At 38.5% G+C, this 72,089-nt stretch overlaps 4 protein-coding genes and 1 pseudogene across 4 annotated transcripts; 4 read left to right on the top strand and 1 right to left on the bottom strand.

The window, feature by feature from the left end:
- Positions 1–9,775: 9,775 nt before the first annotated feature.
- Positions 9,776–10,525, bottom strand: LOC145067562 (secreted RxLR effector protein 161 pseudogene; annotated as a pseudogene).
- A 14,724-nt stretch (positions 10,526–25,249) lies between these two features.
- On the top strand, positions 25,250–25,768 carry LOC145067560 (uncharacterized). Its single transcript, XM_079014678.1, has one exon. The coding sequence runs from the start codon at positions 25,250–25,252 to the stop codon at positions 25,766–25,768; it is 519 nt and encodes a 172-aa protein (XP_078870804.1).
- Positions 25,769–26,938: 1,170 nt separating this feature from the next.
- On the top strand, positions 26,939–27,457 carry LOC145067559 (uncharacterized). The gene has a single exon (XM_079014677.1). The coding sequence runs from the start codon at positions 26,939–26,941 to the stop codon at positions 27,455–27,457; it is 519 nt and encodes a 172-aa protein (XP_078870803.1).
- A 6,413-nt stretch (positions 27,458–33,870) lies between these two features.
- Positions 33,871–34,386, top strand: LOC145067558 (uncharacterized). Its single transcript, XM_079014676.1, has one exon. It carries the CDS (start codon positions 33,871–33,873, stop codon positions 34,384–34,386), a length of 516 nt encoding a protein of 171 aa, XP_078870802.1.
- Positions 34,387–54,398: 20,012 nt separating this feature from the next.
- Positions 54,399–58,668, top strand: LOC145069068 (uncharacterized). The gene is made up of 4 exons (XM_079016045.1): positions 54,399–56,497; positions 56,576–56,893; positions 56,970–57,826; positions 58,316–58,668. The coding sequence occupies exons 1-2, from the start codon at positions 55,512–55,514 to the stop codon at positions 56,721–56,723; spliced, it is 1,134 nt and encodes a 377-aa protein (XP_078872171.1). The 5' UTR covers positions 54,399–55,511; the 3' UTR covers positions 56,724–56,893; positions 56,970–57,826; positions 58,316–58,668.
- The last annotated feature ends 13,421 nt before the right edge of the window (positions 58,669–72,089 follow it).

Below are 72,089 nucleotides of genomic sequence, written 5' to 3'. Positions count from 1 at the left end.
AAGAAGGGAGTGTCGACCATGAAGCCCAATCCAAGAGATGCTCCAGTGAAACAAAGACCGGCTAAGTCAAAATCATCTCGAAGATCGGTTTCAAGTTCCAAAGCAAGTGCCGAGGCACCCATCGGATCGAAAAAGAAATGGGTTAAACCCAACTACAAATGGGTACCAAAGGCTCACTCTCCCAAATCAACTAATGACTCTAATATTTCTACATCTTCTGTTTGTGATAAGCAGGAAATGTCATGGGAGAGAGTACTGTGCAAGGATGACAAAGGTCGACCCAGTTTCAAAATGGACTGGGTTCCAAAGACCAACTGATCCCGCTCTGTGTCGGAGCAGCTATGGAGGCATATCATCAGACTTCGGTTTATTGGTAGTGGTTACTCCTGGCATATGATAGGAGGCATCTCTCAGCTGTACAACACTCAGAACATTGTTTGGGAGTATGTGTCCTTTGGGGGAAAGGAAGAAAGGAAGAGATCACAAACGGGGTTAGTGCTTAATGACATGAAGAATTTTCGGATCTGTTTTGAGATTACGCGTGATGTTCTCAGACCTTCTGGATGCAAATTCTATCGGTGACTTACGGTTTGAGTTTTCTTCTCTATACTCCTGAGTTTTTCTTAAGCTGATTCGCTTTAAAGACTAATTTTTGTTTTAGGATAGTTTAAATTTGCGCATTTACTTTCGTTTCTCTCCTATGCACAAATTTAGGGGGAGAAATAAAAACGAAACAAAAATTAGAAAATTAAAAAAATCCAAAAACATTACAAAATTAGAAAATCCAAAAAATATGGTGTAAATGAAATGTGCTTAAGGGAGATGCTTTGGGAAATGAAATTAGCAAGTGATAACGGGCAATCTGAATCGACGTAACGTACCTAAGTTGAATCGTCTATGCTCTGTGCTCGATGTGCTGGTAGGCACGAAAGATTTTAAATGGACTTGACTAGGAAAAGTTGAACCTAATAAATTTTATGGACTTGACAAGCTTTGACCTAGTTAGATACGTTTAACCTGATGTCACGACTCTCGGATAGGTGGAGCAGGGAGATATACATGTGAATCTATCGGTCACACTAAATAACCCGTATCTGGAACCGTGGAGTCACTTTTCCTCGATGTGCGGATTCTGTCCTTAATTCCGATTGGATGGGGCGACTGGGAAATTCCGATCAATTAGGTCTGTAGAATATCATTTTCTTTCTTTCCGTCTGTTAGTCATATGTTGCACCCTTTGCGTGATTGGAAGAAATCCGACCTGGATTGCAACATATGCAACTCTATTTCTCTGCATGTGATATCTATGAAATTCCTCCTATCTATTAGCCATATGGTGTCTCCTTTGCGTGACTTCAAAGCTGACCTGGTAGACAGCATATGCAACTTTCTACTTCTCAATCCCTCTATAGTACCACGTTATAGAATTCTGAATCTATCTTTTCTCTGAATGGTTGTCTGCTCACCCGGTGTAAGGAGTACTCTGGAAGTTCTTGATGGCTGGGGCATATCAGGAAGCGGGAAACACGTTCTAGTACACTTAAAATTGAACACATACATATTTTCTGTAGATCTCGCTGCTCGATTTAGGTGGACAACAATATCCCTGGTTGTAGTAAGTTAAATGGTCATAAGGAAAATTTATTTAAGATTTAGGAGTTATCATAATAACAGAAATTTACAATTAGATATATGCCTGAATCATGTCATTGGTAAAATGTCCAAAACTGTCACAAATTTTTCGTGTTTAAGAGGACCACAATACTGGCAATCGATCAGACGGAGATGTGAAGATAAGGGTACCGACAAGTGGAATAAAGCTGTCCAACAACTTTGATCCCAAATCACTCTTAAAGTTAGCTATCATTTTATTTTGTTAAATTTGTTCATATTTTCTTCTAATTTAAATATTAGGGAAGAATTAAAATTTTAAAAACCAAACAAAAATTAGAAAATTAAAAATCCAAAAATAGTGTTATTTCTGTTTTATTTCTTATTCAGAAAAATAAAAAAAATCCAAAAATATTTTTGTTTTTGTTTTAATTTGTTTGCTAAGTTTTCTTTTAGTTTTGTTTTGTCTTGAAAAGTGATTTTAGGTATAGATAAGACTCATGAAGTTTGTGTTGAAGATTTCTGAGCCAAAAGCTTCATCCGTGAGCATCGAAGAATTCTCATTCGAAGGAGCAAGAAATGAAGATTATTCTTTCAAATTCAATCTTTCAACCCAGAAGCAAGGTGAAGCTGAAATTGAAGATTATGTAACAGATTGCATTGAAGCCTCCTCAATCAGTCTGCTGCTATCGTTGTACTTGCTGAAGTGATCCAGAAGATTTGTTCTCTGTTATGTTCTCTCTGAGGATTCTCAAGCTGAAAGCGCTATCTTTCAAGAATCAGTACGTCAAGCATCCTCACCCAATGTGCGTTCACTGTCAAATTCTGAAGAAAAGCCGAACCGCTCATGATGAAGTCATTCATTGAAGATTCATAAAGTTCATCTTGAAGTCGTGAAGAATTTGAAGATTAATGCTGAAGCCAAGTTCCCAATGAAGATTATCAAGAAAACCAACTACTTTTTAGGGGGAGCTTGTTGGGTCAATTAAGAAAAGAAAGCTATAAACCAAGGGGGAGATTGTTGGGTCAAAATATGGTTTATACTTTACTTTTCTGGGCAATTGTATTTTACTGTAATATTTATGAATTTATGGTCTAGTTTACGGCTGAGTTTACGGCCGTAAACACCTTACGGCCGTAAACTCATTTACGACCCATGTGTTTCTGGCCCATGTTCTATAAGTATAAATATAGGTTTTAGGGTGAGGAGTATAGATTGATAAACCCTAGAGAGTTGACGGCCAGAGAGAGAAAAGAACGTTTGTGTGGGTGAATCTTGTGTAAGGAACTTAATTCATATTATAAATACATTCAAGATTTATATTATTCTTCTCCTTCTTCTCTTCTATTTCATCTGACATCATCCGTTTAATTGGGATTCCGCACCATCAAACGGATCTGTTTGATACACGGGCAAATTAGGGACTTACAATTTTTGGTTTCATATTCATTGATTTATAGTCTCCCAAAGTTGGGATATCAAAGCTGCAATTTTTTTTCTTAGCTTTATTTTTGTATTTTGTGAAATTTTAAAACATGCATTCGACCCACGTTACCCAGTTCCCCGAGTTTTTCGGTTTTAGACCCACTTTACCCGGTTCCATTCGAGCCGCTTTGATATTTCCGGGTTTTCCGGTTCTAGAACCACTTTACCCGCTACTTTACCCGGAACCGAACCTGAACCGGTTCCTATATACCGGTCCGGTTTCCGGTCCTAAAAAATCTTGTTAATCGGTTCCCGGGTTGTCCGGGTCCGCGTCTACCGGTCTGGGTTTGGACCCACTCTCATCCCTACTCTACATAGTTGTAAGCTATTATATTAGAAAAAGATTTTACCTAGATGTTATACAGTCTAATTTTCCTAGGATAACATAGTAGCTAAAAGTAATACTTGTCAGATGGGATATGCATTCGCCGATGCTCTGCTCAAATATCCTATTTTCAGATCAACCATAATTAGGGTATATATATATATATATATATATATATATATATATATATTATATTATATTATATTATATTATATTATATTATATTATATTATAATCTATATATATATATATATATATATATATATATATATATATACATACACACACATACACAATGATAATTATGAGATATAAAAATTTTAAATATCAAAAGTAAAGTAAAAAGATTATATAGTGATAATTAAGGATTAAATAAAGGAATTAAAAAAAAAGATAAAACACCAAAGGTTAATTGTGTTAATGAGCTGTTATTATTCATCCTTAGCATGATTAAATTCGATTACCCTAAATCTATAACTGTTAATATGTGAGAGAAGAAAGATATGTATAGATCTACATGGGGCTAACACCCTCACATGTGATTGCTAGCTACAATCCCAATATGATAACTTTCTTAATTATATATGAGTATTATTTAACGTCCGATGAAGCGTTGTGTAGGGGAAACTATTAGTTTACAATGTTGATTATGGGGGCTCATGGTAGTACAACCCAAAAACCTTTATGAACCAACTATCTAGATGAACGCCTTTGAGTAGTTAACGTAATAGATTAGGATTAATAAAAATACCCTAAAATATATTAAAATAAATTAGGATTATAAAAATAGCCTAGGAAATATTTATGTTAGGATTGGTATATCCTAAAAATATATAGTAAGTTAAGATTAATAGAATATCCTAAAATACATTACAATAAGTTAGGATTAGTAGAATATCCTAAAAATATAGTACTATAGGATTGATGAAATATCTTAAGGAGAAAAGAAGAAATATAAAGTATAGTATTAGAAAGATTGAAAGTTTCAAAGTAAAAGAGCTTTGGAAGTAAACATAGGAAACAAGAATCCTAAAAGTTTTCAAAAATAGTTTATTTGATATTTAGTTTAACATGTGATGCCACCAACATCAAGTTGATGTTTTAAAACCGGATGTATTCCCAGGATGAAGTAAAGATCAATGCAAGGAAGGACAAGCAGCTCAAATATATGTTTTATTTATCCCATGTAATAAACATTAGATGTTAATAAAAATTATAGTTATAGTTTGTGCTCTATGATTTGGATAATATATGTAACCGTAGTCACCCCTTCGCTCTTCCATCGACGGTCTTGGGGGATGTGTGACAAATGACAACAAGCTGAGATCACTCATCTCAGACTCCATGCTCATTTGCTTCCTGAAAACCTTCACATCATCACCACAATTACTTGTAACAATGAGATCATCAACATAAGCACTGACTATTAATAATTTTCCATTTTTGCTTCTACCGTAAATGACATATCCCTATGGACATATATGTAAACAAGTTGTTTCAATACTTATCTAACCAAGAATTGCATGTTGTAGGTGCTTCACACCAACCATACCATAAAAAGCCATCAATAGCTTGTAGACTTTACCCGGTTGACCACGGTTCACAAAATCTTTTGGTTAAGTCACATAAACTTATTCTTCCAAATCTCCATACAAAAACACCGATTTCACATCAAGATGGTGCAGATACCTCATCAAAATCAATTTCCAGGGTTTTTGCACATATCCTTTTGCAACAAATCTTCATAGTGCTAAGTTCACTAACTTCCAAGTTTTCTTTTCTCGGTTGCACTCAATTCAGCCTTCATTACTTTGACCTACTCTTCTTTCACACATGCTTCGAAGTGTGATGTGGACTCATCGTCATCAGCCATAAAGAATAACCATTGATAATCTTTATAAACATCAACTAATGAGCGATACATGAGTGGAGTATCATTATCTGTTGAGCATTGTATGTCACTTAACAGATTACTACAAAATGACTAACCGACATGATACAAGAAAACAAAGCAAAGAACATTTGATGCATCAATTTCATATTCTTGATTGAATCCTTTTCAAAGAAGTTGTGCTATGTCTTTGTCTATTGTGCCAATAGATAGAGTTTTTACTTTGTAAACCCATTTGAACTAATAAGAGTGTCTTGGTGAAGGTGGAGCAAGATTCCAAGTCTGAGTTCCAATTAGGCTTGTAGTGTACATTATAGTATTTTGCCATAATGTGATAGACATAACTTCCATATATGATGTCAATTCATGGTGGGACATAAGTCTGGAAGAGTAGCGAAAACCGTGAAGGTCAGAAGGACCCTCTCTTTCTACGACAATCATGCCGTCACCAATATCCTTTGAGCTTGGGTTTAACATCGTTCAATAGAAAATGAGGACGATTCTTGTCTGGGTGACACAAAACATGAGCACAAAGACATTATGATGATCCGACGTCAGACTATAGGGTTGCAAATGTGAAATGGTTTTCATAATTTGTATTTTCCAAATCATTATAAATGAAAAGTAAATATAAAATATTATTTTAGGTTATATACAAGGAATTCATCAAAAATAATTTTATTTTTAATATAAGTTAATAAATATTTAACTTTGAGCTGTTTAATTGGAACAAAAATAAAACACGAATGATAAATCCACTTCAGAAAAAAATTTAAAGTATTTAGATGAATGACTTGGTTATCATTTAACGAGTGGTGATCTTAAATGAACCACTCCACAAACATGATGTCCGACTATATAAATCTTCAATAAAGTTCTACTTAGCACCACCCTCTAATGAGATTAACCTAAAAGATACAACCAACTTTTTCAAATTTTAATTTGGTGAACTGACTTTTGAAAATTATCAACAAAAAGTCTGAAATTTGTTTTAAAAAAAATTATTAGTATAACATCGCCAAATTTCTTCATAGTTCCTTAATAATGATGAAAAATCCACGCCAAATTAGAAATCATATCGTAGCAACTCTCTCTTCATTGTACTCATCACTATTATATTTCCATTGCATCATATACTTTCAAACTTAGGTGGTGTCTATTTTTTGTCTGCAGATCATCTTGGTCTCTTCTGTCTGGGTGGCGCAGACAACGTGCAGACATTAGCTTCGCAAACTTTTTGTTTGTTTGAAAACTGCAGACCTAAAAATGTCTGCACGTCTTCTTCTTGGCGCAAATGTGAACCAGAGTCTTATAACACCTTCAGACATCTTGTAGCCTAAAAAAACACATATATCTTTATTGTTTTTTTAGTTTTTTTGAATTTATATTTATTTCGACTTTATTAATGATAAACAATTTGAAAAAAAATTACAGGACTTAAAAAAAATTGACGACACAAACATGATATTTTTGACAAATTTATAAATAAATTTATTATAATAATGGTCGTTGAATTTGTTTATATAGATATGTAAAAAATAAAATAATATATTCATATATTTTTTGTACCAAAATTTACAAAACATTATTTAATATAGTATATTCAATTTTTTTGGAAAACATTTATGGCACGTTTCTAATTGATTTAGTTGAAAAAATCACAATTTATTTCATTCTACTTATGTATCAAATTCTTTGATTCCAAATAATAATGTTTATGTATATAACTTTATGACCAAAATTGCTGGTTTTTATCAAATATATACATTAATTTGTATCATTTTTATTTTCAGTTTTCATGTAATAATAAGTCATAAATATATTAAAAAATCACTTTGTAGTTTCAACAAAATCAGTTTATTTAAATTTTACTTTATTTTAGTAGTTTGCAGATATTAAAAAAACAAACAGTCTTCTTTTTTCAGACTGCAGATGTTTGGTCCATCTCTTCTGCTACAGAGGCCTACAGATGTGGTCCGCAGACTGTAGACATTTTGCCTCAGAAAAAACAAACAACACCTTAGTAACCATTAAATTTCCAATATATAACTTGCATTTTAGTGATTGAATAAGTGATTCTAATTTTGACTATTAAAAGCATTTATAATGCGTTGAACTTCATAGAGTTCAACGGATTGACACATCATCTTTCATCTTTCAGTATGATGTAATATTGGACCTCTGGTGTTGTGGACCACTGTCGCTAAATATCTTCTATCTTAGTGGAGATCTGTACCACAACAAGAAAGCATGTCGTCGTCCAGTCTCTCTTGTAGGGCATCCCGGGAGAACGTTTTAGCGATCAAGTTAGTCTCTAGGAGAGATGTGTATGTGAGTGCGTAAAAGATTTAGAGTGTGTGGATCCCCTTTACTATTGGAGGCATGCAACCTTGTATAGTGAGGGCTTGGGCACAGATCCCGCTCATGGGGACAGGAGTGTCAGACCCGAATTTGGACAATAGCGTTGATTGCTCAAGCCTTGCTTGGAATAACAATGGTAGTGGTGCGTGCATCGATACTGAATTTGGCAGGTGCTTGTTTTACGCTTGATGGCTTTCCCGCATAGTTGTTAGACCAGACACCGGTTAACGAGGGATGGCCAAACAGTCTGGATAGTTGGCTACATGGTTAACTAAGTGGCTAGTGGCTTTGGTATTTTTGGTATATCTGGGAGGCACACTATCAAGTCTCCATAGTCTTATCAATTATGATGTAGGATTGCTTAGTTGTAACGGGTGAGACTAGCCTGGGTGATGTGTCCCATTATGTCCGGTTGATGTCTTTTTGTTGCATGTCGTAATAGTTTCCAGTTGTGGCGTCAGTTGTTATAATTATGGTTTTGAAATTCTCACCTAATGAGTGCTCATATATCTTTGTTCCTTTAGTTCATTTCTTCCTCTTCCTTTGTCATATTTTCTAGTTTCTCTTACGATTTTCTTCCTTTTTGCGATATATTCGCCGATCAATGTTATGCATACTCTAGAGTAGTTTTCTACTCAATAGTACAAATATAGGTTTCAACTAGAAGACAGTGTAACATTTGTGTAACATTTCCTGGTCATTAACCCACCCGGGGGTAAAATCGATGTGTTTGTGAAGCACTTGGACGCATGGTATTGCCTTCCGACATCATATTTCTTCCGTAAGATTCTCAGGCACCATAAAGGTTCAAATTAACCAACCAGTGCCAAATGGGGTGAACAAGATAGTCAATTTTGAAATTATGTGTCTTGCTAATGGAATAACTCCTAATGTGTGGGTGTTTTTGTCATTTCTTTCGCTTTACTTAATCCTCTTTTGGTGAGAATTATATGTTCTTTGTTAGTAAGTACAATCATGCTTTGGTGGTGGACCGAAAGAACTCTCCGAATAACTAGGTGAGTCGTTCTTATTGGGTCAATGTTGACCGTGTGGATTTCATGGAACGTCGAATAAATATTATTTTTGGCCTGTCGTTTACTCTTTACTCCGAAAAAGAGCAGATGGTGAGGGTACCCCAACCTTTTCTTGAACCCAACGACTATAGTTTTGTTCGATACTTCTATTTGTCTATTGCTTATGAATGGGCCATTGATGTAAATCGTTGATTTATGTTGCACTCCTCACTCCTTCCTTTGAAACGGCTCTCAAAGAATTACAGGCTATTATCACTAACCAAAGTCCTTTGTTCCAAATCAAGTGAGGATGTTTTTCTACATAAATTTTATGATGCTTCGGCCATTAATCAATGCTACTGGTTCCGCTTCTATCCTTTTTGTGATGTAATCTATAGCCATAACTACTAATTGAAATTTCCCTAGAGCTTCTAAGAAAGACCCTAAGATGTCTACTTTCCACTCAAGGGATGGCCATGGGATGGAAATGCTAGTCATAAGCGCAAATGTTTGAAATTCTCTACATATCTAGTTACTTCTATGACATCCTTGTATATGTCAGGCTAATAGATTTCGAGATGGAATATTTTCCCTGCAAGTTCTCTGGTTGCTGCCTCTCCTGATTGTGTTTCTTTTAAAATCCTTTACCCTTCTTATATTCACATACATTTCAACCATAGTGTAAGGTAGCTTTTTATGTATAGTGCTTCATTCCTAATGATGTACCGGGGAGATTTGATTTTGATCTTGCTTACCTCCATCTCGTTGCTTGGTAGGATTCCATGCAGTACGCAATCAAAATATGGTGCCATACAGTTGTGCGAGTTTTCTCCTAGGATAGCCGCCTCTGTTGGTGGGCAAGGCTAACAGAAAATTGACAGGGGTATAATGGGAACAAGATAGCCGAATGATTACTTTTATTGAATTTGAAAACTGAACTGTTACACACTTATTAAAATAGCTAAAACAGAGTAACTTAAATAGGCTAAACTATAACTGAAAGCAGAAAAATAAGCAACATATCTTTTTACCGGGCAAGTAGTCCACGTGCCCTTTTATTCTCCTAATTACTTGGTCAGCATTGACTATCATTTCTCCCCCTCAATGTTGACCTTCTTCTTCAGAAATTCCACACCTATGAGTGCTCTCATTTCAGCAAATTTCATTCTTGGCATTGCTTTTGTCAACACATCTGCCTTTTGTTGATCTCCACTCACATGCTCCACCTGAATTTGCTCTCTTTCCACACACATACGGATGAAATGATACTTTGTATCTATGTGTTTACTCCTCCCATGATAAACCAGATTCTTTATAAGAGCAATGGCATATTGATTATCCACAAGTAACTTCACCATTTGAGCTTTTCTTGCAACAAGGTCACTTAACAAATTTGTCAACCATAGTCCTTGACAAGCAGCTGCAGTTGCAGCCATGTACTCCGCCTCACACGAGCTTAGAGAAACATTTTGTTGCTTTTGTGAGGCCCATGTTATCAGATTTCCCGAGAAATAATATGCCACACCTGTGGTTCCTCTTCCATCTTCCCGATCATCACTGTAGCTGCTGTCACTGTACCCTACTAACATACCATCACCTCCTCTACGATACATTAGACCATACTCTATTGTTCCTTTCACATATCTTAGCATGTGCTTTATGGCTGCATAATGGCTATGTTTTGGGTTCTGCATATATCTGCTCACAACTCCAATACTAAAGTTCAGATCAGGTCTTGTGTGGACTAGATACCTCAAGCTGCCAACCAGTTTCCTGTAATTTGTTGCATTTATAGGTTCTCCTTGTTCATCCTTGGTCAGCCTTAGTTTAGATTCCATTGGGTATTAAGAGCTATTACACTCTTCCATTCCTGCTAGCTTTAAGAGATAATTCCATCTTTTCCTTGAAATACCTCTATTCCCAGGTAATAGGATAACAGGCCCAAGTCACTCATATCAAACACCTGCTTCATTTTTTTCTTGAATTCCAGGATTCCCTCTTCACTTGAGCCAGTAACTATAAGGTCATCCACATATACCCCTACAATGAGAATTAAGTTGGATTTATGTACCTTATAGATTGCTTGTTCTTGAGCACATCTGGTGAATCCTAGTTGCTTGAGTGAATGGTTTAGCTTCATGTTCCAGGCTCTTGGGGCCTGTCTTAGCCCGTACAGAGCCTTCCGGAGGCGATATACCATATTCTCCTTTCCCTTTACTAAGAACCCTGTTGGATGAGATACATACACCTCCTCCTTGACGTCACCGTGTAGAAACGCAGACTTGACATCTAAGTGATGTACAAGCCATTTTTCTCTTATTGCTAGTGACAGGATTAACCTTATAGTTTCCAAACGAGCCACTGGTGCGAAAGCATCTTCAAAGTCGACGCCTTTTTCTTGAACATACCCCTTTGCGACTAATCCGACCTTGTGCTTGATCACGTTTCCTACTGCATCTCTTTTCAACTTAAATACCCATTTTAACCCAATTGCCTTTCAGTTTGGTGGCAATTTGGTCAAAACCCAGGTATTGTTTTTCTCGGTCGATTTCAGTTCCGCCTCCATAGCTAGCTTCCAATTTCTTTCAACTGATGCTTCTTCAAATGTTGTGGGTTCATCATCGATCAACAGCAGTTCTTGGTTTTGTTTATACAGCCTCCGTACCTCGTCATCACTCATTCTCTCGGTATTCTCATAGATTTCATTAATTGAGCGAAATCCCTTTACTGGGGTATCATCGAATGAGGCTGCCGATTGTGGGTCTTCGTAGTTCCTAGGATATTGGCTTGGAGGTGTCGACTGTGGATCGCTATCAGGTGGAGATTGTGAGTTTTCGAATACTGAGTCTTCTTGCGTGTTATTTGGTAACGGCATCAGGGGTGTTGACAATGGATCATATGCTTCCATTTGTTCCTAGGGAGGTTGAGGTTGGGCTATAACATTAACTATGTTATTGGTCCAGTAGGGTGTAGTAAGTGGCTCATTTAGTGTATCTTCAGTCCAGGCCCACGTTTTCGATTCTTCAAACACGACATCTCTTGCGATTACAATCCTGTGATTCCTAGGATTATACAGCCGGTACCCCTTTGTTCCTTTTTCCACTCCCAAGTAAATCATAGCCTCACTACGATCACTTAGCTTGGATAAGCCCCGTAATTTCTTGACAAAACCCACACACCCAAAAACATTAAGGTGTGCGATCGAAGGTTTGGAACCCTTCCAGGCCTCATACGGAGTCGCATCCTTGAGCGCTTTTGTGCTAATTCTGTTCAACAGGTACACCGAATGACGCACAGCTTCACCCCAAAACTGATCCGGTATCTTCATGGCTTTGAGTAAGGACCTTGTTATCTCCAAAATCGTTCGATTGCGTCGTTCCACAACGCCATTTTGTTGGGGCGTGTGTGGAGTCGTCAATTGACGTCGTATGCCATCTTCTTCACAAAAATTCAAGAATTGAGTGGAGTTGAACTCACCCCCCGGCCGGTTCTCAACATCTTGATCTTACGATCGCTTTCTTTTTCCACCTGTAACTTGAATTTCTTGAACAAGCCAAAAGCTTCGTCTTTGGATTTGATCAGGTACACCCACATGTATCGGGAATAATCATCGACAATTAGCAAGACGTACTAATTGCCACCCTTTGTTGCAGGTGTGATGGGTCCACAAAGGTCCGCGTGTAACAATTGGAGCGGTTCCTTAGCTCTCCATTGGGTCGCTTTTGGAAAGCTCTGTCTAGGTTGCTTAGCTAACATACAGACTTCACACACCTATGCTGGATGAGATATGAAAGGCATTCCTGTCACCATCTGCTTCCGTTTCATTTCTTCCAACATTCTGAAATTTGTGTGGCCCATTCGTGCATGCCATAGCCATGAGTCATCAACCATACTCACAGCCAAACACGTAGGCTTCCCAGGTGTGAGTTTTATCTTATATAATCTATTTCTTGACCTCTGTACCTTCATGATCAAACACCCAACTTCATCATACATCCTCAGGAATTCCCTCTTCATTCCTATAACATATCCCTCCTCAGTCATCTGTCCCAGGCTTATTATATTGCTATGTAGAGCTGGGATATAATATACATCTGGGATAATGAACTGAGCACCATTTTTGCAATCAAACAGTAAAGTTCTTTTTTTCCTTTGATAGGAACCTTAGAACCGTCTCCAAATCTTACTTGTCCAGTCACTTTTTCATCTAGTTCTGCAAATAACTCTTTAGAACTAGTCATGTGGTTACTAGCCCCATTGTCTAGGTACCACATGTTGTTATCTTCCCTTTCCTTTAACTGGTTCGGATACACCTTCTCCTCATTCAGAAGAACCATACTTGTTTCTTCTTCTCCATGTACAGTTAACAGCAGGGCAGGTCCATCTTCATTTGCAGCTAAGTTCACCTCCTGATATTGCTGCTTCTTGGCTTTACATTCGGAAGCATAATGGCCGAGTTGTTGGCACTCGTAACACCTTATATGGCTTTTGTCTTGTGGCTTCCGATTGGAGTTATTTGTTTCCTGTCATGAACTACCACCGCAACGTCCGCCTCTTCCACGAGTCGACCTCCGACCCCGTGAACCACCTCTTCCACCTCTGTCACTACTTGTACCTCTCCCCGACCCCCGGTCTTGCTTGGACTTCGATGACTTGTGGAGCCCTCTGATTTTGCAAGTAACAGGGCATTATCACCACCTGAGTTTGCCTTCCAGAGCTGGAGTCGGTCTTCATAAGCCTTTAAGTGCCCAATTGCCTCCTCAAATGGCATAGACTCCATATCGGAGCTTTGCTCAATTGATGCCACAAGATTTATAAACTTTTCCGAGACAGTATCGAATAGCTTCCTTACCAATTCTTCATCTTCCAGAGTTAACCCTGCACTTCCAAACTTTGAAATCATAGTAGATATCTTCCCTGCATATTCATCTATGGTCTCCGTTTCCTTCATCTGGAGTGCCTCAAAGTCGCTTTTCAGTACCCGTAACCTCGACTTTTGGACCCTCTCTACACCCACATACCGTGACTTTAGATAGTCCCAAACCTCCTTGGCTGTCTTCTTCTTCGCAGCCTGTGCTAGCATCTCTTCCAAGATTGACTGAAAGATGAAGGCTCAAGCTTGCTTGCTCTTTTTCTCATCCACAACTACACCGGTTTGTGGCTCAATGGCATCCCACAACCCATGGGCATTCATAATGGCTTCCATCTTGATCGACCATGTATTGTAATTTGATGAGGTTAGCATCGGGCATTGGAGAGGATACGGGCTGTCTTTGGGTGGGTTTGATGAGGATGTAACTGTCATGGTGTCGTATCTGATGATCTTGGGCATACACAAATGATCATAACCTCAAAGCTCTGATACCACTTGTTGGTGGGCAAGGCTAACAGCAAATTGACAGGGGTATAATGGGAACAAGATAGCCGAATGATTAGTTTTATTGAATGATTGAAAACTGAACTGTTACACACTTATTAAAACAGCTAAAACAAAGTAACTTAAATAGGCTAAACTATAACTGAAAGCAGAAAAATAAGCAACGGATCTTTTTACTGGGCAAGTAGTCCACGTGCCCTTTTATTTTCCTAATTACTTGGTCAGCATTGACTACCAACCTCTTGTTCCTCAATGATTCTTGTAGGAAGGACTTATATCAATACATTCTTTGTCAGATGGTCAAATGATGTTGATGCTAACTTGCTTAATGTATCAGCTCTTTTATTCTCTACCTTGGTATCTCATTAAGTGTGAATTGTTGGAAAGTTCCTGCTTGTTTTCTCATAGCTTCAATGTATTTTTGCATTCTTTTTTCTCGTACTTCATAGGAACCGTTGATTTTTTTATTGCTTGTAAGGAGTCACCCAGTTCCTCCACTTTCTTCGACCCATTTTCCTTCGCCAGATTCATTCTTAAAAGTAAAGCCTCATATTCTGCTTCATTTTTTAGGTTTAGAAATGAAAACGTAGTGCATACATTACATAGTCGCTTGTGAGGCTTTCAAGACCAGTACTACTCCCGATCCTTCCTTGTTGGAAGCCCCGTCAGTGTGCAACATCCAACATTTCACCATTTGGTTTAGGGTAATGTTGCATTATGCTTTCCTCTGTTAATATGTTGTGTCATCTATGGAGTGGGAATTGTGACTAAAAAATCAAGCAATGCCTGTCCTTTGATGTTTGATCTAGGTCTGTACTCGATGTCATATTCCCTTACCTCAATGCCTATTTGGCTAGTCGTTCGAATTTTTCTGGTTTCCTTAGAACCTTACATATAGGGTAGGTAGTTAGCACTTCTATGTAGTTCGCTTGAAAATACCTTCGTAGTCTTTTGGTCGCATGGATTAGTGTGAATACTAATTTTTATAGCACTCGGTAGTTGAACTCTGGGCCTTGTAAGGCTCTGCTAACGAAGTATATCAACAATTGTTTTCATTCTTGCTCCACGGTGAGGACCGCACTTATAGCTTCTTACGGTGCTGCTAGGTAAACTGATAATGTTTCAATTGGTATTGGGTTGGCTAGTGTTGGCAATGTCTGGAGTGCTTATTTGTGTTTTCCGGTGCTTGATGTGCATCTGCTGTCAATATAAAGTTTTTTTTGTCAACGCAACCCTTTAATGTTTGGAATAGTGGCATCACCTTTTCGAAAAAATTAGAGATGAAATGCCCTAATGTAATTAGCTTTCCATTTAATCCATGCATATCTTTCAGGCTGCAAGGTGGATTGGTTCCCAACAAGTCCTTGATCTTGGACGAATTGGGTTGTATTCCGTTTCTTGTAATGTAGTATCCCATGAATTGTCCTTATTCTACCCCGAATATGCATTTAGCAGGGTTCAACGTAATTTGTGATTTCTCAAGTGTCTTGAATATTTCTTCAATGTCTCATAGCACGGATTTTTCGTTTTTGCTTTTTATCACTATGTCATCGACGTACACTTCGACATTTCTACTGATTTGTTCTTTGAAAATCATGTCGACTAGGCGTTGATAAGTCGCTTCGGTATTCTTAAGTCCAAACGATATATTTTGGTAACAAAATGTGCCTCGGTTTATGTAAAACAATGTCTTATCTTCGTCTTCTTTTCTCATCCATATCTTATGGTAACCCTCATAGGTGTCCAGGAAATATTTCCACTTGAAGTCTTCTAGTGATTCAACTTTTTGGTCTATTTCTGGGGGGTAGCAATCTTTTAAACATGATTTTTTAGGTGTGTGTAGTCTATGCATATCCGCCAGCTGCCATCATACTTGCGGATAATGATCAGGCTGCCGATCAAAGAAGAGGAAATGGATTCCTACAGGATGCCTGCCTTTACTAGTTTGTCAACTTCCACGTTTATTGCTTTGTTTTTGGCTCCCGCTTGTTGGAATTAATCAGGTTTATTTTAGACTTGTTTAGTTTTTGGATTTAAATTGAATAAGCTTTGCTTCAAGGGCCTTAATGGATTCTGCATCGCAAGAACTTGAAGATCAAATGCATTTTTTAATTAGGTTTATTTAGTAGTTTATTTAATTGGTGGTATGTGCTATGTCATGTTGCACCACGTGATATTAGGTAGAAGTAGTCAATTAGTTAGTAGAAGTAGTCAAATAGGACCTATTCTTGTGGCTAGTCTTTTGGTTCACAGGTTGTCACTGAAGAGGCTATTTATAGCCATTAGTTTAATAAATAAATAAAGCTTTTTTGTGTATCTCACTTCGTATACTCTCTGTAATTGTTTATTGAAGCTTTTCCAATTTTGCATGCAACGTTAGTCTCACAAACATATTTACGTAAGTAGTGCGTGTTGTGTGTGCATTTCTAAAGGACCTGATCCAACACTTGGTATCAGAGAGGAGATTGATTGAAGAGGGGCTGATTTCATATCGGTGGGTTTTTCTGTTCTGGGGATCAAAAGGGTAGCGGAGACGAGTCGTGATTCCAGCCAAAATCAGCGGGCTTGTTAACCCTGATTGATCAAAGAAAAAAAAAGGAGGATCAAGAGCAACAGAAAGTGTTAATCAAAGGTATAAAAAAACAGCGGGTGAAAGGCAACAAAAGTTGTTTGCAAGGTAGCACTTTCAATCAATGTTTTTTTAGTTGATTATCAAACTTTGGTAGTGCAGAAAATTGCAAGAATGGCTACACCAGAGGATCAAGCAGCGGCTGTTGTCAAGGAGAGCAACACCATGACTCTTCAATGTTCGGTATTATCATCAACAAATTACACAATATGGGCTATGAGGATGCGGGCTATCTTCAATGTTCATGGGGTGTGGGAGGCAATTGATCCGAGAGTTAATGGGGATGCCAAGAAGAACAGTATAGCAATTGCACTTTTGTTTCAAGCCATACCGGAGGAGCAAATATTGTTAATAGGGAATCTCGGAACCGCAAAGGAGATGTGGGATGTTCTCAAAACCCGTCATTTGGGTGCGGATCGAATCCGGGAGGCGAGACTTCAAACTCTAATGGGAGAGTTTGAAAATCTAAAACTGAGGGACCAAGAGGTGATAGACAACTTTGCTAATAAGCTGTCCGAGTATGCTTCTCGAGCCGCCTCACATGGGTCGATTATGGAAGAAAAAAAATTGGTTAAGAAATTTCTTAATGGGTTGCCAAAACGTTTCATTCATATGGTGGCGTCTATAGAACAGGTTGTAGACTTGAAGACCATCGGTTATGATAATGTTGTGGGCTGACTTAAAGCTTATGAAGAAAGGATCAAAGTTGAGGAGATCCAACCCGAGCAAAATCAGCTTTTGCTTGCAAATTCTGATGAAAAAACAAAAGAAAAAGAGCATAGGTGTGAGCATTGTGGCTGTGGAAACTCGAATCGGGAAGACTATGGGCGTGGCTGAGGTGGAGGTCGGGGGTCCGGGAAAGGTCGAGGAGATGGTCGAGTACAACGGGACAAGAGCCACGTGAAGTGTTACAAGTGTAATGAGACCCGGCGTTACATATCAGAGTGTCCAATGTGGGAGAAAAAGGAAGAGCTCAACTTGAACCGGTACGAGGATGATGAGCTAGCATTGTTGTAATCGAATGATATACCTAATTAAGGGGGTGATTGTTGGAATTTATCAGGTATATTTTAGACTTGTTTTGTTTTTGGATTTAAATTGAATAAGCTTTGCTTCAAGGGCCTTAATGGATTCCGCATGGCAAGAACTTGAAGATCAAATGCATTTTTTAATTAGGTTTATTTAGTAGTTTATTTAATTGGTGGTATGTGCTGTGTCATGTTGCACCACGTGATATTAGGTAGAAGTAGTCAATTAGTTAGTAGAAGTAGTCAAATAGGACCTATTCTTGTGGCTAGTCTTTTGGTTCACAGGTTGTCACTGAAGAGGCTATTTATAGCCATTATTTTACTAAATAAATAAATTTTTTTGTGTATCTCACTTCGTATACTCTCTGTAATTGTTTATTGAACCTTTTCCAATTTTGCTTGCAACGTTAGTCTCACATACATATTTACGTGAGTAGTGTGTGTTGTGTGTGCGTTTCTAAAGGACCTGATCCAACATTTGGTATCAGAGAGAAGATCGATTGAAGAGGGGCTGATTTCATATCAGTAGGTTTTTCTGTTCTAGGGATCAAAATGGTAGCGGAGACGAGTCGTGATTCCAGCCAAAATTCGCGGGCTTGTTAACCTAGATTGATCAAAGAACAAAGCAGGAAGATCAAGAGCAACAGAAAGTGTTAATCAAAGGTTTAAAAAAACAGCGGGTGAAAGGCAACAAAAGTTGTTTGCAAGGTAGCACTTTCAATCAGTGTTTTTTTAGTTGATTATCAAACTTTGGTAGTGTAGAAAATCGCAAGAATGGCTACACCAAAGGATCAAGCAGCGGCTGTTGTCAAGGAGAGCAACACCATGACTCTTCAATGTGCGGTATTATCATCAACAAATTACACAATATGGGCTATGAGGATGCGGGCTATCTTCAATGTTCATGGGGTGTGGGAGGCAATTGATCCGGGAGTTAATGGGGATGCCAAGAAGAACAGTATAGCAATTGCACTTTTGTTTCAAGCCATACCGGAGGAGCAAATATTGTTAATAGGGAATCTCGGAACCGCAACGGAGATGTGGGATGTTCTCAAAACCCGTCATTTGGGTGCGGATCGAATCCGGGAGGCGAGACTTCAAACTCTAATGGGAGAGTTTGAAAATCTAAAGCTGAAGGACCAAGAGGTGATAGACAACTTTGCTAATAAGCTGTCCGAGTATGCTTCTCGAGCCGCCTCACTTGGGTCGGTTATGGAAGAAACAAAATTGGTTAAGAAATTTCTTAATGGGTTGCCAAAACGTTTCATTCATATGGTGGCCTCTATAGAACAGGTTGTAGACTTGAAGACCATCGGTTATGATGATGTAGTGGGCTGACTTAAAGCTTATGAAGAAAGGATCAAAGTGGAGGAGATCCAACCCGAGCAAAATCAGCTTTTGCATGCAAATTCTGATGAAAAAACAAAAGAAAAAGAGCATAGGTGTGAGCATTGTGGCTGTGGAAACTCGAATCGGGAAGACTATGGGCGTGGCTGAGGTGGAGGTCGGGGGTCCGGGAAAGGTCGAGGAGATGGTCGAGTACAACGGGACAAGAGCCACGTGAAGTGTTACAAGTGTAATGAGACCCGGCGTTACATATCAGAGTGTCCAATGTGGGAGAAAAAGGAAGAGCTCAACTTGAACCGGTACGAGGATGATGAGCTAGCATTGTTGTAATCGAATGATATACCTAATTAAGGGGGTGATTGTTGGAATTGATCAGGTATATTTTAGACTTGTTTTGTTTTTGGATTTAAATTGAATAATCTTTGCTTCAAGGGCCTTAATGGATTCCGCATGGCAAGAACTTGAAGATCAAATGCATTTTTTAATTAGGTTTATTTAGTAGTTTATTTAATTGGTGGTATGTGCTGTGTCATGTTGCACCACGTGATATTAGGTAGAAGTAGTCAATTAGTTAGTAGAAGTAGTCAAATAGGACCTATTCTTGTGGCTAGTCTTTTGGTTCACAGGTTGTCACTGAAGAGGCTATTTATAGCCATTATTTTACTAAATAAATAAATTTTTTTGTGTATCTCACTTCGTATACTCTCTGTAATTGTTTATTGAACCTTTTCCAATTTTGCTTGCAACGTTAGTCTCACATACATATTTACGTGAGTAGTGTGTGTTGTGTGTGCGTTTCTAAAGGACCTGATCCAACATTTGGTATCAGAGAGAAGATCGATTGAAGAGGGGCTGATTTCATATCAGTAGGTTTTTCTGTTCTAGGGATCAAAATGGTAGCGGAGACGAGTCGTGATTCCAGCCAAAATTCGCGGGCTTGTTAACCTAGATTGATCAAAGAACAAAGCAGGAAGATCAAGAGCAACAGAAAGTGTTAATCAAAGGTTTAAAAAAACAGCGGGTGAAAGGCAACAAAAGTTGTTTGCAAGGTAGCACTTTCAATCAGTGTTTTTTTAGTTGATTATCAAACTTTGGTAGTGTAGAAAATCGCAAGAATGGCTACACCAAAGGATCAAGCAGCGGCTGTTGTCAAGGAGAGCAACACCATGACTCTTCAATGTGCGGTATTATCATCAACAAATTACACAATATGGGCTATGAGGATGCGGGCTATCTTCAATGTTCATGGGGTGTGGGAGGCAATTGATCCGTGAGTTAATGGGGATGCCAAGAAGAACAGTATAGCAATTGCACTTTTGTTTCAAGCCATACCGGAGGAGCAAATATTGTTAATAGGGAATCTCGGAACCGCAAAGGAGATGTGGGATGTTCTCAAAACTCGTCATTTGAGAGCGGATCGAATCCGGGAGGCGAGACTTCAAACTCTAATGGGAGAGTTTGAAAATCTAAAACTGAAGGACCAAGAGGTGATAGACAACTTTGCTAATAAGCTGTCCGAGTATGCTTCTCGAGCCGCCTCACTTGGGTCGGTTATGGAAGAAACAAAATTGGTTAAGAAATTTCTTAATGGGTTGCCAAAACGTTTCATTCATATGGTGGCCTCTATAGAACAGGTTGTAGACTTGAAGACCATCGGTTATGATGATGTAGTGGGCTGACTTAAAGCTTATGAAGAAAGGATCAAAGTGGAGGAGATCCAACCCGAGCAAAATCAGCTTTTGCATGCAAATTCTGATGAAAAAACAAAAGAAAAAGAGCATAGGTGTGAGCATTGTGGCTGTGGAAACTCGAATCGGGAAGACTATGGGCGTGGCTGAGGTGCAGGTCGGGGGTCCGGGAAAGGTCGAGGAGATGGTCGAGTACAACGGGACAAGAGCCACGTGAAGTGTTACAAGTGTAATGAGACCGGGCGTTACATATCAGAGTGTCCAATGTGGGAGAAAAAGGAAGAGCTCAACTTGAACCGGTACGAGGATGATGAGCTAGCATTGTTGTAATCGAATGATATACCTAATTAAGGGGGTGATTGTTGGAATTGATCATGTTTATTTTAGACTTGTTTAGTTTTTGGATTTAAATTGAATAAGCTTTGCTTCAAGGGCCTTAATGGATTCCGCATGGCAAGAACTTGAAGATCAAATGCATTTTTTAATTAGGTTTATTTAGTAGTTTATTTAATTGGTGGTATGTGCTGTGTCATGTTGCACCACGTGATATTAGGTAGAAGTAGTCAATTAGTTAGTAGAAGTAGTCAAATAGGACCTATTCTTGTGGCTAGTCTTTTGGTTCACAGGTTGTCACTGAAGAGGCTATTTATAGCCATTATTTTACTAAATAAATAAATCTTTTTTGTGTATCTCACTTCGTATACTCTATGTAATTGTTTATTGAACCTTTTCCAATTTTGCTTGCAACGTTAGTCTCACATACATATTTACGTGAGTAGTGTGTGTTGTGTGTGCGTTTCTAAAGGACCTGATCCAACATTTGGTATTAGAGAGAAGATCGATTGAAGAGGGGCTGATTTCATATCAGTAGGTTTTTCTGTTCTAGGGATCAAAATGGTAGCGGAGACGAGTCGTGATTCCAGCCAAAATTCGCGGGCTTGTTAACCTAGATTGATCAAAGAACAAAGCAGGAAGATCAAGAGCAACAGAAAGTGTTAATCAAAGGTTTAAAAAAACAGCGGGTGAAAGGCAACAAAAGTTGTTTGCAAGGTAGCACTTTCAATCAGTGTTTTTTTAGTTGATTATCAAACTTTGGTAGTGTAGAAAATCGCAAGAATGGCTACACCAAAGGATCAAGCAGCGGCTGTTGTCAAGGAGAGCAACACCATGACTCTTCAATGTGCGGTATTATCATCAACAAATTACACAATATGGGCTATGAGGATGCGGGCTATCTTCAATGTTCATGGGGTGTGGGAGGCAATTGATCCAGGAGTTAATGGGGATGCCAAGAAGAACAGTATAGCAATTGCACTTTTGTTTCAAGCCATACCGGAGGAGCAAATATTGTTAATAGGGAATCTCGGAACCGCAAAGGAGATGTGGGATGTTCTCAAAACCCGTCATTTGGGTGCGGATCGAATCCGGGAGGCGAGACTTCAAACTCTAATGGGAGAGTTTGAAAATCTAAAACTGAAGGACCAAGAGGTGATAGACAACTTTGCTAATAAGCTGTCCGAGTATGCTTCTCGAGCCGCCTCACTTGGGTCGGTTATGGAAGAAACAAAATTGGTTAAGAAATTTCTTAATGGGTTGCCAAAACGTTTCATTCATATGGTGGCCTCTATAGAACAGGTTGTAGACTTGAAGACCATCGGTTATGATGATGTTGTGGGCTGACTTAAAGCTTATGAAGAAAGGATCAAAGTTGAGGAGATCCAACCCGAGCAAAATCAGCTTTTGCTTGCAAATTCTGATGAAAAAACAAAAGAAAAAGAGCATAGGTGTGAGCATTGTGGCTATGGAAACTCGAATCGGGAAGACTATGGGCGTGGCTGAGGTGGAGGTCGGGGGTCCGGGAAAGGTCGAGGAGATGGTCGAGTACAACGGGACAAGAGCCACGTGAAGTGTTACAAGTGTAATGAGACCGGGCGTTACATATCAGAGTGTCCAATGTGGGAGAAAAAGGAAGAGCTCAACTTGAACCGGTACGAGGATGATGAGCCAACATTGTTGTAATCGAATAATATACCTAATTAAGGGGGTGATTGTTGGAATTGATCAGGTTTATTTTAGACTTGTTTAGTTTTTGGATTTAAATTGAATAAGCTTTGCTTCAAGGGCCTTAATGGATTCCGCATGGCAAGAACTTGAAGATCAAATGCATTTTTTAATTAGGTTTATTTAGTAGTTTATTTAATTGGTGGTATGTGCTGTGTCATGTTGCACCACGTGATATTAGGTAGAAGTAGTCAATTAGTTAGTAGAAGTAGTCAAATAGGACCTATTCTTGTGGCTAGTCTTTTGGTTCACAGGTTGTCACTGAAGAGGCTATTTATAGCCATTATTTTACTAAATAAATAAATCTTTTTTGTGTATCTCACTTCGTATACTCTCTGTAATTGTTTATTGAACCTTTTCCAATTTTGCGTGCAACGTTAGTCTCACATACATATTTACGTGAGTTCTGTGTGTTGTGTGTGCGTTTCTAAAGGACCTGATCCAACATTTGGTATCAGAGAGAAGATCGATTGAAGAGGGGTTGATTTCATATCAGTAGGTTTTTCTGTTCTAGGGATCAAAATGGTAGCGGAGACGAGTCGTGATTCCAGCCAAAACCAGCGGGCTTGTTAACCTAGATTGATCAAAGAACAAAGCAGCAGGATCAAGAGCAACAGAAAGTGTTAATCAAAGGTTTAAAAAAACAGCGGGTGAAAGGCAACAAAAGTTGTTTGCAAGGTAGCACTTTCAATCAGTGTTTTTTTAGTTGATTATCAAACTTAGGTAGTGCAGAAAATCGCAAGAATGGCTACACCAAAGGATCAAGCAGCGGCTGTTGTCAAGGAGAGCAACACCATGACTCTTCAATGTTTGGTATTATCATCAACAAATTACACAATATGGGCTATGAGGATGCGGGCTATCTTCAATGTTCATGGGGTGTGGGAGGCAATTAATCCGGGAGTTAATCGGGATGCCATGAAGAACAATATAGCAATTACACTTTTGTTTCAAGCCATACCGGAGGAGCAAATATTGTTAATAGGGAATCTCGGAACCGCAAAGGAGATGTGGGATGTTCTCAAAACCCGTCATTTGGGTGCGGATCGAATACGAGAGGCGAGACTTCAAACTTTAATGGGAGAGTTTGAAAATCTAAAACTGAAGGACCAAGAGGTGATAGACAACTTTGCTAATAAGCTGTACGAGTATGCTTCTCGAGCCGCCTCATTTGGGTCGGTTATGGAAGAAACAAAATTGGTTAAGAAATTTCTTAATGGGTTGCCAAAACGTTTCATTCATATGGTGGCCTCTATAGAACAGGTTGTAGACTTGAAGACCATCGGTTATGATGATGTAGTCGGCTGACTTAAAGCTTATGAAGAAAGGATCAAAGTGGAGGAGATCCAACCCGAGCAAAATCAGCTTTTGCATGCAAATTCTGATGAAAAAACAAAAGAAAAAGAGCATAGGTGTGAGCATTGTGGCTGTGGAAACTCGAATCGGGAAGACTATGGGCGTGGCTGAGGTGGAGGTCGGGGGTCCGGGAAAGGTCGAGGAGATGGTCGAGTACAACGGGACAAGAGCCACGTGAAGTGTTACAAGTGTAATGAGACCGGGCGTTACATATCAGAGTGTCCAATGTGGGAGAAAAAGGAAGAGCTCAACTTGAACCGGTACGAGGATGATGAGCTAGCATTGTTGTAATCGAATGATATACCTAATTAAGGGGGTGATTGTTGGAATTGATCATGTTTATTTTAGACTTGTTTAGTTTTTGGATTTAAATTGAATAAGCTTTGCTTCAAGGGCCTTAATGGATTCCGCATGGCAAGAACTTGAAGATCAAATGCATTTTTTAATTAGGTTTATTTAGTAGTTTATTTAATTGGTGGTATGTGCTGTGTCATGTTGCACCACGTGATATTAGGTAGAAGTAGTCAATTAGTTAGTAGAAGTAGTCAAATAGGACCTATTCTTGTGGCTAGTCTTTTGGTTCACAGGTTGTCACTGAAGAGGCTATTTATAGCCATTATTTTACTAAATAAATAAATTTTTTTGTGTATCTCACTTCGTATACTCTCTGTAATTGTTTATTGAACCTTTTCCAATTTTGCTTGCAACGTTAGTCTCACATACATATTTACGTGAGTAGTGTGTGTTGTGTGTGCGTTTCTAAAGGACCTGATCCAACATTTGGTATTAGAGAGAAGATCGATTGAAGAGGGGTTGATTTCATATCAGTAGGTTTTTCTGTTCTAGGGATCAAAATGGTAGCGGAGACGAGTCGTGATTCCAGCCAAAACCAGCGGGCTTGTTAACCTAGATTGATCAAAGAACAAAGCAGGAGGATCAAGAGCAACAGAAAGTGTTAATCATAGGTTTAAAAAAACAGCGGGTGAAAGGCAACAAAAGTTGTTTGCAAGGTAGCACTTTCAATCAGTGTTTTTTTAGTTGATTATCAAACTTAGGTAGTGCAGAAAATCGCAAGAATGGCTACACCAAAGGATCAAGCAGCGGCTGTTGTCAAGGAGAGCAACACCATGACTCTTCAATGTTCGGTATTATCATCAACAAATTACACAATATGGGCTATGAGGATGCGGGCTATCTTCAATGTTCATGGGGTGTGGGAGGCAATTGATCCGGGAGTTAATGGGGATGCCAAGAAGAACAATATAGCAATTGCACTTTTGTTTCAAGCCATACCGGAGGAGCAAATATTGTTAATAGGGAATCTCGGAACCGCAAAGGAGATGTGGGATGTTCTCAAAACCCGTCATTTGGGTGCGGATCGAATCCGGGAGGCGAGACTTCAAACTTTAATGGGAGAGTTTGAAAATCTAAAACTGAAGGACCAAGAGGTGATAGACAACTTTGCTAATAAGCTGTACGAGTATGCTTCTCGAGCCGCCTCATTTGGGTCGGTTATGGAAGAAACAAAATTGGTTAAGAAATTTCTTAATTGGTTGCCAAAACGTTTCATTCATATGGTGGCCTCTATAGAATAGGTTGTAGACTTGAAGACCATCGGTTATGATGATGTTGTGGGCTGACTTAAATCTTATGAAGAAAGGATCAAAGTGGAGGAGATCCAACCCGAGCAAAATCAGCTTTTGCTTGCAAATTCTGATGAAAAAACAAAAGAAAAAGAGCATAGGTGTGAGCATTGTGGGTGTGGAAACTCGAATCGGGAAGACTATGGGCGTGGCTGAGGTGGAGGTCGGGGGTCCGGGAAAGGTCGAGGAGATGGTCGAGTACAACGGGACAAGAGCCACGTGAAGTGTTACAAGTGTAATGAGACCGGGCGTTACATATCAGAGTGTCCAATGTGGGAGAAAAAGGAAGAGCTCAACTTGAATCGGTACGAGGATGATGAGCCAGCATTGTTGTAATCGAATGATATACCTAATTAAGGGGGTGATTGTTGGAATTGATCAGGTTTATTTTAGACTTGTTTAGTTTTTGGATTTAAATTGAATAAGCTTTGCTTCAAGGGCCTTAATGGATTCCGCATGGCAAGAACTTGAAGATCAAATGCATTTTTTAATTAGGTTTATTTAGTAGTTTATTTAATTGGTGGTATGTGCTGTGTCATGTTGCACCACGTGATATTAGGTAGAAGTAGTCAATTAGTTAGTAGAAGTAGTCAAATAGGACCTATTCTTGTGGCTAGTCTTTTGGTTCACAGGTTGTCACTGAAGAGGCTATTTATAGCCATTATTTTACTAAATAAATAAATCTTTTTTGTGTATCTCACTTCGTATACTCTCTGTAATTGTTTATTGAACCTTTTCCAATTTTGCGTGCAACGTTAGTCTCACATACATATTTACGTGAGTAGTGTGTGTTGTGTGTGCGTTTCTAAAGGACCTGATCCAACATTTGGTATCAGAGAGAAGATCGATTGAAGAGGGGTTGATTTCATATCAGTAGGTTTTTCTGTTCTAGGGATCAAAATGGTAGCGGAGACGAGTCGTGATTCCAGCCAAAACCAGCGGGCTTGTTAACCTAGATTGATCAAAGAACAAAGCAGGAGGATCAAGAGCAACAGAAAGTGTTAATCATAGGTTTAAAAAAACAGCGGGTGAAAGGCAACAACAGTTGTTTGCAAGGTAGCACTTTCAATCAGTGTTTTTTTAGTTGATTATCAAACTTAGGTAGTGCAGAAAATCGCAAGAATGGCTACACCAAAGGATCAAGCAGCGGCTGTTGTCAAGGAGAGCAACACCATGACTCTTCAATGTTCGGTATTATCATCAACAAATTACACAATATGGGCTATGAGGATGCGGGCTATCTTCAATGTTCATGGGGTGTGGGAGGCAATTGATCCGGGAGTTAATGGGGATGCCAAGAAGAACAATATAGCAATTGCACTTTTGTTTCAAGCCATACCGGAGGAGCAAATATTGTTAATAGGGAATCTCGGAACCGCAAAGGAGATGTGGGATGTTCTCAAAACCCGTCATTTGGGTGCGGATCGAATCCGGGAGGCGAGACTTCAAACTTTAATGGGAGAGTTTGAAAATCTAAAACTGAAGGACCAAGAGGTGATAGACAACTTTGCTAATAAGCTGTACGAGTATGCTTCTCGAGCCGCCTCATTTGGGTCGGTTATGGAAGAAACAAAATTGGTTAAGAAATTTCTTAATTGGTTGCCAAAACGTTTCATTCATATGGTGGCCTCTATAGAATAGGTTGTAGACTTGAAGACCATCGGTTATGATGATGTTGTGGGCTGACTTAAATCTTATGAAGAAAGGATCAAAGTGGAGGAGATCCAACCCGAGCAAAATCAGCTTTTGCTTGCAAATTCTGATGAAAAAACAAAAGAAAAAGAGCATAGGTGTGAGCATTGTGGGTGTGGAAACTCGAATCGGGAAGACTATGGGCGTGGCTGAGGTGGAGGTCGGGGGTCCGGGAAAGGTCGAGGAGATGGTCGAGTACAACGGGACAAGAGCCACGTGAAGTGTTACAAGTGTAATGAGACCGGGCGTTACATATCAGAGTGTCCAATGTGGGAGAAAAAGGAAGAGCTCAACTTGAACCGGTACGAGGATGATGAGCCAGCATTGTTGTAATCGAATGATATACCTAATTAAGGGGGTGATTGTTGGAATTGATCAGGTTTATTTTAGACTTGTTTAGTTTTTGGATTTAAATTGAATAAGCTTTGCTTCAAGGGCCTTAATGGATTCCGCATGGCAAGAACTTGAAGATCAAATGCATTTTTTAATTAGGTTTATTTAGTAGTTTATTTAATTGGTGGTATGTGCTGTGTCATGTTGCACCACGTGATATTAGGTAGAAGTAGTCAATTAGTTAGTAGAAGTAGTCAAATAGGACCTATTCTTGTGGCTAGTCTTTTGGTTCACAGGTTGTCACTGAAGAGGCTATTTATAGCCATTATTTTACTAAATAAATAAATCTTTTTTGTGTATCTCACTTCGTATACTCTCTGTAATTGTTTATTGAACCTTTTCCAATTTTGCGTGCAACGTTAGTCTCACATACATATTTACGTGAGTAGTGTGTGTTGTGTGTGCGTTTCTAAAGGACCTGATCCAACATTTGGTATCAGAGAGAAGATCGATTGAAGAGGGGTTGATTTCATATCAGTAGGTTTTTCTGTTCTAGGGATCAAAATGGTAGCGGAGACGAGTCGTGATTCCAGCCAAAACCAGCGGGCTTGTTAACCTAGATTGATCAAAGAACAAAGCAGGAGGATCAAGAGCAACAGAAAGTGTTAATCATAGGTTTAAAAAAACAGCGGGTGAAAGGCAACAAAAGTTGTTTGCAAGGTAGCACTTTCAATCAGTGTTTTTTTAGTTGATTATCAAACTTAGGTAGTGCAGAAAATCGCAAGAATGGCTACACCAAAGGATCAAGCAGCGGCTGTTGTCAAGGAGAGCAACACCATGACTCTTCAATGTTCGGTATTATCATCAACAAATTACACAATATGGGCTATGAGGATGCGGGCTATCTTCAATGTTCATGGGGTGTGGGAGGCAATTGATCCGGGAGTTAATGGGGATGCCAAGAAGAACAATATAGCAATTGCACTTTTGTTTCAAGCCATACCGGAGGAGCAAATATTGTTAATAGGGAATCTCGGAACCGCAAAGGAGATGTGGGATGTTCTCAAAACCCGTCATTTGGGTGCGGATCGAATCCGGGAGGCGAGACTTCAAACTTTAATGGGAGAGTTTGAAAATCTAAAACTGAAGGACCAAGAGGTGATAGACAACTTTGCTAATAAGCTGTCCGAGTATGCTTCTCGAGCCGCCTCACTTGGATCGGTTATGGAAGAAACAAAATTGGTTAAGAAATTTCTTAATTGGTTGCCAAAACGTTTCATTCATATGGTGGCCTCTATAGAACAGGTTGTAGACTTGAAGACCATCGGTTATGATGATGTTGTGGGCTGACTTAAAGCTTATGAAGAAAGGATCAAAGTGGAGGAGATCCAACCCGAGCAAAATCAGCTTTTGCTTGCAAATTCTGATGAAAAAACAAAAGAAAAAGAGCATAGGTGTGAGCATTGTGGCTGTGGAAACTCGAATCGGGAAGACTATGGGCGTGGCTGAGGTGGAGGTCGGGGGTCCGGGAAAGGTCGAGGAGATGGTCGAGTACAACGGGACAAGAGCCACATGAAGTGTTACAAGTGTAATGAGACCGGGCGTTACATATCAGAGTGTCCAATGTGGGAGAAAAAGGAAGAGCTCAACTTGAACCGGTACGAGGATGATGAGCTAGCATTGTTGTAATCGAATGATATACCTAATTAAGGGGGTGATTGTTGGAATTGATCATGTTTATTTTAGACTTGTTTAGTTTTTGGATTTAAATTGAATAAGCTTTGCTTCAAGGGCGTTAATGGATTCCGCATGGCAAGAACTTGAAGATCAAATGCATTTTTTAATTAGGTTTATTTAGTAGTTTATTTAATTGGTGGTATGTGCTGTGTCATGTTGCACCACGTGATATTAGGTAGAAGTAGTCAATTAGTTAGTAGAAGTAGTCAAATAGGACCTATTCTTGTGGCTAGTCTTTTGGTTCACAGGTTGTCACTGAAGAGGCTGTTTATAGCCATTATTTTACTAAATAAATAAATCTTTTTTGTGTATCTCACTTTGTATTCTCTCTGTAATTGTTTATTGAACCTTTTCCAATTTTGCTTGCAATGTTAGTCTCACATACATATTTACGTGAGTAGTGTGTGTTGTGTGTGCGTTTCTAAAGGACCAGATCCAACATTTGGTATCAGAGACAAGATCGATTGAAGAGGGGCTGATTTCATATAAGTAGGTTTTTCTGTTCTAGGGATCAAAATGGTAGCGGAGACGAGTCGTGATTCCAGCCAAAATCAGCGGGCTTGTTAACCTAGATTGATCAAAGAACAAAGCAGGAGGATCAAGAGCAACAGAAAGTGTTAATCAAAGGTTTAAAAAAACAGCGGGTGAAAGGCAACAAAAGTTGTTTGCAAGGTAGCACTTTCAATTAGTGTTTTTTTAGTTGATTATCAAACTTTGGTAGTGCAGAAAATCGCAAGAATGGCTACACCAAAGGATCAAGCAGCGGCTGTTGTCAAGGAGAGCAACACCATGACTCTTCAATGTTTGGTATTATCATCAACAAATTACACAATATGGGCTATGAGGATGCGGGCTATCTTCAATGTTCATGGGGTGTGGGAGGCAATTGATCCGGGAGTTAATGGGGATGCCAAGAAGAACAGTATAGCAATTGCACTTTTGTCTCAAGCCATACCGGAGGAGCACATATTGTTAATAGGGAATCTTGGAACCGCAAAGGAGATGTGGGATGTTCTCAAAACCCGTCATTTGGATGCGGATCGAATCCGGGAGGCGAGACTTCAAACTCTAATGGGAGAGTTTGAAAATCTAAAACTGAAGGACGAAGAGGTGATAGACAACTTTGCTAATAAGCTGTCCGAGTATGCTTCTCGAGCCGCCTCACTTTGGTCGGTTATGGAAGAAACAAAATTGGTTAAGAAATTTTTTAATGGGTTGCCAAAACGTTTTATTCATATGGTGGCTTCTATAGAACAAGTTGTAGACTTGAAGACCATCGGTTATGATGATGTTGTGGTCCAACTTAAAGCTTATGAATAAAGGATCAAAGTTGAAGAGATCCAACCCGAGCAAAATCAGCTTTTGCTTGCAAATTCTGATGAAATAACAAAAGAAAAAGAGCATAGGTGTGAGCATTGTGGTTGTGGAAACTCGAATCGGGAAGACTATGGGCGTGGCCGAGGTGGAGGTCGGGGGTCCTGGAAAGGTCGAGGAGATGGTCGAGTACAACGGGACAAGAGCCACTTGAAGTGTTACAAGTGTAATGAGACCGGACATTACATATCAGAGTTTCCAATGTGGGAGAAAAAGGAAGAGCTCAACTTGAATCGGTACGAGGATGATGAGCCAGCATTGCTGTAATCGAATGATATATCTGATTAAGGGGGTGATTGTTGGAATTAATCATGTTTATTTTAGACTTGTTTAGTTTTTGGATTTAAATTGAATAGGCCTTGCTTCAAGGGCCTTAATGGATTCTGCATGGCAAGAACTTGAAGATCAAATGCATTTTTTAATTTGGTTTATTTAGTAGTTTATTTAATTGGTGGTATGTGCTGTGTCATGTTGCACCGCGTGATATTAGGTAGAAGTACTCAATTAGTTAGTAGAAGTAGTCAAATAAGACCTATTCTTGTGGCTAGTCTTTTGGTTCACAGGTTGTCACTGAAGAGGCTATTTATAGCCATTATTTTACTAAATAAATAAATCTTTTTTGTGTATCTCACTTCGTATACTCTCTGTAATTGTTTATTGAAGCTTTTCCAATTTTGCTTCCAACGTTAGTCTCACATACATATTTATGTGAGTAGTGTGTGTTGTGTGTGCGTTTCTAAAGGACCTGATCCAACATTTGGTATCAGAGAGGAGATCGATTGAAGAGGGGCTGATTTCATATAAGTAGGTTTTTCTGTTCTAGGGATCAAAAGGGTAGCGGAGACGAGTGGTGATTCCAGCCAAAATAAGCGGGCTTGTTAACCCAGATTGATCAAAGAACAAAGCAGGAGGATCAAGAGCAACAGAAAGTGTTAATCAAAGGTTTAAAAAAACAGCGGGTGAAAGGCAACAAAAGGTGTTTGCAAGGTAGCACTTTCAATTCGTGTTTTTTTTAGTTGATTATCAAACTTTGGTAGTGCAGAAAATCGCAAGAATGGCTACACCAAAGGATCAAGCAGCGGCTGTTGTCAAGGAGAGCAACACCATGACTCTTCAATGTCCGGTATTATCATCAACAAATTACACAATATGGGCTATGAGTATGCAGACTATCTTCAATGTTCATGGGGTGTGGGAGGCAATTGATCCGGGAGTTAATAGGGATGCTAAGAAGAACAATATAGCAATTGCACTTTTGTTTCAAGCCATACCGGAGGAGCAAATATTGTTAATAGGGAATCTCAGAACCGCAAAGGAGATGTGGGATGTTCTTAAAACTCGTCATTTGGGAGCGGATCGAATCCGGGAGGCGAGACATCAAAATGTAATGGGAGAGTTTGAAAATCTAAAAATGAAGGACCAAGAGGTGATAGACAACTTTGCTAATAAGATGTCCGAGTATGCTTCTCGAGCCGCCTCACTTGGGTCGGGTATGGAAGAAACAAAATTGGTTAAAAAAATTTCTTAATGGGTTGCCAAAACGTTTCGTTCATATGGTGGCTTCTATAGAACAGGTTGTAGACTTGAAGACCATCGGTTATGATGATGTTGTGGGCCGACTTAAAGCTTATGAAGAAAGGATCAAAGTTGAGGAGATCCAACCCGAGTGAAATCAGCTTTTGCTTGCAAATTCTGATGAAAAAACAAAAGAAAAAGAGCATAGGTGTGAGCATTGTGGATGTGGAAACTCGAATCGGGAAGACTATGGGCGTGGCTGAGGTGGAGGTCGGGGGTCCGGGAAAGGTCGAGGAGATGGTCGAGTACAACGGGACAAGAGCCACGTGAAGTGTTGCAAGTGTAATGAGACCAGACATTACATATCAGAGTGTCCAATGTGGGAGAAAAAGGAAGAGCTCAACTTGAACCGGTACGAGGATGATGAGCCAGCATTGTTGTAATCGAATGATATACCTAATTAAGGGGGTGATTGTTGGAATTAATCCGGTTTATTTTAGACTTGTTTAGTTTTTGGATTTAAATTGAATAAGCTTTGCTTCAAGGGACCTATTCTTGTGTCATGTTGCACCACGTGATATTAGGTAGAAGTAGTCAATTAGTTAGTAGAAGTAGTCAAATAGGACCTATTCTTGTGGCTAGCCTTTTGGTTCACAGGTTGTCACTGAAGATTTATAGCCGTTAGTTTAATAAATAAATAAAGCTTTTTTGTGTATCTCACTTCGTATACTCTCTGAAATTGTTTAATAAATAAATAAAGCTTTTTTTTAATTAGGTTTATTTAGTAGTTTATTTAATTGGTGGTATGTGCGGTGTCATGTTGCACCACCTGATATTAGGTAGAAGTAGTCAATTAGTTAGTAGAAGTAGTCAAATAGGACCTATTCTTGTGGCTAGCTTTTTGGTTCACAGGTTGTCACTGAAGAGGCTATTTATAGCCATTAGTTTAATAAATAAATAAAGCTTTTTTGTGTATCTCACTTCGTATACTCTCTGTAATTGTTTATTGAAGCTTTTCTAATTTTTCTTGCAACATTAGTCTCACATACATATTTACGTGAGTTCTGTGTTTTGTGTGTGCGTTTCTAAAGGACCTGATCCAACATTTGGTATCAGAGAGGAGATCGATTGAAGAGGGGCTGATTTCATATAAGTAGGTTTTTCTGTTCTAGGGATCAAAAGGGTAGTGGAGACGAGTCGTGATTCCAGCCAAAATCAGCGGGCTTGTTAACCCAGATTGATCAAAGAACAAAGCAGGAGGATCAAGAGCAACAGAAAGTGTTAATCAAAGGTTTAAAAAAACATAGGGTGAAAGGCAAGAAAAGGTGTTTGCAAGGTAGAACTTTCAATCAGTGTTTTTTTTAGTTGATTATCAAACTTTGGTAGTGCAGAAAATCGTAAGAATGGCTACACCTAAGGTTCAAGAAGCGGCTGTTGTCAAGGAGAGCAACACCATGACTCTTCAATGTCCGGTATTATCATCAACAAATTACACAATATGGGCTATGAGGATGCGGGCTATCTTCAATGTTCATGGGGTGTGGGAGGCAATTGATCCGGGAGTTAATGGGGATGCTAAGAAGAACAATATAGCAATTGCACTTTTGTTTCAAGCCATACCGGAGGAGCAAATATTGTTAATAGGGAATCTCGGAACCGCAAAGGAGATGTGGGATGTTCTCAAAACTCGTCATTTGGGTGCGGATCGAATCCGGGAGGCGAGACTTCAAATTCTAATGGGAGAGTTTGAAAATCTAAAAATGAAGGACCAAGAGGTGATAGACAACTTTGCTAATAAGCTGTCCGAGTATGCTTCTCGAGCCGCCTCACTTGGGTCGGGTATGGAAGAAACAAAATTGGTTAAGAAATTTCTTAATGGGTTGCCAAAACGTTTCGTTCATATGGTGGCTTCTATATAACAGGTTGTAGACTTGAAGACCATCGGTTATGATGATGTTGTGGGCCGACTTAAAGCTTATGAAGAAAGGATCAAAGTTGAGGAGATCCAACCCGAGTGAAATCAGCTTTTGCTTGCAAATTCTGATGAAAAAACAAAAGAAAAAGAGCATAGGTGTGAGCATTGTGGCTGTGGAAACTCGAATCGGGAAGACTATGGGCGTGGCTGAGGTGGAGGTCGGGGGTCCGGGAAAGGTCGAGGAGATGGTCGAGTACAACGGGACAAGAGCCACGTGAAGTGTTACAAGTGTAATGAGACCAGACATTACATATCAGAGTGTCCAATGTGGGAGAAAAAGGAAGAGCTCAACTTGAACTTGTACGAGGATGATGAGCCAGCATTGTTGTAATCGAATGATATACCTAATTAAGGGGGTGATTGTTGGAATTAATCCGGTTTATTTTAGACTTGTTTAGTTTTTGGATTTAAATTGAATAAGCTTTGCTTCAAGGGACCTATTCTTGTGTCATGTTGCACCACGTGATATTAGGTAGAAGTAGTCAATTAGTTAGTAGAAGTAGTCAAATAGGACCTATTCTTGTGGCTAGCCTTTTGGTTCACAGGTTGTCACTGAAGATTTATAGCCGTTAGTTTAATAAATAAATAAAGCTTTTTTGTGTATCTCACTTCGTATACTCTCTGTAATTGTTTAATAAATAAATAAAGCTTTTTTTAATTAGGTTTATTTAGTAGTTTATGTAATTGGTGGTATGTGCTGTGTCATGTTGCACCACGTGATATTAAGTAGAAGTAGTCAATTAGTTAGTAGAAGTAGTCAAATAGGACCTATTCTTGTGGCTAGCCTTTTGGTTCACAGGTTTTCACTGAAGAGGCTATTTATAGCCATTAGTTTAAAAAATAAATAAAGCTTTTTTGTGTATCTCACTTCGTATACTCTGTGTAATTGTTTATTGAAGCTTTTCTAATTTTGCTTGCAACGTTAGTCTCACATACATATTTACGTGAGTTCTGTGTTTTGTGTGTGCGTTTCTAAAGGTCCTGATCCAACATTTGGTATCAGAGAGGAGATCGATTGAAGAGGGGCTGATTTCATATCAGTAGGTTTTTCTGTTCTAGGGATCAAAAGGGTAGCGGACACGAGTCGTGATTCCAGCCAAAATCAGCGGGCTTGTTAACCCAAATTGATCAAAGAACAAAGCAGGAGGATCAAGAGCAACAGAAAGTGTTAATCAAAGGTTTAAAAAAACAGCGGGTGAAAGGCAACAAAAGGTGTTTGCAAGGTAGCACTTTCAGTTCGTGTTTTTTTTAGTTGATTATCAAAATTTGGTAGTGCAGAAAATCGCAAGAATGGCTACACCAAAGGATCAAGCAGCGGCTGTTGTCAAGGAGAGCAACACCATGACTCTTCAATGTCCGGTATTATCATCAACAAATTACACAATATGGGCTATGAGGATGCGGACTATCTTCAATGTTCATGGGGTGTGGGAGGCAATTGATCCGGGAGTTAATTGGGATGCCAAGAAGAACAATATAGCAATTGCAGTTTTGTTTCAAGCCATACCGGAGGAGCAAATATTGTTAATAGGGAATCTAGGAACCGCAAAGGAGATTTGGGATGTTCTCAAAACCCGTCATTTGGGTGCGGATCGAATTCGGGAGGCGAGACTTCAAACTCTTATAGGAGAGTTTGAAAATCTAAAAATGAAGGACCAAGAGGTGATAGACAACTTTGCTAATAAGCTGTCCGAGTATGCTTCTTGAGCCGCCTCACTTGGGTCGGTTATGGAAGAAACAAAATTGGTTAAGAATTTTCTTAATGGGTTGCCAAAACGTTTCATTCATATAGTGGCTTTTATAGAACAGGTTGTAGACTTGAAGACCATCGGTTATGATGATGTTGTGGGCCAACTTAAAGCTTATGAAGAAAGGATCAAAGTTGAGGAGATCCAACCCGAGCAAAATCAGCTTTTGGTTGCAAATTCTGATGAAAAAATAAAAAAAAAAGAGCATAGGTGTGAGCATTGTGGTTGTGGTAACTCGAATCGGTAAGACTATGGGCGTGGCCGAGGTGGAGGTCGGGGGTCCTGGAAAGGTCGAGGAGATGGTCGAGTACAACGGGACAATAGCCACCTGAAGTGTTAGAAGTGTAATGAGACCGGGCATTACATATCAGAGTGTCCAATGTGGGAGAAAAAGGAAGAGCTCAACTTGAATCGGTACGAGGATGATGAGCCAGCATTGCTGTAATCGAAGGATATACCTGATTAAGGGGGTGATTGTTGGAATTAATCAGGTTTATTTTAGACTTGTTTAGTTTTTGGATTTAAATTGAATAAGCTTTGCTTTAAGGGCCTTAATGGATTCTGCATGGCAAGAACTTGAAGATCAAATGCATTTTTTAATTAGGTTTATTTAGTAGTTTATTTAATTGGTGGTATGTGCTGTGTTATGTTGCACCACGTGATATTAGGTAGAAGTAGTCAATAAGTTAGTAGAAGTAGTCAAATAGGACCTATTCTTCTGGCTAGTCTTTTCATTCACAGGTTGTCACTGAATAGGCTATTTATAGCCATTATTTTACTAAATAAATAAATCTTTTTTGTGTATCTCACTTCGTATACTCTCTGTAATTGTTTATTGAAGCTTTTCCAATTTTGCTTGCAACGTTAGTCTCACATACATATTTATGTGAGCAGTGTGTGTTGTGTGTGCGTTTCTAAAGGACCTGATCCAACATTTGGTATCAGAGAGGAGATCGATTGAAGAGGGGCAGATTTCATATAAGTAGGTTTTTCTGTTCTACGGATCAAAAGGGTAGCGGAGACGAGTCGTGATTCCAGCCAAAATCAGCGGGCTTGTTAACCCAGATTGATCAAAGAACAAAGCAGGAGGATCAAGAGCAACATAAATTGTTAATCAAAGGTTTAAAAAAACAGCGGGTGAAAGGCAACAAAAGGTGTTTGCAAGGTAACACTTTCAATTCGTGTTTTTTTAGTTGATTATCAAACTTTGGTAGTGCAGAAAATCACAAGAATGGCTACACCAAAGGATCAAGCAGCGGCTGTTGACAAGGAGAGCAACACCATGTCTCTTCAATGTCCGGTATTGTCATCAACAAATTACACAATATGGGCTATGAGGATGCGAGCTATCTTCAATGTTCATGGGGTGTGGGAGGCAATTGATCCGGGAGTTAATAGGGATGCTAAGAAGAACAATATAGCAATTGCACTTTTGTTTCAAGCCATACCGGAGTAGCAAATATTGTTAATAGGGAATCTCAGAACCGCAAAGGAGATGTGGGATGTTCTCAAAACTCGTAATTTGGGAGCGGATCGAATCCGGGAGGCGAGACATCAAAATCTAATGGGAGAGTTTGAAAATCTAAAAATGAAGGACCAAGAGGTGATAGACAACTTTGCTAATAAGCTGTCCGAGTATGCTTCTCGAGCCGCCTCACTTGGGTCGGGTATGGAAGAAACAAAATTGGTTAAAAAAATTTCTTAATGGGTTGCCAAAACGTTTCGTTCATATGGTGGCTTCTATAGAACAGGTTGTAGACTTGAAGACCATCGGTTATGATGATGTTGTGGGCCGACTTAAAGCTTATGAAGAAAGGATCAAAGTTGAGGAGATCCAACCCGAGCAAAATCAGCTTTTGCTTGCAAATTCTGATGAAAAAACAAAAGAAAAAGAGCATAGGTGTGAGCATTGTGGCTGTGGAAACTCGAATCGGGAAGACTATGGGCGTGGCCGAGGTGGAGGTCGGGGGTCCGGGAAAGGTCGAGGAGATGGTCGAGTACAACGGGACAAGAGCCACGTGAAGTGTTAAAAGTGTAATGAGACCGGGCATTACATATCAGAGTGTCCAATGTTTGAGAAAAAAGGAAGAACTCAACCTGAACCGGTACGAGGATGATGAGCCAGCATTGCTGTAATCGAATGATATACCTGATTAAGGGGGTGATTGTTGGAATTAATCAGGTTTCTTTTAGACTTGTTTAGTTTTTGGATTTAAATTCAATAAGCTTTGCTTCAAGGGCCTTAATGGATTCCGCATGGCAAGAACTTGAAGATCAAATGCATTTTTTAATTAGGTTTATTTAGTAGTTTATTTAATTGGTGGTATGTGCTGTGTCATGTTGCACCACGTGATATTAGGTAGAAGTAGTCAATTAGTTAGTAGAAGTAGTCAAATAGGACCTATTCTTCTGGCTAGTCTTTTGGTTCACAGGTTGTCACTGAAGAGGCTATTTATAGCCATTAGTTTAATAAATAAATAAAGCTTTTTTGTGTATCTCACTTCGTATACTCTCTGTAATTGTTTATTGAAGCTTTTCCAATTTTTCTTGCAATGTTAGTCTCACATACATATTTACGTGAGTAGTGTGTGTTGTGTGTGCATTTCTAAAGGACCCGATCTAACATTTGGTATCAGAGAGGAGATCGATTGAAGAGGTGCTGATTTCATATCGGTGGGTTTTTCTGTTATAGGTATCAAAAGGGTAGCAGAGACGAGTCGTGATTCCAGCCAAAATCAGCGGGCTTGTTAACCCAGATTGATCAAAGAACAAAGCAGGAGGATCAAGAGCAACAGAAAGTGTTAATCAAAGGTTTAAAAAAACAGCGGGTGAAAGGCAACAAAAGGTGTTTGCAAGGTAGCACTTTCAATCAGTGTTTTTTTAGTTGATTATCAAACTTTGGTAGTGCAGAAAATCGCAAGAATGGCTACACCAAAGGATCAAGCAGCGGCTGTTGTCAAGGAGAGCAACACCATCACTCTTCAATGTCCGGTATTATCATCAACAAATTACACAATATGGGCTATGAGGATGCAGGCTATCTTCAATGTTCATGGGGTGTGGGAGGCAATTGATCCGGGAGTTAATTGGGATGCCAAGAAGAACAATATAGCAATTGCACTTTTGTTTCAAGCCATACCGGAGGAGCAAAAATTGTTAATAGGGAATCTAGGAACCGCAAAGGAGATTTGGGATGTTCTCAAAACCCGTCATTTGGGTGCGGATCGAATTCGGGAGGCGAGACTTCAAACTCTTATAGGAGAGTTTGAAAATCTAAAAATGAAGGACCAAGAGGTGATAGACAACTTAGCTAATAAGCTGTCCGAGTATGCTTCTTGAGCCGCCTCACTTGGGTCGGTTATGGAAGAAACAAAATTGGTTAAGAAATTTCTTAATGGGTTGCCAAAACGTTTCATTCATATAGTGGCTTCTATAGAACAGGTTGTAGACTTGAAGACCATCGGTTATGATGATGTTGTGGGCCAACTTAAAGCTTATGAAGAAAGGATCAAAGTTGAGGAGATCCAACCCGAGCAAAATCAGCTTTTGCTTGCAAATTCTGATGAAAAAACAAAAGAAAAAGAGCATAGGTGTGAGCATTGTGGTTGTGGTAACTCGAATCGGTAAGACTATGGGCGTGGCCGAGGTGGAGGTCGGGGGTCCTGGAAAGGTCGAGGAAATGGTCGAGTACAACGGGACAAGAGCCACCTGAAGTGTTACAAGTGTAATGAGACCGGGCATTACATATCAGAGTGTCCAATGTGGGAGAAAAAGGAAGAGCTCAACTTGAATCGGTACGAGGATGATGAGCCAGCATTGCTGTAATCGAAGGATATACCTGATTAAGGGGGTGATTGTTGGAATTAATCAGGTTTATTTTAGACTTGTTTAGTTTTTGGATTTAAATTGAATAAGCTTTGCTTCAAGGGCCTTAATGGATTCTGCATGGCAAGAACTTGAAGATCAAATGCATTTTTTAATTAGGTTTATTTAGTAGTTTATTTAATTGGTGGTATGTGCTGTGTTATGTTGCACCACGTGATATTAGGTAGAAGTAGTCAATAAGTTAGTAGAAGTAGTCAAATAGGACCTATTCTTCTGGCTAGTCTTTTCGTTCACAGGTGGTCACTGAATAGGCTATTTATAGCCATTATTTTACTAAATAAATAAATCTTTTTTGTGTATCTCACTTCGTATACTCTCTGTAATTGTTTATTGAAGCTTTTCCAATTTTGCTTGCAACGTTAGTCTCACATACATATTAATGTGAGCAGTGTGTGTTGTGTGTGCGTTTCTAAAGGACCTGATCCAACATTTGGTATCAGAGAGGAGATCGATTGAAGAGGGGCTGATTTCATATAAGTAGGTTTTTCTGTTCTAGGGATCAAAAGGGTAGCGGAGACGAGTCGTGATTCCAGCTAAAATCAGTGGGCTTGTTAACCCAGATTGATCAAAGAACAAAGCAGGAGGATCAAGAGCAACAGAAATTGTTAATCAAAGGTTTAAAAATACAGCGGGTGAAAGGCAACAAAAGGTGTTTGCAAGGTAGCACTTTCAATTCGTGTTTTTTTTAGTTGATTATCAAACTTTGGTAGTGCAGAAAATCGCAAGAATGGCTACACCAAAGGATCAAGCAGCGGCTGTTGACAAGGAGAGCAACACCATGTCTCTTCAATGTCCGGTATTATCATCAACAAATTACACAATATGGGCTATGAGGATGCGGACTATCTTCAATGTTCATGGGGTGTGGGAGGCAATTGATCCGGGAGTTAATAGGGATGCTAAGAAGAACAATATAGCAATTGCACTTTTGTTTCAAGCCATACCGGAGGAGCAAATATTGTTAATAGGGAATCTCAGAACCGCAAAGGAGATGTGGGATGTTCTCAAAACTCGTCATTTGGGAGCGGATCGAATCCGGGAGGCGAGACATCAAAATCTAATGGGAGAGTTTGAAAATCTAAAACTGAAGGACCAAGAGGTGATAGACAACTTTGCTAATAAGATGTCCGAGTATGCTTCTCGAGCCGCCTCACTTGGGTCGGGTATGGAAGAAACAAAATTGGTTAAAAAAATTTCTTAATGGGTTGCCAAAACGTTTCGTTCATATGGTGGCTTCTATAGAACATGTTGTAGACTTGAAGACCATCGGTTATGATGATGTTGTGGGCCGACTTAAAGCTTATGAAGAAAGGATCAAAGTTGAGGAGATCCAACCCGAGCAAAATCAACTTTTGCTTACAAATTCTGATGAAAAAACAAAAGAAAAAGAGCATAGGTGTGAGCATTGTGGCTGTGGAAACTCGAATCGGGAAGACTATGGGCGTGGCCGAGGTGGAGGTCGGGGGTCCGGGAAAGGTCGAGGAGATGGTCGAGTACAACGGGACAAGAGCCACATGAAGTGTTACAAGTGTAATGAGACCGGGCATTACATATCAGAGTGTCCAATGTTTGAGAAAAAAGGAAGAACTCAACCTGAACCGGTACGAGGATGATGAGCCAGCATTGCTGTAATCGAATGATATACCTGATTAAGGGGGTGATTGTTGGAATTAATCAGGTTTCTTTTAGACTTGTTTAGTTTTTGGATTTAAATTCAATAAGCTTTGCTTCAAGGGCCTTAATGGATTCTGCATGGCAAGAACTTGAAGATCAAATGCATTTTTTAATTAGGTTTATTTAGTAGTTTATTTAATTGGTGGTATGTGCTGTGTCATGTTGCACCACGTGATATTAGGTAGAAGTAGTCAATTAGTTAGTAGAAGTAGTCAAATAGGACCTATTCTTCTGGCTAGTCTTTTGGTTCACAGGTTGTCACTGAAGAGGCTATTTATAGCCATTAGTTTAATAAATAAATAAAGCTTTTTTGTGTATCTCACTTCGTATACTCTCTGTAATTGTTTATTGAAGCTTTTCCAATTTTGCTTGCAACGTTAGTCTCACATACATATTTACGTGAGTAGTGTGTGTTGTGTGTGCATTTCTAAAGAACCCGATCCAACATTTGGTATCAGAGAGGAGATCGATTGAAGAGGTGCTGATTTCATATCGGTGGGTTTTTCTGTTCTAGGGATCAAAAGGGTAGCGGAGACGAGTCGTGATTCCAGCCAAAATCAGCGGGCTTGTTAACCCAGATTGATCAAAGAACAAAGCAGGAGGATCAAGAGCAACAGAAAGTGTTAATCAAAGGTTTAAAAAAGTAGCGGGTGAAAGGCAACAAAAGGAGTTTGCAAGGTAGAACTTTCAATCAGTGTTTTTTTTAGTTGATTATCAAACTTTGGTAGTGTAGAAAATCGCAAGAATGGCTACACCAAAGGATCAAGAAGCGGCTGTTGTCAAGGAGAGCAACACCATGACTCTTCAATGTCCGGTATTATCATCAACAAAATACACAATATGGGCTATGAGGATGCGGGCTATCTTCAATGTTCATGGGGTGTGGGAGGCAATTGATCCGGGAGTTAATGGGGATGCGAAGAAGAACAATATAGCAATTGCACTTTTGTTTCAAGCCATACCGGAGGAGCAAATATTGTTAATAGGGAATCTCGGAACCGCAAAGGAGATGTCGGATGTTCTCAAAACCCGTCATTTGGGTGCGGATCGAATTCGGGAGGCGAGACTTCAAACTCTTATAGGAGAGTTTGAAAATCTAAAAATGAAGGACCAAGAGGTGATAGACAACTTTGCTAATAAGCTGTCCGAGTATGCTTCTCGAGCCGCCTCACTTGGGTCGGGTATGGAAGAAACAAAATTGGTTAAAAAAATTTCTTAATGGGTTGCCAAAACGTTTCGTTCATATGGTGGCTTCTATAGAACAGGTTGTAGACTTGAAGACCATCGGTTATGATGATGTTGTGGGCCGACTTAAAGCTTATGAAGAAAGGATCAAAGTTGAGGAGATCCAACCCGAGCAAAATCAGCTTTTGCTTGCAAATTCTGATGAAAAAACAAAAGAAAAAGAGCATAGGTGTGAGCATTGTGGCTGTGGAAACTCGAATCGGGAAGACTATGGGCGTGGCCGAGGTGGAGGTCGGGGGTCCGGGAAAGGTCGAGGAGATGGTCGAGTACAACGGGACAAGAGCCACATGAAGTGTTACAAGTGTAATGAGACCGGGCATTACATATCAGAGTGTCCAATGTTTGAGAAAAAAGGAAGAACTCAACCTGAACCGGTACGAGGATGATGAGCTAGCATTGCTGTAATCGAATGATATACCTGATTAAGGGGGTGATTGTTGGAATTAATCAGGTTTCTTTTAGACTTGTTTAGTTTTTGGATTTAAATTCAATAAGCTTTGCTTCAAGGGCCTTAATGGATTCTGCATGGCAAGAACTTGAAGATCAAATGCATTTTTTAATTAGGTTTATTTAGTAGTTTATTTAATTGGTGGTATGTGCTGTGTCATGTTGCACCACGTGATATTAGGTAGAAGTAGTCAATTAGTTAGTAGAAGTAGTCAAATAGGACCTATTCTTCTGGCTAGTCTTTTGGTTCACAGGTTGTCACTGAAGAGGCTATTTATAGCCATTAGTTTAATAAATAAATAAAGCTTTTTTGTGTATCTCACTTCGTATACTCTCTGTAATTGTTTATTGAAGCTTTTCCAATTTTTCTTGCAACGTTAGTCTCACATACATATTTACGTGAGTAGTGTGTGTTGTGTGTGCATTTCTAAAGAACCCGATCCAACATTTGGTATCAGAGAGGAGATCGATTGAAGAGGTGCTGATTTCATATCGGTGGGTTTTTCTGTTCTAGGGATCAAAAGGGTAGCGGAGACGAGTCGTGATTCCAGCCAAAATCAGCGGGCTTGTTAACCCAGATTGATCAAAGAACAAAGCAGGAGGATCAAGAGCAACAGAAAGTGTTAATCAAAGGTTTAAAAAAGTAGCGGGTGAGAGGCAACAAAAGTAGTTTGCAAGGTAGAACTTTCAATCGGTGTTTTTTTTAGTTGATTATCAAACTTTGGTAGTGTAGAAAATCGCAAGAATGGCTACACCAAAGGATCAAGAAGCGGCTGTTGTCAAGGAGAGCAACACCATGACTCTTCAATGTCCGGTATTATCATCAACAAATTACACAATATGGGCTATGAGGATGCGGGCTATCTTCAATGTTCATGGGGTGTGGGAGGCAATTGATCCGGGAGTTAATGGGGATGCCAAGAAGAACAATATAGCAATTGCACTTTTGTTTCAAGCCATACCGGAGGAGCAAATATTGTTAATAGGGAATCTCGGAACCGCAAAGGAGATGTGGGATGTTCTCAAAACCCGTCATTTGGGTGCGGATCGAATTCGGGAGGCGAGACTTCAAACTCTTATAGGAGAGTTTGAAAATCTAAAAATGAAGGACCAAGAGGTGATAGACAACTTTGCTAATAAGCTGTCCGAGTATGCTTCTCGAGCCGCCTCACTTGGGTCGGGTATGGAAGAAACAAAATTGGTTAAAAAAATTTCTTAATGGGTTGCCAAAACGTTTCGTTCATATGGTGGCTTCTATAGAACAGGTTGTAGACTTGAAGACCATCGGTTATGATGATGTTGTGGGCCGACTTAAAGCTTATGAAGAAAGGATCAAAGTTGAGGAGATCCAACCCGAGCAAAATCAGCTTTTGCTTGCAAATTCTGATGAAAAAACAAAAGAAAAAGAGCATAGGTGTGAGCATTGTGGCTGTGGAAACTCGAATCGGGAAGACTATGGGCGTGGCCGAGGTGGAGGTCGGGGGTCCGGGAAAGGTCGAGGAGATGGTCGAGTACAACGGGACAAGAGCCACGTGAAGTGTTACAAGTGTAATGAGACCGGGCATTACATATCAGAGTGTCCAATGTTTGAGAAAAAAGGAAGAACTCAACCTGAACCGGTACGAGGATGATGAGCCAGCATTGCTGTAATCGAATGATATACCTGATTAAGGGGGTGATTGGTTGAATTAATCAGGTTTCTTTTAGACTTGTTTAGTTTTTGGATTTAAATTCAATAAGCTTTGCTTCAAGGGCCTTAATGGATTCTGCATGGGAAGAACTTGAAGATCAAATGCATTTTTTAATTAGGTTTATTTAGTAGTTTATTTAATTGGTGGTATGTGCTGTGTCATGTTGCACCACGTGATATTAGGTAGAAGTAGTCAATTAGTTAGTAGAAGTAGTCAAATAGGACCTATTCTTCTGGCTAGTCTTTTGGTTCACAGGTTGTCACTGAAGAGGCTATTTATAGCCATTAGTTTAATAAATAAATAAAGCTTTTTTGTGTATCTCACTTCGTATACTCTCTGTAATTGTTTATTGAAGCTTTTCCAATTTTGCTTGCAACGTTAGTCTCACATACATATTTACGTGAGTAGTGTGTGTTGTGTGTGCATTTCTAAAGAACCCGATCCAACATTTGGTATCAGAGAGGAGATCGATTGAAGAGGTGCTGATTTCATATCGGTGGGTTTTTCTGTTCTAGGGATCAAAAGGGTAGCGGAGACGAGTCGTGATTCCAGCCAAAATCAGCGGGCTTGTTAACCCAGATTGATCAAAGAACAAAGCAGGAGGATCAAGAGCAACAGAAAGTGTTAATCAAAGGTTTAAAAAAGTAGCGGGTGAAAGGCAACAAAAGGAGTTTGCAAGGTAGAACTTTCAATCGGTGTTTTTTTTAGTTGATTATCAAACTTTGGTAGTGTAGAAAATCGCAAGAATGGCTACACCAAAGGATCAAGAAGCGGTTGTTGTCAAGGAGAGCAACACCATGACTCTTCAATGTCCGGTATTATCATCAACAAATTACACAATATGGGCTATGAGGATGCGGGCTATCTTCAATGTTCATGGGGTGTGGGAGGCAATTGATCCGGGAGTTAATGGGGATGCCAAGAAGAACAATATAGCAATTGCACTTTTGTTTCAAGCCATACCGGAGGAGCAAATATTGTTAATAGGGAATCTCGGAACCGCAAAGGAGATGTGGGATGTTCTCAAAACCCGTCATTTGGGTGCGGATCGAATTCGGGAGGCGAGACTTCAAACTCTTATAGGAGAGTTTGAAAATCTAAAAATGAATGACCAAGAGGTGATAGACAACTTTGCTAATAAGCTGTCCGAGTATGCTTCTTGAGCCGCCTCACTTGGGTCGGTTATGGAAGAAACAAAATTGGTTAAGAAATTTCTTAATGGGTTGCCAAAACGTTTCATTCATATAGTGGCTTCTATAGAACAGGTTGTAGACTTGAAGACCATCGGTTATGATGATGTTGTGGGCCAACTTAAAGCTTATGAAGAAAGGATCAAAGTTGAGGAGATCCAACCCGAGCAAAATCAGCTTTTGCTTGCAAATTCTGATGAAAAAACAAAAGAAAAAGAGCATAGGTGTGAGCATTGTGGTTGTGGTAACTCGAATCGGTAAGACTATGGGCGTGGCCGAGGTGGAGGTCGGGGGTCCTGGAAAGGTCGAGGAGATGGTCGAGTACAACGGGACAAGAGCCACCTGAAGTGTTACAAGTGTAATGAGACCGGGCATTACATATCAGAGTGTCCAATGTAGGAGAAAAAGGAAGAGCTCAACTTGAATCGGTACGAGGATGATGAGCCAGCATTGCTGTAATCGAAGGATATACCTGATTAAGGGGGTGATTGTTGGAATTAATCAGGTTTATTTTAGACTTGTTTAGTTTTTGGATTTAAATTGAATAAGCTTTGCTTCAAGGGCCTTAATGGATTCTGCATGGCAAGAACTTGAAGATCAAATGCATTTTTTAATTAGGTTTATTTAGTAGTTTATTTAATTGGTGGTATGTGCTGTGTTATGTTGCACCACGTGATATTAGGTAGAAGTAGTCAATAAGTTAGTAGAAGTAGTCAAATAGGACCTATTCTTCTGGCTAGTCTTTTCATTCACAGGTTGTCACTGAATAGGCTATTTATAGCCATTATTTTACTAAATAAATAAATCTTTTTTGTGTATCTCACTTCGTATACTCTCTGTAATTGTTTATTGAAGCTTTTCCAATTTTGCTTGCAACGTTAGTCTCACATACATATTTATGTGAGCAGTGTGTGTTGTGTGTGCGTTTCTAAAGGACCTGATCCAACATTTGGTATCAGAGAGGAGATCGATTGAAGAGGGGCTGATTTCATATAAGTAGGTTTTTCTGTTCTAGGGATCAAAAGGGTAGCGGAGACGAGTCGTGATTCCAGCCAAAATCAGCGGGCTTGTTAACCCAGATTGATCAAAGAACAAAGCAGGAGGATCAAGAGCAACAGAAATTGTTAATCAAAGGTTTAAAAAAACAGCGGGTGAAAGGCAACAAAAGGTGTTTGCAAGATAGCACTTTCAATTCGTGTTTTTTTTAGTTGATTATCAAACTTTGGTAGTGCAGAAAATCGCAAGAATGGCTACACCAAAGGATCAAGCAGCGGCTGTTGACAAGGAGAGCAACACCATGTCTCTTCAATGTCCGGTATTATCATCAACAAATTACACAATATGGGCTATGAGGATGCGGACTATCTTCAATGTTCATGGGGTGTGGGAGGCAATTGATCCGGGAGTTAATAGGGATGCTAAGAAGAACAATATAGCAATTGCACTTTTGTTTCAAGCCATACCGGAGGAGCAAATATTGTTAATAGAGAATCTCAGAACCGCAAAGGAGATGTGGGATGTTCTCAAAACCCGTCATTTGGATGCGGATCGAATCCGGGAGGCGAGACATCAAAATCTAATGGGAGAGTTTGAAAATCTAAAAATGAAGGACCAAGAGGTGATAGACAACTTTGCTAATAAGCTGTCCGAGTATGCTTCTCGAGCCGCCTCACTTGGGTCGGGTATGGAAGAAACAAAATTGGTTAAAAAAATTTCTTAATGGGTTGCCAAAACGTTTCGTTCATATGGTGGCTTCTATAGAACAGGTTGTAGACTTGAAGACCATCGGTTATGATGATGTTGTGGGCCGACTTAAAGCTTATGAAGAAAGGATCAAAGTTGAGGAGATCCAACCCGAGCAAAATCAGCTTTTTCTTGCAAATTCTGATGAAAAAACAAAAGAAAAAGAGCATAGGTGTGAGCATTGTGGCTGTGGAAACTCGAATCGGGAAGACTATGGGCGTGGCCGAGGTGGAGGTCGGGGGTCCGGGAAAGGTCGAGGAGATGGTCGAGTACAACGAGACAAGAGCCACGTGAAGTGTTACAAGTGTAATGAGACCGGGCATTACATATCAGAGTGTCCAATGTGGGAGAAAAAAGAAGAGCTCAACTTGAACCGGTACGAGGATGATGAGCTAGCATTGTTGTAATCGAATGATATACCTGATTAAGGGGGTGATTGTTGGAATTGATCAGGTTTATTTTAGACTTGTTTAGTTTTTGGATTTAAATTGAATAAGCTTTGCTTCAAGGGCCTTAATGGATTCTGCATGGCAAGAACTTGAAGATCAAATGCATTTTTTAATTAGGTTTATTTAGTAGTTTATTTAATTGGTGGTATGTGCTGTGTCATGTTGCACCACGTGATATTAGGTAGAAGTAGTCAATTAGTTAGTAGAAGTAGTCAAATAGGACCTATTCTTGTGGCTAGTCTTTTGGTTCACAGGTTGTCACTGAAGAGGCTATTTATAGCCATTAGTTTAATAAATAAATAAAGCTTTTTAGTGTATCTCACTTCGTATACTCTCTGTAATTGTTTATTGAAGCTTTTCCAATTTTTCTTGCAACGTTAGTCTCACATACATATTTACGTGAGTAGTGTGTGTTGTGTGTGCATTTCTAAAGAACCTGATCCAACATTTGGTATCAGAGAGGAGATCGATTGAAGAGGGGCTGATTTCATATCGGTGGGTTTTTCTGTTATAGGGATCAAAAGGCTAGCGGAGACGAGTCGTGATTCCAGCCAAAATCAATGGGCTTGTTAACCCAGATTGATCAAAGAACAAAGCAGGAGGATCAAGAGCAACAGAAAGTGTTAATCAAAGGTTTAAAAAAACAGCGGGTGAAAGGCAACAAAAGGTGTTTGCATGGTAGCACTTTCAATCAGTGTTTTATTAGTTGATTATCAAACTTTGGTAGTGCAGAAAATCGCAAGAATGGCTACACCAAAGGATCAAGAAGCGGCTGTTGTCAAGGAGAGCAACACCATGACTCTTTAATGTCTGGTATTATCATCAACAAATTACACAATATGGGCTATGAGGATGCGGGCTATCTTCAATGTTGACGGGGTATGAGAATGCGGGCTATCTTCAACCGCAAAGGAGATGTGGGATGTTCTCAAAACCCGTCATTTGGGTGCAGATCGAATTTGGGAGGCGAGACTTCAAACTCTAATGGGAGAGTTTGAAAATCTAAAAATGAAGGACCAAGAGGTGATAGACAACTTTGCTAATAAGCTGTCCGAGTATGCTTCTCGAGCCGCCTCACTTGGGTCGGTTATGGAAGAAACAAAATTGGTTAAGAAATTTCTTAATGGGTTGCTAAAACGTTTCATTCATATGGTGGCTTCTATAGAACAGGTTATAGACTTGAAGACCATCGGTTATGATGATGTTGTGGGCCGACTTAAAGCTTATGAAGAAAGGATCAAAGTTGAGGAGATCCAACCCGAGCAAAATCAGCTTTTGCTTGCAAATTCTGATGAAAAAACAAAAGAAAAAGAGCATAGGTGTGAGCATTGTGGTTGTGGAAACTCGAATCGGGAAGACTATGGGTGTGGCCGAGGTGGAGGTCGGGGGTCCGGGAAAGGTCGAGGAGATGGTCGAGTACAACGGGACAAGAGCCACGTGAAGTGTTACAAGTGTAATGAGACCGGGCATTACATATCAGAGTGTCCAATGTGGGAGAAAAAGGAAGAGCTCAACTTGAACCGGTACGAGGATGATGAGCCAGCATTGATGTTATCGACTGATTAAGGGGGTGATTGTTGGAATTGATCAGGTTTATTTTAGACTTGTTTAGTTTTTGGATTTAAATTGAATAAGCTTTGCTTCAAGGGCCTTAATGGATTCTGCATGGCAAGAACTTGAAGATCAAATGCATTTTTTAATTAGGTTTATTTATTAGTTTATTTAATTGGTGGTATGTGCTTTGTCATGTTGCACCATGTGATATTAGGTAGAAGTAGTCAATTAGTTAGTAGAAGTAGTCAAATAGGACCTATTCTTGTGGCTAGTCTTTTGGTTCACAGGTTGTCACTGAAGATTTATAGCCATTAGTTTAATAAATAAATAAAGCTTTTTTGTGTATCTCACTTCGTATACTCTCTGTAATTGTTTATTGAAGCTTTTCCAATTTTGCTTGCACCGTTAGTCTCACATACATATTTACGTGAGTAGTGTGTGTTGTGTGTGCGTTTCTAAAGGACCTGATCCAACACCGCTCGCCATATTTTTTTTTGACTATCTTGCTTCTGGGATGGATATTCAGTTTGTGTTCGATTACTTCTCCATTTACGCTTATGCCTACCATATGAATGGGTTCCCTGGTAAAGACGTGTTTATACTTTTTAGTAGGTTGAGTAGTCTTTTCTTGTTTGTTTGGGCAGCGTGGACCCTATTTAGACCATTTTGTTTGGATACTTTTCGTGTATTCCCTCCTTTGCTTTTAGTTTTTCTTCTCTTGGTCATTTTTTCTTCTTGTGATTTCCTTGGGTGTTATAATCTGATTGTGTTCAATGTTCCTCCTTATGGTGACCAAGATTGTCGCCACACCTACTTTTGTGGGGAATTTGATTAATACATGGATGGCGGATGCAACTGCTCCAAATTGTAGCATGACTATTCTTCCAATGATGATGTTGTGTTCTGATGGTTCTCTGACGACAATAAACTGGAGCAAAATTGTTTTCCGTTTCTCTTGGCTATCATCCTCAAGTGTTAACATGAGGAATACTTCTCCTAGTGGTGTCACGTTGTGTCCTAAAAATCTGGTTAGTCTTCATGTTGATGGTTGCAACCCGCTCTTCCATTGTTTGGGTAGTTGTCTGAAGTAATGTTCGAACATAATCTCCATGGCACTCCCGATGTTGACGTAGACCTTGTGTATTTTTGTGTTTTTTATTCGGGCTTGAAGTCGTCTTCTCCCCAATTTGGAGGTTTTGGATCATCAGGTGAGAATTGTATTTCCCCTATTTCGTGGAATTTTTTTTTCGTTTTTGGTATTTCCTTCTGGTGATAAGTCCGAATAGTCAATATTTCCGGTCCTTTTTGTATGTTTTTTTATCATCTCTTATCAGTTGTGTTGCTGGTTGGATTGTTTTGTTTTCTCTCAGGCTTATGACTATTTTTTTAGTTTTCCTTGGCCCATATAGTGGTCTAGCTCATTCTTTAAGATGTCACATTCTGTTGTGTTGTATCCCGGACGACACAACAGAATGTGGAATTCGCAGAATTTTCCTTTGTCTGCTTGCTGGCTTATCAAGGAGTCTTCAAATGTTACGTTTCTTATCCATGATAACCAGCATATCTAGGCGTCTTTACCGCCTATCATCTCTTTATTATAGTTGATATGGCTTGTGGAATTGTCCCCTCTTATTACCGTATCCTCGATCGGGCTGGTGATTACTTTGGTATTCTCTGTGCTTTCTCTTTTTGAGTGGTTCCATCTTTCAGGTATGCTTCTTTTGCCACCGTGGCTTCTTCTTGTCGGAGGTATTGTTGTACCCATTCATTCATTTCCTCTTAGGTGGTGGGTATTTTCCCTAGGAACTTCCTGGATAGCGGTCCATGCAAGAGCCTGTGTGTGAATGCTCTAGTAACTAGGTGGTCCCTTTGGCCTGGTACATCTAATGTAGCCTCGTTGAGATATGCTTGAAGTAATCTCCTATCGATTCTCCATGGTGCTGCTTACGGGTAATGATTTCCCATGCGCCTCCCCACAGTTTTCTCAGTTGCATGAAATTTTTTAAGAATAGTTCTTTTAGTTTTGAAAAACTTATGATGTTGTTTGGTGGTAGGCTTTTGGGCCATGCTCTGCGTTTCCGTCTGGTTGTGCTGTTATATATCTTAACGTAAGGGAGTTTGGATGTATTGGGACCTTCATATTCGCGTAACTCTGGTGTAAATGGCGATGTTTGTTGCACTATAAGAAAAATGCTAAATAGCTACGGAAAGTTACTATGGAATCAAAATCCATTGCTATTTTACTACGGAATATGTTACGGAACGACTTGTCGTAGCTATTTTGCTACATAAATGGTTACGGAATTGCATTACGTAGCTAAATCTTAAATAGCTACGTAAAGTTGTTACGGAATCTAAATTCATAGTTATTTTAATACAGAATATGTTACAAAATGGTTGGTTATAACTAATTTGCTACGGAAATGGGTACGGAATTGCATTCCGTAGCTAAATCTTGAATAGTTGCTACGGAATTAAAATCCGTAGCTAGTTTACTACAAATAATGCTACAAGTTTTTTGGTTGTAGCTAGTTTTCTATGAAACTTGTTACAAAATCCATGTATGTAGCTAGTTAGCTATGGAATTAGGATCCGTAGCTATTTTGCTAGGAAATTTGCTACAAAATAAAATTTTGTAGCTAATCTATTATGGAATCTGTTACAAAAAAGGTGAATTTGCAAAATGGCTACGAAATCAAAATCCATAGGTATTTGGCTATGGAAAATTTCGTAGTGAAATAGTTACGGAATATGTTTCCGTAGCAAAATATAGAAGATTTTTGAAAAGATATATTAAAAATGCACAATTATTTTTGAAAACTCAACAACAAAAACAAAAATGCTCAATTATTTTTACATTATAAATATTTTAGCTTCAATTTTTAGATTTTGATGACATACATTGCTAATTTTCTTATAAGAAAATTATCCCGACTTTGAAAATTATTACCTCTAAATCAAAATTTATTTACCCTCTATTGTACTAGCTGTTCTAAAAAAAAGAATTAAAATGTTTTATTTTGACTTTTTAGTTAAAAAAAATGGTCAGTAATTGCCGCATGAAGTTTTTTTCAATAATGTTTGAGTTTGTTTCAATAATGTTTCATTAGGAGCAAATTAGTAAATTCAATAACCCCAATTTACTTCCTCACAAATTAGGGGTATTTTTGTAGAGTTCAAATCCATCATCGGACAATGGTCAAGATCGAATCTCTTCCTCTCTCTCAACCTGCTGCCGCTGTCGCCCGTTGCTTAGCCACGTCGTTGCTGCTCACAACATTCCGATTTCAAGTACTGCTCCAAGCCCTAAACGATTTTATTGGTATTCTTGTATCACTGTAAGCATCTGTTCTTTCATGTTAATTAGGAAGAAAATTCCATAGCTAAAGCACTATTCTGTTTAGAAACAAAGTCTCCATGATTGACTTCTCTGTCATGCATATAAACTAACATATTGCTAGGCATAAAAGTCTCCACCACAGTAAAAGACTAAAAGTCCATCCAGGTAGATATGATTTGAAACATGATAAAGAATCCTAGTTTTATCAATCAAAAACAGAAGTTTGATAAAACACGACTTTTAGAGGTATTAACCATCTCAAATCATGAGATTCAGTTTAACCTTAATATAATGGTAACTATTTAAAAAAAATGTATATACGCAATAATATTTTTATGTTAATTTATAGAAAGTAGGATCATTTTGTCAATGTGATAAAACCATGCCCCCGAGGCTAGTTCGGCTCCCACATTAATCATTTTGAAGTCCATACCTATCAAAATACAAATTTGACAAAGTATTTATTATGCTGTTAGTAGATATAGCATAACATTCAGTTTTAATTTTCTTTAATAAAAAAATGTGGATTGAAGTACTGCAAGAATGATATGTACAACAAAAATCCTCAATAGACACAAATTTGGTAAAATAAATAGGTTAAAATCACCAAATTTGTGGGCTTACTTTAAAATATATAGGATGTTTAATAGAAAAAAATTGAAAGTAGGGTGCTATATTACACACTTTTTGGAGAGTAGGTTCTTCTATCTTGACGAGGATATGGAGTTAAATACTTGCATGCTATTTTCTTAGATTAATATTTTCATTTCAAGAAGTAAGGTTAGTATGTTTGTTTCCTAATCTTTTATTATTCCCTGATTACACCTAGTTTTTGATATTTGTGTGTAGATATTATAAAATGAGCAATAGAAATAGAAATTGGATGTATGAACGACTTGATAATCGTGGTCATGTCTCTCATGTTTTCATTAATGGTGTGAAAATATTCATCGAGTTTGCTTCTACTAAGCAAAGTTATATGGATGGAGATAAAATTAAAGGCCCATGCACAAAATGCAATAACAAAGCATATAAAGCAGTTGATGAGGCAAAATATCACTTATACAAGTTTGGTTTTGTTCCAAATTATGGGTTTTGAGATAAACATGGAGAAACATCATTGGATAGTATTTCCTTAGGGATGAATGATACATACACGAGTTTAAATGAACACCATGATCCTACTTATAGAGAAATGGTTATGGATGCAGCGGGTCCTGATTTCATGACTAGAACTCTTGATGAGGTGCCAAACCAGAAGATAAGAAGTTTTTTGATATGCTAGAGGCAGCCGATAGAGAGTTGTGGCATGGTTATAAAAAGGCGACACAACTATCTGTTGTAGCTCGACTATTGAATATCAAATCAGAATATCGCATCCCTGAGTTATGTTTTGATGCCATTTGTCAATTGATAATAGATGGGTTACCAGAGGAGAATAACATGGTTGATAGTTTATACGAGAGCAAAAAGTTAATACAAGCATTGGGTTTATCTGTGGAATTGATTGACTGCTGCAGGTCTGGATGTATGATATATTGGAGGGGTGACAAAGATCTTGATCGGTGTAAATTTTGCAACGCACAGAGGTACAAAAAGTCTAGAACACGTTCGTGTATACCTTTCAAGAGGATGCATTATTTCCCCTTGACTCCAAGGTTGAAGAGACTATACACTTCACAAACAACAACCACTTCCATGCGATGGCATGCTGATAATCATGGCCACCATGTCGGTGTAATGTGTCATCCATATGATTCTGAAGCATGGAAGTAGTTTGATATTAACCATCCTTCATTTGCAGCTGAAAAACGTAATGTTAGATTAGGCCTATATACAGATGGGTTTCAACCCCATGGTGCTTCAGGAAAACAATATTCATCTTGGCCTGTCATTATAACACCTTATAATTTACTACCGTTTATGTGTATGAAAGAGCCTTACATGTTTTTGACTGCAATTGTGCCTGGACCTACAAACCCTAAGCAAAAGCTAGATGTCTTCCTTCAACCAGTTATTGCGGAACTCAAACGGTTATGGGAAGAAGGTGTTTTAACTTATGATGTTTCTTTGAAACAAAATTTTCAATGAAGAGCTGCATTGATGTGGACAATTAGCGATTTTCCGGCGTATGGAATGTTATCAGGATGGGTAACCGCAGGGAAGCTAGCATGTCCATATTGTGGGAAAAAGACACAAGCTTTTAGGCTTGAAAATGGTAAGAAGATATCATGGTTTGATTGTCATAGAAGATTCTTCACCACTAATCATCTATATAGAAAATATATAAATAAGTTCAAAAAGAATCGTGTAGAGACAAAAGGTCCTCCTCCAATTATGAATGGTGAAGAAACCATAAGGCAAATTGAAGACCTTGGTTTGTTAAAAGTGACTGAACTTAATGCCGACGTAGTAAATAAATCACGTGGCAAATGTGGTTGGAAAAAGAGAAGCATATTCTGGGATTTACCATATTGGAAAACAAACCTCATTAGAAATAATTTTGACGTTATGCATATTGAGAAGAATTTTGTTAAGAATATGTTTTACACTATAATGGATGTTAAGAACAAGACAAAGGACAACGCAAATGCAAGAGATGATCTGAAACTTTATTGTAAGAAGAGAAAAGGAGTTGATCAAAATCAAAGAGCATATTATGCATTAGAGAAGAGGCAAAAGAAAGTCGTATGTGAATGGGTAGAGAGTTTGAGTTTCCCCGATGGTTATGTTTCAAATTTGGGGAGGTGTGTAGATTTGACTGCATGTAGACTGTTTGGAATGAGAAGTCATGATTTCCATTTTTTTATGCAAAGATTGTTGCCGATTGCATTCCGCGAGATGTTGCCAAAAAATGTGTGGGAAGCAGTTACTGAGATAAGTCTTTTCTTCAAAAGCTTAACTTCAACAGTAATTACAATGGAAGACATGAAAAGGATTGAAGCTAAGATCCTGATAATTCTTTGTAAATTAGAGACCATCTTTGTCCCTGGTTTCTTTGAATCAATGGAGCATTTGCCGATACATTTACCGTATGAAGCAATGATAGTCGGTCCCGTGCAATATCGATGGATGTATCCATTTGAGAGGTTTGTTTTGTAAATCACATTATAATTCAAAATTGTAAGTTGTCACTCTTGGTTAACATATCAAATGTTATGCTTTAGATTTCTTCACCAGTTGAAAAAAGATGTGAAAAATAAAGCTAGAGTGGAAGGGCCGATTTGCAATGCATACTTAGTTCGTGAAGCATCAAACTTTTGCTCTCACTATATTGAGCCTAGTGTTCATACACGTAATAGAAAGGTGCATTGAAATGATGATGAGGGAGTTGAAGATGAAGATGAAAACGAAAAATTAACTATATTTTCATATCCTGGCCGCCCATATGGGAAACTCAAAAGTAGAAGTCTGACTGATGAGGAATTCAATGCAGCACATTCTTACATATTGGTTAATGAAGAGAAGATGCAACCTTACCTTAGGTATTATTATGAACAACATTTAAGTTGGTTTTTATTTAATCTCAAAAGTTTAAACAATTTAAATGGTAATGTACAGGAAGTATGAAGAGTCATTGAAAGACCTAAATCCGGATATAAGTGAAGATGATCTTGCTGCTGAAGGGGATGAAAACTTTGCTACATGGTTTCAAAATTATGTGAGTTTTTAAGTTATTTTCTTTTCTTTGAGAAGCTTCTAATGTATTTCATTCTTTGTCATATACGCACGCCAAAATGAAATAAAGAACAACTACATACATGATCTTTCGAGAAGACCATTAAGGACTGTGAAATTATATAATGTATACTTTGTAAATGGGTACAAGTTTCACACGGAATCACATGGTGCGAACAAATCAACAATGAATAGCGGAGTGTGTATAAGTAGCGCATTTGGTGATTACTATGGAAAATTGTTAGAAATATTAGAAATTGAATACCCCGGTTTTCCAATTAAAACAACAACATTGTTTAAATGTCATTGGTATGATCCAACACCTAATGTAGGAGTCAAGGTTCACAACCAATATAACTTGGTTGATATAAACCAACGAAGAAAGTTCAACAAGTTTGAGCCATGCAAGCTACTCAAGTCTGTTTCATTCCTTACCCGAGCTTGAAACAAAACAATTCTGATTGGGTGGTTTTATGTAAAGTTAAACCTCGTGGATGGAGTGAGATACAAAAAAAAGATGTTGCTTTTCAAGAAGATGAAATTGAGCAAATGAAATCATTAGCACTATACCAGAAACAATCGAGTATGACATCTTAAGCAACGAGTTAGATAATGAAAATAATGATGACGGTGAGTTTGATGATGAAAGTGAGGGTGAGTTTGAGTATAGTACATCAACCAATGAAGAAGAAGACGACGACGAAGAAGATAATCTTTTTGATTGTGATTAGCATCTTAAGGTAATTACTCATTTACCCCTTTGAATTTATTGTACTTTTATCAATTTCTACATAATTGTTTTTTGAAATTTACTATTATAACTTTATTTCTTAACCAAAAGAGCAACATTTTTGTAACTTTTATAAGCACATGGGTCATTTTTGTAAATTCTCTAAAAGTCATGGACCAAAGTTATATTGTATTTGTAACATAACCGAATGAATAATGATCATTTTCACAAGTGTTGTTGCTTGATTAATATTGTCCAACTATAAAAAGGTGTAACAAAAGACGTAAATGCCCTTGTTATCCATAACCTTTTATCCCAAAATTCATATCTTTTAACCGTGACTTGTGTCAATGGGACAAAACTAGCAATTTTTTGTCCTAGGCAGAAAGCTGGGACAAAAGACCTAAATGCCCTTTTGATTCAGCACAACATGAAAGTAGTGTTTGTAGTAACTAAACTATAATGTTTGCTATCATTAACTAAAAGTAGATATTTACAGGTTTTGAAATGTGTCAAAGGAATGGAATCCGTCAAAGAAATGGAATCAGTCAAAGGAATTGGAATTTGAAGAAATTGAAATGTGTCACGTGTTTGGTTAGAAGAGTTTGTAAGGAGAATGAAATGTGGCACCACATGCTTAGAGATTATTATATAGGTGAAGAAAAGATTATTGTTTTTTTCATGTCTTTTTTAAGAATCCAAGCTTAATTGGTAGGCAAAAATCTGATGTCTTTTTTAAAAAGTATCATGGTATAATAAACACGCAAATAATGGTAATAGCGACCTACTTTTTGTTATAATATCATACTGTCATTTTTTAAAAATTATTATAATATTGTATTTTGAAAATTTTACCAAATTATGTCAATTGAACACAAATACACAACTTTTTATGTAAATAGAATAAATAATCTTTTCTTACAAGTAGAGGTTCTTACAGGGGTAGTTAGAATCTGTAAATATAGATGAGAAAAGTATCAGAACTGAAAAGCCAGAGGAGTTGGTGATGGCTCTAGCAAAGGCATCTGATAAACTATCAAACATAATCACCTGAAACTATCAAAGTCCTCCATTCACCTCTTGCCTTATTTTTCTATGATAAACTGCATTTTCAAGTTTATAGAGCTATGATAAAATGTTGGCGTTCAACATCAAGAGTATTTACTTGGATCTACAGGACTGGATAGGCGTCTATATATTGGAGTTCGAGATAAGGAGTAAGTTAAAATTCTTACATTTTTATCAACATTAAGCATCATGATTTTTACAATGTTAAATTTTTCTTTTGTAGGTTATTTCCTTCGGGCCCATGTTCTTCCATTATCTATGAATCCTTTGGTGAAAGAGCAGATTTAAACGGGTATAGCTGGGCAACTTTAAGCGACGAGACAACTTCTTTATTGGGACGAGTTTCATGTATGTATCTCGTTTATGCAATTATTAGGTACTCATTAACTTAAAAACTCATCTATATATTTTGTATTGTAGAAAAAGTGCTATTGGGATGATGCAAAAACTCCGTTAGTCCAAGCTTGTTGAGAAAATAAGGCAAAGGAAATATATAGACAATATATCTACAATATAAGCTCAAAATGGAAAAAGTCGACTCTGAAAAAAAAATTGTTAATATAACATCAAAAGTGTGGACATCCTGGACTGCAAGATGGAATACTGAAGAGTTCAAGAAGAAATCAGAACAAAACAAAAAAAAATAGGTGTAGATGTGTAGCTGATGGACAAGCCCTTTCTACGCATACCGGTGGATCGGCTTCTCATTCCAAGATTGCTTCTGATTTAGTAAGTACTCATTTAATTTTATATTATAGCAATCTACTTTCGTTTAGAAATACCATTATTTAGTTCTATTTTGATTTTTATAAGGACTAAGCCTAAATACATAAAATAGCAATCTACTTTCTTTTAGTTGTATGTTATAGTTTTTCTAGTTCCATTTTGATTTTTAAGAGGACTAATCCTAAAAAGTATGTTACTTTATTTTTCATTTTTAAAGAGTGGAGCCTATATGCAAAAAATAACAATCTACTTTCATTTACTTTTGTATCATAGCAATCTAGTTCCATTTTGATTTTTAAATGGGTTTAACCTAAAAGTAAGTTGCTATTTTTTCATTTTTAAATATCTAAGCCTAAATGTAAAAATAGCAATCTACTTTAATATTGATTTTTTTTGTATACACACACTAAGAATCACGATGGAGTGACTTTTTTAGTTGACAAAGCTAAAAAAATTCATGTCAGTTTTATTTTTAATAATTTCATGTATATATTTTTTTGATTTTTTTTGTATAAGTTTTATCTCAATACAATTATAAAATTATCGGATGATTTTATGGAACGTTGTGATCGCTTGGAAGCAATAGGAGAGGAAATTGATGAGGACAAACTATTTTATGATGTTGTTGGAGGACATGATCAAAAAAAGAGATTATATGGATTTGGCTCATATGGAAAGCCCATTCATTCTAGTAAAGGATCTTCTGAAATGCATCGCGAACAATACGAGGATAATAATGCCGAGACAAAAGTCGAGATTGAGAATTTGAAGAAGTTAGTTAAGACACAACGCGAACAATATGAGGATATTCAACAAAAATATGAGGTTGTTTAGCAAAAATATAAGGATGCTCAGAAAAAGAATGTGGAGTTTCAACAGAAAAATGTGGATGTTCAAGCAAAGTTTGAACAACAACTTGCACAAGCAATGAATGTCATTAACACATTAAGTGAACAAGTCAAAACTTTTATTAAATAATGATAGAATATTATGTATCGAATAATGTTTTACGTTAAATTTGTAGCGACTTTTAATTTTGAAATATGTATATTTTGATGTATTGGATATTTCTTTTAGTTTCTATAGAAATACTTTGTTATTTTTGGTTTTATATTAATTGTATTTTTGTAGATTGATATAATAAGTCAAATTAAATAACCGAGTTTTATAGAAAAAATGGTATTGAACAATTGTTATGGAATTGACTACAAAAAATTTGTTACGGAATTTGCAACGGAATGAATGGCTACGGAATTTGTTACGGAACGAATGGCTACAAAATTTGCTACGGAAAAATTAGTTACGAAATTTGCTATGGACCAAATGGCTACGAAATTTGCTACGGACCAAATGCATACGGAATTTGCTACGGAACAAAATAGATACGAAATTTGCTACATAACTCATTGTTACGGAATTGTGATGGAAGTGTGTTGTAGTTGAAATGCTACGGATAGACGTCGTAGCAATGGCCATAGTAAAATTGCTACGGAACTATACTTTCTTAGTTAATCATTTTGCTACAAGAAATCTTACTATGGAATCTCATTGGCAAATTCCGTAGCAACTTCCGTAGTTATTTAGGTTTAGCTACGGAATTTTTCCGTAGTTAAATCGAAATTTTATTGTAGTGTTGGTCCATTGTGACTAAGTTTGTATTTTCGTGATTGTGGGGGAAAAGGTTTGTTTAAACGGGAAAAAATTTGTTTGGTGGGTGTTGTTTAGGGAAGGAGTATACGTTTGAAATGGTTGGGTATGGACATTATAAAGTTGCATGTTAGGGTAAGGTGAGGACATACCAAATACGAGTGGGTGGCTGAACTGTTGGAAAATATAAGCTAGACAAGGGTAGTTTGGTAATTATCTATTAAAATAGTATTTATTAGTATTTATGGTATTTGTTCTAGAACGACTAGGTTGAACAAATTGTGTTGGTTTGAATGGGTTTCATTTGACCGGTGCATTGGTTGGGATAGTAACTATCAATTGACAGTTACACATAGGTCTATAAATAGTACTTGTCCATCTAATGTTCTGTAGTTGCAGTAATTAATAAAGAAACGTGTTTTATGTACAAGGCAACCATTCTTCTTCATTGTTTTCTGTTAAACTCCCTCCAAATTTTGTGTTTTTATTTGATTTGTTTCCAACAAAGTGGTATACGGTGTGTGGGTGTCGATTACAACAACTAAAAAAAAGGAAATGAGTTTATCCTGATGACTTCAACAAGTTTCCATGGGGTGCAATCTTAGATTCCAAAATTCACTGGAAGGAATTACCATCAATGAAAAATTCAGATGAAGGTTTTATTTGAATCACAAGATCTTTGGAGTGTGATTGAAAATGGTTTTGTTGAACCAAGAGATCAAACAACTCTTTCGGCCCAGCAACGCACAAAATTGAAAGATACAAAGAAGAAAGATAGGAAGGCTTTACTCCTTATTTACCAGGAAGTAGATGAAGTTATCTTTGAAAGAATCTCATCTTCAACTACATCAAAAGAGGCTTGGGATACATTACACAAAACTTATAAAGGGGAAGATAAAGTTAGAGTTGTGAAACTACAAACTCTCAGATGCGAGTTTGATGGTATAAAGATGAAAGAATCTGATTCGATTGAGGATTACTTGTAAAGTCCCGAAAATAGATCTACCAATGATCAAAGACAATCACAGATGCAAACACGAAATAACAAGCAAATAAAAGAACAAAAACCAAGCTTGCATACGCTTTAAAGCATTAAAACGTCTGATACAACTTGGAAAATACGAAGGCATCAACAACCAATAAAGTCTGACACCACGCCCTATTTATAGACTCGACTAACAACCGTAAGGAGTTTACGGCCGTAAACACACTCAGACTGTAAACTCAAGACAAAATCGTTTCCTTTACACACCCACTACTATTAACTATTATACCTAGACCAAACCACTATACAGGGTCTTTCAATCTCCCCCTTGGTTTGGACTAGCTCGACCCCATTCCCTTCTTTACTAACATGACATCCATCTGCCCCATTGCACCATTCCACATTTTCTTGCTCAGGATCTCTGCAACCATCCTAGTGTACGCTTTAGCTCCTTCTTCATAGACATCTTCAACCACCTTGATCTGAAAATTGCTTAAGTAATGGATATCCCACTTCCAGAACTGCAACAGGTCTCTTCGATCATACAACTGTATGCACCCATCTTTGAGCTTAATGACTGCACCAAAAGTACTCTCATCGTAAACCCAGCACTCCATAGAACCGAGAGAACCATCTTGATAACCTTGAACGATTGGAAATTGTTTCACTTGTTTTGTTGGAGGCCACATAACAATCTGTAGAGGTTTATTAGAAGAGGCTTCAAACACATCAGGATGTTCCAGTATCACCGATTCAGCAGTGGGCATCGTTGGAAAACCTTTCTTGACTTGTTCATCTAAAAAGAATTTGAACTGCGACACTTGAGGATTATTTAGTAAATTGATAAACGGAGCTTGTGATAACTCTGTAAGATCAATTCTTGTCAATGAACTAAAAGCATGGATGTCTTTATACAACTCGGAGTTACCACTCTTGCGAATGATAATCCAAAGTCGAAGGGGATCATGAAATCCCCAAGCAGCTACACCCGAACGATCCCTGAAAGTATCTCTGAAGCGAACAAGTTCAAGATCGGTTACAGTGATCAACGGTCCACCCTTCGAAGCACTTCTAGTAGCATTTCTCTTGAATAATAAATGACCCCTTTCAACATCATCTTCTTGATTTTTCCTGATTATCTCTTGAATGTGAGGAGCCAGAGGAGGAACAACTGTAACACGTGCAGCAGAGCCAGAAGATTGACCAGTTGGCACATCTACTGGATAGGCTTGCATGTGTAAATTTATTCTTTGCTCTTCTACAGTTGTTTTATACTTATCACCAAAATCAGCCTCCAATTTCTTCTTCAGCTCAAAGTAGCTCGAAGTTAACATATTGAAATGTTCTTGAAGATCAGAAATCTATTTACTTTTCACCTTCATATCTCTTTTAACTTCCGCCAACTGTCCACCGAGATAGGTTTTATCTGACTGGAGCTTAGACACCTGAATACGAAGATCAATATTCTGAGCGCGAAGTTCGGCTACCTGAATATCAAGCTCAATATTCTTTTGGCTGAGTACAGAGATCTCCTTTTGTAAACTTGCAATGGATGGATCATCATCTGGAGCACCCCCTTCATCTATGGATATGCCTTTTCCTCGAGGACTGGGTAAGTGAAGCTGTTCTTCTACCATATGCAAAGCCAGCCTCTCTGAAGCGGCATCTCTGTTGAATCTTGGAACCGAAAAGCCGAGCGGTGCTGAGGTGCCGGAAACATCACAAGCTGAACTAGGTTCAGTTGCGAACATCTTTGTCACCGAAATTCGAGTAGTTGTTGTAGCAATAGGCGGTGTAGGAAGACCGCTGACCAAGCTAGCAATCAGCTCAGATTGTCTTGCGTCAAGTCTTCTCTTCTTCGCTTGAGGCTGGTCATCTTGGAGAGGAATTACACTAACAAATGGTTCAATTGTCGGAGAAATAGACACAGGAGGGGAACGTCCTATAACTATCTCCATAGGATTTGAGGTTGACACCATCTGCTCAGAAGTTGGAGTAAAAGCTTCACTTGACTTTTTCGTTTCAGTTGCTGAAAAAACAACATCATCAACGTTCTGAAAAATCGTGTCCAGATTCTCATTTGACACAATATTGGTGCTACTGGCCAAAGAAGCCGCAATATCATGATTATCAAATCCGGTAAGATCAAGATCTTCAAACGAGTCATTTCTATCATCACCAGTTGCCATTTCCTTTTCATCTTGCCTTTGACTTGATTCGTGCTCATGATCAGAAACACTTAGGTCTTTTGGGGTCGGAGAGTCTTCATCATCTTCAGATACATCTATTACTATATTCGCAGGAGTTGAGCCCTCAGTAGATGTTTTCTCCGAAGAAGTCGGTTCTGATGAGTCGTATGACACTGGTAGCTCATCCAGTTATGTAAACTTTCCAAACTTCTCTAAAGGATAGAGCCCTCGGAAGATAAATTTTCCTTTTCGGTTTTGTTTGATTAGGCCCACAGTGTGAGGACCCAAGGACTTCATATCCAAGGTTTCTCCCGTCTTCCGAACCTCCGGGAATTGTATATTGACAAACATTTGGATGAAATGAGGGTATTGGAGAAAAGTATCCCTCGTGGAAGCTCGTATGTTGATCACAAATTCTTCTAAGATGAACTTCGAAAATTGAAGTGAATTCCTGCAGCTAGAGACACAAACGCACCAGTCGTACGTTGTGAAATTTCATCGGCCCCAGACTTTCTTCCAGATACACAACTCACGAACACATGAGCTAGAAATCTCCAATACGGATGGAGCAATTTCTTCAACGTCGGTGGATAAGTTCCCTCATAGCTCATTCGTCTCAGAATCCTTTGCACATCTTCAATACCGATCTCCGTTGGATAACCAGGTTGGTCGTCAATCAATAGCGCCTCTCGAAAAAAGCTCTCATTGATTACGATGTCTCTTCCTTGTACCTTTGCTGCAATCGTGAAATTGCCACCGTCATCCATCTGTGTCCTTGCCGTTGCCCAGAATTCACGAATAATGTTTTGATAAATCACCGGATTCACCGTAATTGCCGATGCAATACAACACTCACGCAGCCCGTGGATCATCGACTGCATGTCAGAATGCACGACCGGTGGATCAGCAAGAACGATTGCCAAATTATGCATTTCCGCGAATTTGACCCAAAAAAAATAACAATAAAAATATGATCAAAATAAATTTTTTCTATTAAAATTTTTATGTTTACAGCCTTTTTATCCTTTCCAATTTTTATTTCCCTTTTTTTAATTAAAAATTTTAAAACGGATCTTGGGCCGTAAACTCCTGTTTACGGCCTAAAGATCTATTTGAAAAACCGTCACATAAATATCAAGGAAATATTCCAAACAATTTAAGGCTGAAAACATCACAATTCATGGGCCGTAAACTGGGAGTTTACGGCCTATGAATACCGACTCCGAAAATTGCCCAAAATTCGACTTTTTGCTTTGAGATAACAAACAATAAGCACATATTTAAGAACACAAAGGCAAATATCATCTAAATAAATTAAATTTGAGTCGATATCACAAACTTTTGGAGTTTACGGCCTAAGCTTACGGCCGTAAACTCCCCGAATCAATGTTTTTTAATTTTTAAGCACAATGGAACGGTGAACTATGAAACAAAATACATATTTGAAATCTACACGACGTTACCTTCACGATGATGTATTTGTTTCTCGGAAAATTGAACGAAAATTTTTTGCGGGTTGAGAGGATTTTCGAGTTTGCGGCCGGAATCACTTTGAATGTGGAGATTCCGACAGTAAACTCCACCTTTTACTATTTACCTTCCTTACCCTCTTACCTGATAGCTACCCAGTATTTCCAATTTTTACCAATTAATTAATTTAAAAAAAAAAAACTTTTGAGGATTAAATTAATTTCTAAATAAATAAATAAAATAAAAACTTTAAAATAAAAATTAACACACTACAATTTAAATGCTAGAAAAATAAAACAAAGTAAAATAAAATTAAAAATGAAAATAACGTTAAAAATAAAAACAAAATTAAAAATAAAAATAAAAATAAAAATAAAATTTTAAATTGCAAACCAAAAATTAAAATAAACTAAAACAAAAACAAAAAATGAAAATAAGATTTTAAAATAAAAATTTCAAAACTTTAATGACTACTTCTTTTGTGATGCTTGGATCAAAGTTATTGGACAATCTTATTTACTTCTCGGTACCCTTATCTTCACATCTCCGTCTGACCGATTGTCAGTATTGTGGTCCACTTAAACACGAAAAACTTCTGACAGATTTGGACATTTTACTAATGACAAAATTTAGGTACTTAACCAATTATCAATGTCTGTCACTATAATAACTCCTAAATCTTAATCAGATTTATCTTATGACCATTTAACTGACTACAATCAGGGATATTGTTGTCCACCTATATCGAGTAGCGAGATCTACAGCCAACCTGTAATTGTTCAATTTTAGGTGTATCAGAACGTGTTTCCCGCTTCCTGACCTGCTCCAGCCTTTAAGAACTTCCAGAGTACTCCTTACATTGGATGACATGCTCCAGCCTTTAAGAACTTCCAGAGTACTCCTTACATTGGATGAGTAGACAACCATTCAGAGAGAAGATAGATTCAGAATTCACTAACTTATTGCTTCAGAGGGGTTGAGAAGTACGCAAAGGAGACAACATATGGCTAATAGATAGGAGAATTTTCACAGATATCACTTGCAGAGAAGAGAATTGCATATGCTGTAATCCAGGTCGGATCTCTTCCAATCACGCAAAGGGTACAACATATGACTAACAGTAGGAAAGAAAAGAAAATGATATTCTACAGACCTAACTTATCGGAATTTACCAGTCGTCCCATCCAACCGGAATTAAGGACAGAATCCGCACATCGAGGAAAAGTGACTCCACGGTTCCAGATACGGTTTATTTAATGTGACCGATAGATTCCCATGTTTATCTCCCTGCTCAACCTATCCGAGCGTCGTGACATCAGGTTAAATGGATGTAACTAGGTCAAAATTTGTCATGTCCTTAAATTCATTAGGTTCAACTTTTCTTAGCCAAGTCCATTTAAAGTCTTTCGTGCCTACCAGCACATCGAGTACAGAGCGTAGACGATTCAACTTAGCTACGTTACGCTGATTCAGATTGTCCGTTATCACTTGGTTATTTCATTTCCCATCACAATACTTACAACCGAAGTAGTCAAAATAAATTGCTAAACAAAAAGGACACTATTTTTGGATTTTTTAATTTTTTTTAATTAATTTTTTTTTTTTTGTTTTTGGATTTTTTATTTCTCCCCCTAAATTTGTGCATGGGTGAGAACATGAAAGAAAACAATGCGCAAATTTAAACTATCCTAACAAAAATTCAAAATAAAAACTAATAAGACCAAAAATAAAAGAGAAAAAAATAAAATAAAATAAAATAAAATCTAAAAAAAACTTAGTCCTCAAAACGTATCATTTTCAGAAATCCAACGAGCACATCGAAGCGAGCTTTGTTAAAAGGTTTTGTGAACAGATCCGCCACATTGTTATCAGTGTGGACCTGTTCTATTCGAATTAAAGAACGTTCATAACAATCTCTGATAAAGTGAATTTTAATATCGATGTGTTTGGTTTTAGGGTGTTGGACTGGGTTCTTAGCAATTTGTATGGCAACTTCATTATCACAATATATAAGGGTTTCGAAGTAATTGAAACCGTAGTCCAACAACTGATGTTGGATCCAGATAACTTGAGAACAGCAAGCTGATGCAGCTACATACTCTGCTTCTGCTGTCGAAGTCGAGACAGTGTGCTGCTTCTTGCATTGCCATGAAACTAGTCTGTCACCTAGGTATTGACACCCTCCTGAAGTTGATTTCCTGTCAAGCTCACAACCTCCATAATTACTGTCAGTAAACGCATAGAGATCAAATTCAAAATTTTTCGGATACCAAAGACCCAATTTAGGGAAACCTTTGATATACCGAAAGATTCTTTTAACAGCAATAAGATGAGAGAGTTTAGGATTAGCCTGATAACGTGCACATTGACAAACTGCAAACATAATATCTGGTCGACTTGCAGTAAGATACATCACGGACCCGATCATTGATCGATAGAGAGTTTGATCTACAGGTTCACCTTCTGGATCTGGAGTCAGAAGAGGTCTTTCAACCATTGGTGTTGAAGCAGATTTAGCATCATGAAGCGCAAACTTCTCAAGAATATCCTCCACATACTTGGCTTGATGTAGAAGGATTCCGGTTGAATTCTGTTTAACCTGAAGCCCTAAAAACATGGTCATTTCTCCCAAAGAGCTCATTTCAAATCGTTTCTTCATTACACTTTCGAACTCCTTGCAAAGCTGATGGCTGGTTGAACCAAAGATTATGTCGTCGACGTATATTTGAACAAGTGTCTCGTCCTTGTCGACATGCTTTATGAACAAAGTTTGATCGATAGTACCGCAAGTGTAACCGTGTTCGAGCAAGTGCTTCCTTAGAGTTGCATACCATGCTCTAGGAGCTTGATGCAGCCCATACAACGGTTTGTCCAACTTGTAAACGTGATTAGGAAACTTCGGGTTGACAAACCCTGGAGGTTGATCAACGTAGATTTCTTCCTTCACCTTACCATACAAGAAGGCAGTCTTGACATCCATTTGGAAAATAGTGAAGTTCATATAAGAAGCATATGCTAGAAAGATGCGAATTGCCTCCAAGCGTGCTACGGGAGCATATACTTCAGTGCAGTCAAGACCCTCGACCTGTCGAAACCCACGAACTACCAGTCTAGCTTTGTTTCGCACAATGACCCCTGAATCGTCCTGCTTGTTACGATAGACCCACCGTGTGTCAAGAGACCTTTTGCCCTTTCATAACTCAACTAACTTCCGAACACCGAGTTTTTCAAATTGATGCAATTCTTCATGCATTGCATCCACCCAACTAGGTTCATTTAGAGCCATTTCTACATTCCTGGGCTCAATCTGTGAGATGAAAAAAGAATACAGACATGTATTAACGTCTCCACCGTGACTTCTAGTTTTGACTCCATCCTCTAGCTGGCCGATGACGTTTTCAATTGGATAATCGCGTTGAACTCTTGAGGGTATTTCTTGGCTGATATCATTTATAGAGACAGGGAGAGTGTGTATGTTGATCCCTCCTTCATTTGCTGGTTCGGCAGCCCCAGATGTTTCTGCGACATAATCATCTGCAATAAGATCAGAAAAGAGTAATTCCATGAATGTTGAGGAGACAGCGGAAGCATCGTTTGGAGTTAACTCTTTCTCTGCAGACATATGAGGTGTCGATCCAACATCAGAAGAGTCAGTACGGACTGATTGAGGACTATCATATACCACAAACAGACTCTCTTGAGAAGTAGAAGATGATTCCCCTGCTACTGTTGAAGAAGACTCCCCCTCAGATGCAGCGGAAGACCCTCCCTTATGAGAACCAGAAGCATCTCCCTCAAGTGAGGCTTGAGCTTTTCCTTTTGATGAAACAGAAGATTTGGATACTGGCTTGTACACGACTTCTTCGTCTTCATCTTCAGAGATGCCCCTCCTATACATATCAGTTCGAGATACATTGTTTGAGTACATGTCTAAGGATTTGAAAAGTGACGTATAATCAAACAACCAATCCGGACCCACTCTAGCGTCTGTCTCATTCTCTTCTAACCAACGCACGTCATAGGATTCCACAATTTGCTTGGTTTTCTTATTGTAGACTCTATAAGCGGTGCGTGCAGCATACCCCACAAAATAACAATCATCTGCTTTGGCGTTAAACTTCGGGTTGGCATCTAGGTGAAGAAGGGTGCAAGGACATCCAAATACTCGAAAGTGACTGACTGACGGTTTGTGACCATAGTAAATTTCATACGGAGTTTTCATTTGAGCTTTATTGATAAGCACTCGATTCTGAACATATCAGGCAGTGTTTATTGCCTCTGCCCAAAAGAAAACAGGAAGCTTTGAGTCACATAACATCATCCTTGCATCGTCTTTACGTGTTCTGTTTCACCTCTCAACAACACCATTTGGTTGAGGTGTGTGAGCTGAGCTAAATTGACGCAAGATACCCTTCTCAGCACAGAAGTGATTGAGAACAGAATTCTTGAACTCTGTTCCATTATCGGTGCGAAGTGCTTTCACCCTTTGATTGGTTTGATTCTCAACAAGTATGATGAACTTTTTGATCAATTCAGTGACGCCATATTTGTTGGATAGAAAGAAAACCCACGTAAAACGAGAGAAATCATCAATCACAACTAAACAGTAAGAACTTCTATTGATGCTTAGTACGTTCACTGGACCAAATAAATCCATGTGAAGAAGTTGTAGAACCTGACTTATTGAGTTGACCTGCTTCGGCAAGTGTGGTTTTCGATGATGCTTTCCTTGAGCACATGACACACATTTCTCAAATGTGATAAAGTCTTTGACAGGTAATCCACAGACCATCTCATTCTTTGCAAGACGATTGAGATTCTTGCCGTTGGCGTGACCTAATCTTCGGTGCCATAACATTGCAGTTTGCTCGAAAATCTTGGAGAACAAACAAGTAACTTGCTCTGGGAGATTGCTATTCATATCGATAATGTAGGCATTCCCATCCCTTTTTGACTTTACGAGAATCCATTCTTCAGGGATGACAAAGCCTGGCTTTAAGATCATGCATTCCTTGTCAGTGAAATGCGTAGAATAGACCTTGTCACAGATCTGCGAGACGCTTAGCAAGCTGTGCTTTAACTCTGGAGCGAAATTCACATTTTCAAAACTCAGAACTCCATTTGATACCGTGCCCTTTTGTGTAATTTTTCCTCCATCTCCACCCACAAAGGAGACATATCCCCCATTAAAGGATTGAATGCTGTTCAGTTGGGGTGATATCTCCCGTCATATGCCGGGAACAGCCGCTGTCGACGAACCATGGTTTGACGACATTTCCCCGCAACTGCCCCTGCAAAATGTGCGGGTTCAATTAGATTTGGGCACCCAGGTCATAATTTTCCTAATTTTCCTGGGTGTCCCTGATGCCTTTTCAACTTTATCACTAATAATCTTCTCAGAGGGTGGAGATGATGTATTGGGAATAAGTTTGGGCCTCCATTTATAATTAGGTTTTCTATATGTCTCCTTTAATTTTGTTATGTTATGAGTAGCAGTCTGTTTGCAACATGCCTGACTTTTACCAGAATTGGCAGAAGTTCCATTGCTGTTTTGAGAAGAGCTTGACCTTTGCATGGCTGAGCTTCTCTTTAACATACTTGTTGGGACATCGTTTTTAAAAACCTTTTTATGTTTGAGAAATGTATCCCTTTTTCGTTCATCTGCCCAATCATCATTTCGAGAACGACTTCTAGAGAAGTTTCTATTTAAAGATCTTCCTCTGAACTCATTCTCCCTTCTTGGAAGATTGTGGCTCACAAACATTCTATTCAGACAATTTCTAGCAATATGACCACTAGTGCCATAGTTAAAACAAATCTGCTTGTTGTTGGAACTGGTACTGCATTGTTCAGATTTGTTTTCCCTACCAACACCCTTGCTTCTCTCACAAGAACAAGCAACAATATTAGGTTGTGAGGGAAGTGAGGGTGCTTTACTGGTAGAAGGTTGTGAAACTAGTGGTACTTTAACATTAAAATCACAAACACTCAAATTGTCAACCAAATTATTCAAAGGTTTATCAAACATATTAGAAACATTCAAAACACTAGCAGTATCAGGAGAAAGAAAAACAGTATCAGCAGAATCAAAAACACCACAAAAACTATTGTCAATCAAAACATTTGAAAAAGAATTGTCTTTGTTTAAAGCTAAAACTTTAGATTCGGGCTCAGGTTTAATTTCAGAC

Source organism: Lactuca serriola, chromosome 8 (assembly GCF_051521515.1).
Source record: "Lactuca serriola cultivar US96UC23 chromosome 8, Lser_US96UC23_V15, whole genome shotgun sequence".
In the NCBI taxonomy this organism is placed as follows: domain Eukaryota; kingdom Viridiplantae; phylum Streptophyta; class Magnoliopsida; order Asterales; family Asteraceae; genus Lactuca; species Lactuca serriola.
The sequence above is the reverse complement of the archived record's forward strand: the minus strand, read 5'-3'. Positions and strand labels throughout refer to the sequence as shown.

Excerpts from the sequence above, each read along its gene's own strand:
- LOC145067558 (XM_079014676.1), top strand. The coding sequence starts at position 33,871 with ATGGCTACACCTAAGGTTCAAGAAGCGGCTGTTGTCAAGGAGAGCAAC.
- LOC145067559 (XM_079014677.1), top strand. The coding sequence starts at position 26,939 with ATGGCTACACCAAAGGATCAAGCAGCGGCTGTTGTCAAGGAGAGCAAC.
- LOC145069068 (XM_079016045.1), top strand. The coding sequence starts at position 55,512 with ATGTGGACAATTAGCGATTTTCCGGCGTATGGAATGTTATCAGGATGG. Across the intron at positions 56,498-56,575 it reads TGGATGTATCCATTTGAGAG|ATTTCTTCACCAGTTGAAAA; the intron begins GTTTGTTTTGTA and ends GTTATGCTTTAG.
- LOC145067560 (XM_079014678.1), top strand. The coding sequence starts at position 25,250 with ATGGCTACACCAAAGGATCAAGCAGCGGCTGTTGTCAAGGAGAGCAAC.